This window comes from Rosa chinensis, chromosome 2 (assembly GCF_002994745.2).
Source record: "Rosa chinensis cultivar Old Blush chromosome 2, RchiOBHm-V2, whole genome shotgun sequence".
NCBI classification, from domain to species: Eukaryota; Viridiplantae; Streptophyta; class Magnoliopsida; order Rosales; family Rosaceae; genus Rosa; species Rosa chinensis.
Genome location: NC_037089.1, coordinates 83,428,172 through 83,496,708, shown reverse-complemented (window position 1 = coordinate 83,496,708; position 68,537 = coordinate 83,428,172). Strand labels below are relative to the sequence as shown.

General features: G+C 38.2%; 8 protein-coding genes, 2 long non-coding RNA genes and 2 other non-coding genes across 16 annotated transcripts; 8 read left to right on the top strand and 4 right to left on the bottom strand.

Moving 5' to 3' along the window:
• Positions 1-508: 508 nt before the first annotated feature.
• LOC112185228 lies at positions 509-1,693 on the top strand. Its single transcript, XM_024323431.2, has 2 exons — positions 509-739; positions 832-1,693. Exon 2 carries the CDS (start codon positions 844-846, stop codon positions 1,525-1,527), a length of 684 nt encoding a protein of 227 aa, XP_024179199.2. The 5' UTR covers positions 509-739; positions 832-843; the 3' UTR covers positions 1,528-1,693.
• Positions 1,694-2,986: 1,293 nt separating this feature from the next.
• Positions 2,987-4,777, top strand: LOC112185358. Its single transcript, XM_024323599.2, has 3 exons — positions 2,987-3,897; positions 3,998-4,289; positions 4,547-4,777. The coding sequence occupies exons 1-3, from the start codon at positions 3,208-3,210 to the stop codon at positions 4,567-4,569; spliced, it is 1,005 nt and encodes a 334-aa protein (XP_024179367.1). The 5' UTR covers positions 2,987-3,207; the 3' UTR covers positions 4,570-4,777.
• A 183-nt stretch (positions 4,778-4,960) lies between these two features.
• Positions 4,961-6,792, bottom strand: LOC112185357 (pentatricopeptide repeat-containing protein At3g28660). The gene has a single exon (XM_024323597.2). It carries the CDS (start codon positions 6,581-6,583, stop codon positions 5,063-5,065), a length of 1,521 nt encoding a protein of 506 aa, XP_024179365.1. The 5' UTR covers positions 6,584-6,792; the 3' UTR covers positions 4,961-5,062.
• Positions 6,793-7,024: 232 nt separating this feature from the next.
• On the bottom strand, positions 7,025-8,136 carry LOC121051510. Its single transcript, XR_005805939.1, has 3 exons — positions 8,044-8,136; positions 7,506-7,793; positions 7,025-7,354 (listed from the first exon to the last, which is right to left on the bottom strand). It is a non-coding gene; the product is annotated as an uncharacterized LOC121051510 (long non-coding RNA).
• Positions 8,137-8,328: 192 nt separating this feature from the next.
• On the top strand, positions 8,329-13,176 carry LOC112185685. Of its 3 annotated transcripts, none has more exons than XR_002930387.2 (9): positions 8,329-8,725; positions 9,410-9,468; positions 9,771-9,890; positions 10,381-10,422; positions 11,029-11,100; positions 11,211-11,266; positions 12,286-12,358; positions 12,477-12,549; positions 12,844-13,176. It is a non-coding gene; the product is annotated as an uncharacterized LOC112185685 (long non-coding RNA). The 3 variants fall into 3 exon arrangements; XR_005807669.1 differs by having other exon boundaries at positions 12,808-13,176; XR_005807668.1 differs by having other exon boundaries at positions 12,477-13,176.
• Positions 13,177-36,708: 23,532 nt separating this feature from the next.
• On the top strand, positions 36,709-40,944 carry LOC112186319 (uncharacterized protein YtfP). Of its 2 annotated transcripts, none has more exons than XM_040513680.1 (16): positions 36,709-36,899; positions 37,018-37,143; positions 37,234-37,293; positions 37,382-37,495; positions 37,576-37,663; positions 38,061-38,140; positions 38,218-38,319; positions 38,463-38,534; positions 38,611-38,710; positions 38,817-38,899; positions 39,330-39,407; positions 39,500-39,598; positions 39,702-39,752; positions 39,845-39,901; positions 40,003-40,044; positions 40,561-40,944. In XM_040513680.1, the coding sequence occupies exons 1-16, from the start codon at positions 36,756-36,758 to the stop codon at positions 40,654-40,656; spliced, it is 1,392 nt and encodes a 463-aa protein (XP_040369614.1). In that variant the 5' UTR covers positions 36,709-36,755; the 3' UTR covers positions 40,657-40,944. The 2 variants fall into 2 exon arrangements, with proteins under 2 accessions (XP_040369614.1, XP_024180450.1); XM_024324682.2 differs by having other exon boundaries at positions 36,710-36,899; positions 37,995-38,140.
• Positions 40,945-42,280: 1,336 nt separating this feature from the next.
• LOC112186318 (inositol hexakisphosphate and diphosphoinositol-pentakisphosphate kinase VIP1) lies at positions 42,281-53,843 on the top strand. Of its 2 annotated transcripts, none has more exons than XM_024324679.2 (30): positions 42,281-42,743; positions 42,871-42,930; positions 43,144-43,190; positions 43,367-43,450; positions 43,839-43,902; positions 44,280-44,433; positions 44,916-44,986; positions 45,114-45,218; positions 45,857-45,949; positions 46,073-46,147; positions 46,265-46,350; positions 46,817-47,023; positions 47,101-47,200; positions 47,290-47,360; positions 47,562-47,643; positions 48,153-48,311; positions 48,492-48,534; positions 49,249-49,331; positions 49,401-49,463; positions 49,534-49,608; positions 49,709-49,828; positions 50,638-50,876; positions 51,192-51,236; positions 51,557-51,623; positions 51,907-51,978; positions 52,288-52,592; positions 52,684-52,741; positions 52,823-52,990; positions 53,177-53,251; positions 53,391-53,843. In XM_024324679.2, the coding sequence occupies exons 1-30, from the start codon at positions 42,699-42,701 to the stop codon at positions 53,649-53,651; spliced, it is 3,177 nt and encodes a 1,058-aa protein (XP_024180447.1). In that variant the 5' UTR covers positions 42,281-42,698; the 3' UTR covers positions 53,652-53,843. The 2 variants fall into 2 exon arrangements, with proteins under 2 accessions (XP_024180447.1, XP_024180446.1); XM_024324678.2 differs by having other exon boundaries at positions 42,281-42,761.
• Positions 53,844-55,640: 1,797 nt separating this feature from the next.
• On the top strand, positions 55,641-60,611 carry LOC112186430 (plasma membrane ATPase 1). The gene is made up of 20 exons (XM_024324861.2): positions 55,641-55,714; positions 55,798-55,917; positions 56,051-56,149; positions 56,264-56,401; positions 56,563-56,697; positions 56,782-56,961; positions 57,074-57,280; positions 57,364-57,483; positions 57,575-57,694; positions 57,801-57,923; positions 58,008-58,112; positions 58,200-58,509; positions 58,606-58,844; positions 58,935-58,967; positions 59,082-59,163; positions 59,270-59,430; positions 59,525-59,719; positions 59,822-60,004; positions 60,089-60,267; positions 60,368-60,611. Exons 1-20 carry the CDS (start codon positions 55,661-55,663, stop codon positions 60,462-60,464), a joined length of 2,880 nt encoding a protein of 959 aa, XP_024180629.1. The 5' UTR covers positions 55,641-55,660; the 3' UTR covers positions 60,465-60,611.
• Positions 60,563-61,423, bottom strand: LOC112186432 (thioredoxin H2). Its single transcript, XM_024324863.2, has 3 exons — positions 61,215-61,423; positions 60,988-61,110; positions 60,563-60,824 (listed from the first exon to the last, which is right to left on the bottom strand). The coding sequence occupies exons 1-3, from the start codon at positions 61,359-61,361 to the stop codon at positions 60,690-60,692; spliced, it is 405 nt and encodes a 134-aa protein (XP_024180631.1). The 5' UTR covers positions 61,362-61,423; the 3' UTR covers positions 60,563-60,689.
• A 434-nt stretch (positions 61,424-61,857) lies between these two features.
• Positions 61,858-64,851, bottom strand: LOC112186431 (protein arginine methyltransferase NDUFAF7 homolog, mitochondrial). The gene is made up of 10 exons (XM_024324862.2): positions 64,551-64,851; positions 64,412-64,473; positions 64,165-64,308; positions 63,925-64,035; positions 63,616-63,820; positions 63,057-63,115; positions 62,911-62,963; positions 62,608-62,830; positions 62,401-62,509; positions 61,858-62,290 (listed from the first exon to the last, which is right to left on the bottom strand). The coding sequence occupies exons 1-10, from the start codon at positions 64,759-64,761 to the stop codon at positions 62,031-62,033; spliced, it is 1,437 nt and encodes a 478-aa protein (XP_024180630.1). The 5' UTR covers positions 64,762-64,851; the 3' UTR covers positions 61,858-62,030.
• A 43-nt stretch (positions 64,852-64,894) lies between these two features.
• On the top strand, positions 64,895-64,967 carry TRNAA-AGC. Its single transcript has one exon. It is a non-coding gene; the product is annotated as a tRNA-Ala (tRNA).
• A 1,265-nt stretch (positions 64,968-66,232) lies between these two features.
• Positions 66,233-66,305, top strand: TRNAA-AGC. Its single transcript has one exon. It is a non-coding gene; the product is annotated as a tRNA-Ala (tRNA).
• The last annotated feature ends 2,232 nt before the right edge of the window (positions 66,306-68,537 follow it).

Here is a 68,537-nt window from a genome sequence, read left to right as displayed (position 1 = left end):
TAATCCAAAACGCGCCCAAAACTGCTCAGATCAGATCCCTCCCCATATTGGATCCAGAGACCAAACTCGGATCGTGCCACCTACCACCCCAGATTGGGCACCACTGAAGGAGGATGAAACTGCCTCTGATCCATGAAGAACCAAATCCGATCCGAACTACCCCGCGCCACCACGGATTCGAGGCCGCCAGTCAATCTCCGATATCACGCCAATCCAACTCGGCCCAATCCACTCTGCATCGATCCAATCCCAATTGATCTAAGCCAACCACCTCTCGACTTCCAGCATTTGCGTTTTCCTATACTTTGCTATCTAATATTAACCATGTGTTGTCATAAAAAAAATATATAAATATCAACCATGTGTCAATACATCTCCATAACAGTTTCAGTTTTTTTTTTTTTTTTTTTCACATGTGGCATCACCTTATAAGAGCGTTGGTCAGAGCAGCTTCCACCATATCCGTAGGATATCTATTTTTGTGGTAAATGTCTTTCCTTTTCTTGGACAATCTCAAAATGAAACCAAATTGAGTTCGGAGTCGTTCTCCTCCGGTTTTTGGACGTGTCCTCAGCGTTCAGCTTAGGGTTCAGCTGCGCTCGAGGGCACTGGTCATTTGCCTCTCCTACTCCACATTAACAAACACATCCTACCTTAATTTCCAATTATTGCATGCATATAAGAACATCACGCAACTCACTGATTTGCTTCATATAATTCTGGTACCAGTGCAAGGAAGGTAAATATATACAAACAAGATTCAAAATTCCAAACACAAATCACTCATTTTCAATAGTAATCTTGTTCAAACATATCATGTTATTGTTTCAGAGCGCGTCGGACATGGAATTTTTCAGAAATGCCAAAGTGGTACGGTTACGAAGCCACCATGACAAATATCTATCAGCAAATGAAGATGGAGAGACTGTAACACAAGATAAGGATGGAACAGCCACCAATGCTAGATGGACAGTGGAGTTTGTTAACCATGCAGACACTCTGCGTTTCAAAAGCTGTTACGGAAAATACCTAAAGGCGTCAAGCTTGCCATTCAAACCAGGCTTGAGAGGCATTAACAAAGTCCTGCAAACCAAGCCAAGGAGATTGGATTCTTCTCTGGAATGGGAGCCTGTAAGTGATGGATATCAGGTCAGGCTCAGGACGCCCTACGGTCAATTCTTGTGCGCCAATGGGGGCGTTCCACCTTTGAGAAATTCGATCACGCATGACGCCCCTCAAAAAACTGTGAGGCAGGATTGGATTCTATGGGATGTAGATGTCTTAGAGATGCGTTCAGAAGATGATACAACAAATGATGACGCAGAATCTTCACAATCAGAAGAACCCAGATCTCCACCGGGAGACATTAAAATGCCTTTAGGAAAACGGGGCAAAATTCGCAAAGAAGTTAAAGAAAATGTTACTCGCATTTCTGATAAAATATCTTCGATTAAATCGAAAGTAACAGTTAAGGTGAGTCAGAAGAGGCGGCCGCCTAAAGTCCAATATTTTTCCGATAAGAAATAGTCCCAGTTTTCTGTCTACGTATTTAAAATGCTATGACAATGCATGTACGATCGGGGTGAGAGTTGTTTGTTGAAGATAGTGCTACTGCTACATTAATTTTTTTAATATTTAAATAAACATCTCAAAATCTCAAATCCAGCCTCTGCCTCATCCCAATAATGAAGGGTGAAGATGTAGATTGGTAGGCAGTTTATTTACACATCGATTTGTTCACGCCATCGTCCTCTTCGATCTAAACAACATATCAAACTCAACTTCTTAATTACATTCTTACAAAAAGAACCTAATTAATTGTCTCTTGCATGCATTATTCAAAGAAAAAAAAAACTGCAATGTTCATGTGAACCATAGAATTGAAACACTATGACTGTGCATAGAATGATGTCAAAACATTTGATTTATTCCATTAAAGCAACAACCACAGCAAAACTACCAGTTGCGTCCGTCCTTCATATTGACAACGATAATAGAAACAATCACTATTCATTTATCAATGGTAAAATTATCAGAAGGAAGCTATGAAAGAAAAATTTATTCCACTCATCAGGCTAGCTACTGCCGGTTTTGTATGTTGTTCGTGATTCTTCTAGCCAGCCTTTCATTGCTATGAGCAAGAATCTTGGTCATATGGATATCCTTATGGCAGAGGCTCTCCACTTTCACTTCCTAGTCCTTGATTGTTGAAGAAGACTCTTAAATCTTGATACGCTAACTGGTCGTATTGAAGTTCCATGACGGAGCAAATTCCTTTTGTCCAAGCTTTAGCTTAGAGATTTTCTCACATCTCCTTTTGCCATGTTTGGAGGAAAGTCAATTTTATGGCTAACAGTTTAGGTAATTTATGTCACCCTACTCCTATTGATGTCCTTTGGCAGCATCAATTGCCCTTATTCTTGAGCTTCGCCTTCCAATTTGATCTTTCTGGGGGCGGATATGCTCGTAGTTTTAGTTTGTGGTTTTGTTGGTTTTCTTTGTTCAATTGAAGAAAAAAAAATTATCAACATAAAAAATGGAGACAAAATGATACAAATTATAAAAATTCTTCAAAGTACAGCAGTAGCCTTTCGTATGACAAACACCTCTCGATTTTTAGTTGGGTATTTTAAGTAACAATTTAAACTTCAAATATCCCCATAGGGACTCCTAGAGATTTTTTTTTACTAAATACCAGCCTCTCAACACATGCTAACGCGTATGTCAGTAAGAAGTTGTTTTTTTTTTTTTTTTTTTGAATTAGGGTATATGTTGAGATTTTAAATTTTAACCTTAAAAGGTTGTTTGGTTGGTGGATTTAATTAGATGAATTCCATATGTATTACGGGACAATCCCATGCATAAACAATGGAATCAGTCGCCTTATCCGTACAAAACCACCTCCTCCCTATTTCCAGCAGTTGCTTTTAAACTAATTTTTCATTTCCTTATTAAACAATAACCATCCCTAGCCTTAATATATCCCCCTCACAGTTTTTCCTCAACTTCCTCAATCTTTGGTCACCTCTGCCTCCAATACCTTCCGGCCATTAACAAGTTAACACATCCGCCACAGCTTCCAATTCTTCCATTGAATTTCACATCATTCTTACATTTGATTCAGACAATTATATGTCTCTAAGTTCGATCTTTGTTGTTCTGTGCCTAATTACAGTTACGGATTAATGTTAATGCGACCACCACGCTATGGAGTTTTTCAAAAGAGCTAGAGTGGTACGATTGCGAAGCCACCATGAAAAATATCTATTAGCAGAGGATGATCAAGAGACTGTGTGCCAAGATCGTGATGGAACGGCGAGGAATGCTACATGGACAGTGGAGATTGTCCAAAGTGGAACAGCTTTACGTTTGAAAAGCTGTTATGGAAAATACTTAACAGCTTCTAACATGCCATTCCGTCTAGGATTGAGAGGCAAGAAAGTCCTACAAACCCTGCCAAAGAGACTCGATTCTTCTTTGGAATGGGAGCCTGTAAGGGAGGGATACCGGATTAAGCTCAAGACACCCTATGGTCAATTCTTGCGTGCAAATGGCGGTGTACCACCTTGGAGAAACTCCATCACCCATGATGTCCCTCATAGATCTGCAAGACAGGATTGGGTTTTGTGGGATATAGATGTTGTGGAGCTTAAACGTGATTCTCCAGAACATCCATCAATGGCTGCGGCACAGCCCACTCCTGCAAGGGCACAATCCCCACCTGCAAGGGCACAATCACCTCCTGCAAAGCCACAGTCCCCTCTTGCAGCGCCACAATCCCCTCCTACAGTGGCACAACCCCCTACTTCTCCACCACCTGAATTACCTATAGAGATTTCAGAATCGAGCTCTCCGACTAAGATTGAGCTTAGGTCTCCCCAACTTCTCCAAAAAGAGGTTTGTAATTTTCAGTAACAAGATGACTCTATTTTGTCTATATTATGTGTGGGGATAAATTTTATGGAGTTGATGGTTGTTGTTCATTCTTTAAATGTAGTCAAGGAAGTCAATTGATCATGGTTCGCCAAGGAACAATGGAAGAATGATCTTCTATCATGTAGCAGATGACAAAGGAGAAGCCCATGACGATGGAACAGAAAGTGTTTCCTTTTCATTCAAAGGTAGTGAGGTAGAGGCGTTGAAGAAAAGGTTGAAGGAAGAGACAGGGCTCGAGGAATTTGAAGTATGTTCACGCAATCCACTGAATGGCCAACTTTACCCACTTCGCTTACATCTTCCTCCAAACAACCATGATATGCATGTTGTGGTGGTTCCCTCCTTGACCGAAGGTTAGACATTTTCAAGGTCTTAACAAAACCTTGCTATGTCTGGTCTTCCCTTACAGATATAAGCTAGATATTTATGTCTACCTGCAGCTTCACCCTTTGAAACGACAGAGAACCGCAAGCTTATCTTTTTCTTCACAACATATCTGAACCGAAAATAGATCACATAACTAGCAATAGTACAACAAAAATTTATGTACCTTGAGGTTTCCTCTTATATTGAAGTTGGTTTAACATTGATTGTCTTGTGCCCTTCACAGGATCTGAATCATCACCGGACTGAATTCACACTAGTTGTCAAGAACAACAGAATGATACCCGCTTATTTTGTAGGCTCAGCTTCATACCGTGTAAATGGTGAGGCAGATGGATTAGTAACTTGTTCATATACACCGCTACATCTAGAAGTAGCACATCTTTTCTGCAAAATCCTTCCCACCTAATTTATCAGACAAGTAGAGCATATAAGACAAACCTCATTTAGCACCTAATTTTAGTTCAATTCTATGCTTCGTAATGTCACTTTCAAGTTTATAATGTTAACCATGAGTAGTCATTGTTGTCGAAAATTTGCAACCAGAATTGTTGCTACTGAAGTATATACCAGAACCTTCAACTAATGTAGAAGGGGTCCTGAGAATGTCAGGAACCAACAAAACTAAGAGTTTTCGAGATGTTGAAGAAGAAGCACGATTGTATGGCAAAAATGAATCCCTGAATACAATGAATAACTAAGTAACTACAGCTAAAGTTCTTTTATATCTGTATAACTAATTTTACAGTTCCTGAAATGAGTCAGCAGATATTAGATCCAACATTGTACAAATCTGAACACAATGTGAATGGGATACATCTCCTGAAACAAACTCATTAACCTTCCCATCCACCTCTAGCATGCTGCAGCCTGGTGTCTTCTTGATTCCTTTTTCACCAATCATCTTCCTTATCCTAAGTGCATCTTCACTTCTCCGGGCACCTAAATAAATGTTTGATAACTGAACATAAGCACCGACTTCTTCTCCCCTGTCATCATTTGCTAGCTGTAGAAGTTGTTCGACAGCAATCTCTGCAAGATCTACATTATTATGGATACTGCACCCACTCAATAAAGCACCCCACACAGAAGCAAGCGGCTTCATGGGCATTCTTCTAATAAGCTCAAATGCATCACTTAATCGACCTGCTTTACACAGCAGGTCTATAACACAACTATAATGCTCGTGTTTGGGCACAATCCCATATTGAGCTTTCATGTTGTCCAACAGGGCCTTGCCCTTCTCAAGCAATCCTCCATGAGTACAGGCCATCAGAACTCCAAGAAGGACAACACCATCAGGCTTGATTCCATCATCTACCTGCATTCTCTCCAAGCAAGAAATTGCTTCTGCCGCATAACCATGCACACCAAACGCTCCAATCATTGCTGACCACGACACCACATTCCTTTTCGCCATTCCCTCAAACACCTCCACAGCCAAATCAATACAACCACACTTGGCATACATATCAACAAGTGCCGTCCCAATAAACACATCCGAATCCAACCCTTTCCTCTTTCTAACATACTCATGAATCCACTTCCCCTGCCAAAGAGCCCCCAAATGAGCACACGCCGCGAGCCCCGTAGCCACACAAAAATCATCAGGCTCAAACCCACGCACCAACATATCCCGAAAAACCCTCAAAGCCTCAGAAGCCAAGCCGCACTTCACATACCCATTCATGATCACATTCCACTGTATCATATCTCTCTCAGAAATTTCATCGAACACCATGTGTGCATCCCCTAAAACCCTGCATTCCACATACAACCTCACAAGCGCAGTCTGAACATGAGCATCCACTATAACCATCCCATTCTTGACCACCCAACTATGAATCTGCCTCCCCGGAACAATCCAAGCGCAATTCACACAACCCAAGATGACGAAATGAAACGTAAAATTATCGGGTTCTAAGTCGCTCTGGTTTAACATAAGACGGAAGTAATGCATGGCCAGATAAGGCTCGGAGCTGGTGGAGTGGGCTCTGATCAGGGTGTTGTACATGTAGGTGTTGGGGGTCTGGACTTGGTTGAAGAGGAGAGAGGCGTATCGGATATTGCCGGAGTCGGAGAGGGCGCAGAAGGCGATGAGTTTGCTGACGGCGTAGTTGTTGAGGTGGAGGCCGTGGGTGATGAAGACGGCGTGGGTGGGTTTGAGGGTGCGCATGTTGGTGCAGCGTTGGGCTAAAGACATGCACCGCTTCCATGCTTGGATTCTGGTGTAGACCAGTTGCTTCATATGCGTCTGCTGCATTCTGGGCGCGCGCGCGCGCTATTGTGTTAGCAATCCAATTCAAATATACTTTTTTTTTTTTTGGGATTAGGCCGGATTCCAAAAAAAGATGGTTCAATCCTTATGTTATCAAACACATGAAAGAAAAGATTACGGGAGATTTTATTTTCCCTTCTCATGAAAAATCAAACGAATTACTTTCATATTTGCGAACCAACTGAGGCGCTTACCACCCCGCTAGCTCCAAAAGATCCATATTTTATCTTTTGTTTTGGCACAGAATAAGAAGAAGCAGAAACCGATTCATAATTGTCATACTATACATTCATATTTGAGTTTGTACTAGGTAATTAATTATCCGAATAACATGAGTACTAAGGCAGTTACTGTAAATCAAATGGCCGATCTTAAGTACCAAAGGGCGGGGTGATTACCAATGTTACTCATTAACTCTTTCCCGAAGAATTCTTAATAATCTGCATTAGGGGAGCACCCTTACCAATATTGTAGTCTAAGACTCCGTTGAATATCTTATATCGTCAAACGGTGATAATTTATTCAATAGATTATTTCACTATGACTCTATGAGCTTCTTGTAAGTCAATTTTTCATCATATTACAATATTGATCTAAGAGTTCTTTAAGGACCTCTGCAGCTACAGCTTCTGATCCGGCTTCGCCAGCGGCACCATCGCCAGCGAGACCACTTGCAAGGAGAGCACCAGGACCGATCAAGGATAACAGTTCTTTAATGACTTCGTTGTCTGAAGAATCATTCTTTTTTGAAGGCGTCTGTGTTGAGAATTGAAATATATCATTATCCAAACATTCTAGCAGTGAACAAATTATGTACAGAGTCTACAGACTATTATATTTTCAAGAGTTTTCGCCAACTTTTGACACATAATGCATTAGATGCAGTTGTTTATGAATGGGACTTTACCGGGTATGGAGCAGGTATAGGGGGTGGGGGAGTTGGTGTAACTCCAGGTGTAGGAGCCGGTGGTTTCACTTGTGGTGCAGGAGCCGGTGCACTCCCTCTGGGTGCATGAGCCGGTGCATTTCCTCCGGGTGTCGGAGCCGGTGTATTCTCTTGGGGTGCCGGAGCCGGTGCATAATTCCCTCGGGATGGGGGAGCTGGGGCCGGTGAGTTCACTGGAGCCGGTGCCGGTGCTCTCTTTGGCTGTTGTCGAGGTGGAAGTACTCGTGGTCCATGACCGGGAAAGATTCTCTGAATAATGTTAAAATATTCAACTTAGTGCTAACAAAGTAACTTCAGGATTTATAATCAACCAACTTCATTATCGATTCAAAAATGGGATCAAACTCCGACCCGATTTCAAGAAACATAGGCTCCCGAATATTAGATCCGGATCTATGTGTTCTCCTTAGTACGTTTTGTTGCAAACGTTAATCACGTAAGAAAAAACTAATAAATAACTTTCAACATGCTATGAATGCATATAAGGTAGTAAATTTACCCGAGGTGGAGGTGGAGGTGAGGGGTGGCGCCTGTGGAGGCACTGGCTGCTACGGTGGCGACTGTAGTAGTACCAGTAGCAATCATCAGGCTCTGATGAAACCTACAAAAGCAAGGATATATATATATATATATATATATATATATATATTTACTATATACTAAAGCTCCTGCACTATTTATTTTACTGTTCATATTTGGTGTATGAAATGACTCTTTTGCCCTCTATTTTTTGTTAACTACGGCCCTGCCCTTCTGTCGTTCTAGAATCCTCCCTCTTTTTGGATTTTTTGAGCGAATCGCGCGGAGAGAGAAGAGTGCAGCGGAGGAGTGAGAGAAAAGGAGATTTTGTTTCCGCCGTGCCCAGAATAGCCCAATAGAAATCGGAGAAGCTGATCCAGGAATTGTATTTGCCTAATCTACATCAGTGTAACTTTGGGTTAGGGTAACAGAGCGAAGAGGAATACCAGGAGCTTAGTTCGTAGAAGATGTGCAGTCCTTCCAACCTTCCACGTGTAGTGATCGATTACCATACACACCTATCGGCTTGATGTCCTTTTTTTTTTGTCTTTGTCTTGATTTTAGTCATTTGTTCTGCACATACATGGGATTTGAGTGAAGTAACAGAGGACGGACTGTATTGTGGCCACTGAGCTTGCGAAGCCCCTCACTGCTTACTGCATGTAAGATTAGCTCAATTTAATTACTTTAGTTCAATTTTCTGATTATTTACGTCTGCACAGATCAAACTTTTGGAGAAAAAATAATGTGTGTGATTGAATTGTGATACTAAGAATGGAAACTGATTAGACATAGCTCAAAATGGGTGAAGCTTATATTTTCAAGCTTTCCTTTATCCTCAACATCTGCTTAAGGCTTTTCAGTTGAGATATTATTGGAGTGGTGTTTTTCTGATTTGACTCTGGTGAGTTCTTCGGGAGACATTACTGTTTTGTTTTTTTTTCAAAACTTCTGGTTAGTTACTTTCGAGAAGGTGTGTTCCTGCAGATTTGTTAATACATATCTGACTATTAACAAATCAGATGATGGTGATCAATGACAAGAAATCTGTTTCTGCTGTTAATGTTCTTAAGGGTCTCTCACATAATGGTGACTAATGACAAGAATTAAATTTGATCTTATTCTCTGACTTCTTCATGCAGCATTGACAACGCATTTGGTACATGAAGTGGAACTAATTTTTTAGGACACATCAACAATATACCCTGATAATACAAAACATTTGATAGTTAACTAAAAGTAAACGATATCAAGTAGTAGGAAATTGGTTTTAATTTTAATATTGATTGAGATTTTATTGATTTGTATATGTTATTGAAAGGCTTTTCTTGATTTTGTTTTTTCAGGCAATGACAGAAACGAGTTTGGAGTAGAATCTCAGCCAAAAGAGGCTGAGGAAAGTGTGGTAAGTGATTCTCAACATCTGCATTACGAATTGTGTGGCTGCTCAATTGGTTTACGAGTTTGAGTTGCGAATGGAAGTTCTTTTGCATTTTATTATTCTTAGACTACTTATAAGGTTGGATTAGTTGCTAATATGCCTTCTGGGTTTTGTACTTTTAGACTACTTATAGAAGTTCTTTTGCATTTTTATTATTCTTAGGTTCCATACTTTTGTCAAATTTGTAGTAATTTCATAATCAATTTGTTCATTATAAAGAGTTTAGGATGATCACATCTCATTTCTATACTATTGACCATGGCAAGAGCTCCATGTTGTGACAAAGCTAATGTCAAAAAAGGACAGTGGTCTCCTGAGGAAGATAAAGCTAAGTCTTGGGACTCATGGAACTGGTGGCAATTGGATTCATCTGCCACAAAAAGCTGGTAAGTTTATTAAAGGGTCTTCCTAAACTGGAACCAATCTTTAAGGATTTAAATGCCAATATGTATGGCAACCACGTATCCTATTGTATGTAAAGTAAATGGTTTTATTATGTTAGATTCTTAATGGAATTCTGGAATCGAATTTGAAATTTGTATTATTGGTTTTGGCTCATGATTGGTTTCATCAAGATCTTTAATTTAAACTTAGATAGTCACTCGAATTTGGTAAAGGAGTTAATGTCACTCCTGGCTCACAAGTGATATTAATTCTGCCACAATGACATTGTAAACCTAGCAACCAGTATGATTTGTTACCTGTTGTTTTGTTTTATGCTACGCCTTCAAATTTTTGACAATATTCGGATAAATGGTAGAAATTCTAATGACCTATAATAAAGCCCAAATATATTTTTAATTCCGGAACATTTTGTTCTCTGTTTATCATGAACTTATGACAACCTTGCTTTTGTTGTTTTTCTATCTAAAACAGGCTTTTAGATTCTTCAACAAGAATCAAGTTGACCACATTAAGGTAAGAAGTAATCTTCTATATGTATATTTGTTTTGTTAAATGAGGGCCAGGCTTGGTCAAAAAGTTCTATGTTGAGGGTGGTACAATGCGCACTCACTGTGTAACTTACATACCAAATTTTGAGGGTGGTACAGTGAGGGCTTGGTCAACATAATCTTCTATGTGTCTATTTGCCAAAAAGTTCATTCAAGTCTGTGATGTTAACCAACTGATCGATTTTTTGATTTGAATCAAAGAGTTTCCAGTTTCTGAACATAGAATATTACTCTAGCTGTAGATGAATAACACTTCTAGCTGAATTTTGATTGAATTTCTTTACAAACTTCTTTGTTTACTTCAACAATTTTAATTTCTATCATAATTTACACTTTCGGTTTTGTACAGCTCCCAAACTGAGATTTAGTTGATAATCTAAGAAAACAAACTTATACCAAAAGCAAATAGAAAAGGCTTGATTTTGAAACAAACCGTCTTTCTACGGTTATTTTTTCAACTTCCGCACATCATTACTTTTATTCAGTTTTCTGCTCCGATCTACTCCCAAGTTCTGAATTTTGTTCATTTAGTATATGTTTATGTAATGTCCATTTGAATTGTATTTAACAGGGTGATCAGAACAGTGGTTTTCTAATAAAGAAGCCAAGCTGCCGAAATTGCAGACAGTCACCCCTCAATTTGGTTCGTTTTCGATCCCTATTTGTTCTTCAATTTAGTTTACATTGGTCACTTTATATGGATTTATTGATCTGCCAGAATTGAGGCATTAATTTAATGTTTTCATATTGTAGGAACTTTGTTTCTTCCATGACTTGGCATCTGAGTAATCGACTGCAATACTTTGAAGGTAACAATCTGATATTTTCCAATCAGTTCTCTGTTTATCTTATGAAACCATTTCAATTTGATACTTTCAAGCACAACAAACACTCAGCCACATTTATCGTCTTTTTCCTTTATCATTGTCGTTTTTTATTTATCTATTAATTTTAAATACATACAATTTGATCTCAATTAATAAGCCAACTTTTAAGTTTTCAATAGTTCCAGTATCCAAAATGTTTTGCTATTGCTTTCAGTTTTCAACTTTCTTTCTATTTTGTCTCTCTCTGTTTCCAGCTTCAATTTTAGATCTGTTGTTACTATTCCTTCCATTTTGAATTCTTGCTCATTTTGAAGCTCTTCGATTTTCAATTAATTCACTGAGGTATCTACAGCAAGATTGTTGTTTTGCTTATGGATGTTTGTTTTAGTATTTCATTTCTGTTAAATACAGGGTTAGAAGATCGTTTGAATATTGACAATTGTCAACTCCTTAATCTTTATTGTTTTGTGAATCTGTATGCCTTATATATCAATGCTGCTTTTTATTTTGAAAATCACTATCTGCCATAGAGACAATCCTTTAGATCTGTATGAATTCAATAGGAATTCATCTTTGAAAAGAACATTCCCAAGATTATTGTTCTGCATTTTGATAATGTCATTCATGTTGCTTATTAGATAGTTGTAGCATGCGGATCCATATTCTTTTGTTTAGTTTATACTGATAGAGCTGCTCCAAGTATGTTGTTACATCATTCTTACAAACAAATATCCATTACAGAAAAGTCAGTTTATCAACATGCAGGCACTACTAGCTAACAAATGTACTACTACTTCTTACTGTACCAAAGTGCTTTAAACTTCAAGCAGTTTTGTTTTTCATCTGATGTTAAGCTTAGAAAAATAATTCGTTTGCAAGAACATATAATGCATAAGCTTTTGACAGAAAATGAAAATTCAGCATCCTTCAGATTCATATAAAAGCTGTCTTGCTGCCTTGACAATTAAAGGTTATGTATTCTTTATACTGTTTCTGTACAGGTTAAGCAATATCAGTATACCAAAGATACAAAACGAATTGCTTCTAAAAAGTCATGGTTCTCTTACGAATCTGGTATGATTTGCAAATCTGATGGTTTCTTTTTCTAATTTTTTTTTCTTTTCTATATGCTCTCCTTAAGTATACTTGGTTAGACTCCACGTCTAATCTAATTCAAGCACTCCTTCCACAGGTCTGGGAATGGCTTCCTGTGATTTTGATCATTGATTTATTTGTATTATCCTCCAACACTGTGGCACTCAAAGGTCAGACGATAAAGTATTTACAGTCTTGGACATCATTTTACACTTTTCAATTTCAATATATGCATCACTATTTATGCCTGGTAAATGCTAAATGCATATATCCACGTAGTTTAGTGTTGTTTAATGTGATGTTCATGATGTAAATAGATACTTCTTCTTGATTTGATGTGGAGGTGTGCATTAGCTAATATTATGTTTTCATAGCATTTCTTAAATTCTCCATCTGTAAGATTTTTTAACTTTGGATGATGACTGCAGTTGAACATCTTTCTTTTTCTTCTTTGGGTGAAACAGTGATAACTCGATCAGCTATGAGTAGGTGTATAGCAGCCTCCTTCAGTACTCATGTTGTAAAGTTTTTAGTCACACAAAGGTGCTGAACTTGGGAACTTTGAGATCTTTTCTCACATGTTGTTTGTTATAGGAGAGATCTTCTATCATTGTTGTGTCTGAAATCTCTTTCTTTGAGAAATGCAGCACTTTTGAAAATTGTTTTTGTTATTTCCTGCAAAGGAAGAGGCAGTGACAGATTATTAATATGAATGTTGTAAAATATGTTGCAGTAAACATGTAAAATGTTTGTCATTAATGAAATCGATATCTGATAGCTTTTAGTTCTCCTTACAATTTTATATCCCTGCATATTTTTGGTAGTCTCTGTATATACTATATAGAAATTTCTCCTAAAAAACATCGGTTTTCTTTTCTTTTCCTTAATTTCTTACCAATCTCAAAGTAGATATCTATTTGTTTTCTGTAAAGTTAAGAAATATAGAAGTGATCATACTGGTATGTGTTTTTGATAATGGCATATGTTTTTGATTCATGAACTGGTTTTCAGTATACTGTAATGATGAATTTTTAAGTTGTTTTGACTGGAGATGTTAAAGTTAGTTCCTTTACACACCACAAAATTTTATTTATGCTCAAATTGGGTCTATTGCATATGAATCACCGTGAGTATATCTCATGCAACCAAGTAAAGCGGAATAATACGTCTCAATTAGCGGAACCTGCACTTCTACACTGCAATTAGTGGATAAAATACCGACAAATCAAGTTGATAAAATACCAGTTATTTATTTGCTACTCTATTCTTAAAATTTAATATCTCATTTCATCAATTAAAGTTTCAACGTCCACAAGTTTCAGACTAAATATGCATAACTCCTCTACAACATCCTCTGCAACAGCATAACTCCCGCAGCAAAGCGCGGGCAACTATTCCTAGCAATAGTTCTCACCACTGCTTCAATTCCGTGAGTATTATGATTTGGATTTCCAATTTCATTTCTGGCTTTATGTAAGATATCATCAGACATACTGATCCAATATAAATCAAATAACATTTGAGGATTTGCCACATCACAAAATAAGATTATTGTAACAAAAAGTTGCCGTATTTCAGAAGCTGTTGCTACGTATGAGGAATCTGTTAATGCTTCAATCCATTCTTTATCATCACCCAATAAACCTAAAGATCGACATGCTTCTTGATAAGAAGAGTGTACAACACCATTAATTGTTTTTATTGAATCAAAATTGCGACAACCTTTCTGAACATTTAATAACAATCTCATAAAATATAATTCACCTGATGCAGGAGGTACATTTCTTAGTCGACCAATAGTTTGATATTGTTTTCTTGGTGCCCAATTTTTTTTGTCATTATGCCAGACAAATTTAGTTGGAAATTCTGTGTAAGTTAATTGACGTGCTTCTGGATAAGTTTCATTTGCTTTAAACCATCCAGTAAGCATAGTATCTTCTGTACCTCTATATTTGATAACTGATTCAAGAGATTCAAACTCGTTAAAAATAATATTTTGTTCTGAAGGTAGGTGAATTTGTAAATTCTGAACAGCAGGATGTCGATGATGAATTGGATATTCAAATAATCTCCATACAGATTCATGAGGAGTTAAATAACGACAATTAAGATAAGTTTGAATTTCATCATTGAAGTTTTCATGGAATAAAATTCGAGCTCGATCGGGTCCTTTATTGATATATTTAAATAAATATTTAATTAACATAGATTGAGAGCATGACTCAACATTAATATGAGCATTATACTTTAATAATAAATTTGAATTATAAGGCACAACAAAATTATTACCAATATGTATACCGTTTTTTATCACAAATTTTCTATGGTCATCACGACGCCTGTATGTTGGAGGTGAATTTACTTCGAATATAGTATTTGCATTAATTTGGAACATTTACCGTCTCGCATGCAAGGACATTTCGAGTTTATTTGTCCGCAAGGCCCATGAATCATAAACTGGCTAACGATTTCAAAAAGTTCTGGATTCATATTTTTGTCTGGCAATTCTGCTGAGATAATAGAATCTATGTCAGTTGCTGTATAACATTTGTAATTTCTTTTCAACCAAAATAACATATGGGCATGAGGGAGTCCTCTTTTTTGAAATTCTACTGTGCAAACATTTGCTTCAACTTGTCCAAAAGGTTCTCCAGATTTGATATAAGCAATCATACTTTGTAATTTTATTTTAAAAATTCGTGAAATTATATCTGGTCTATCTTCAGCTTTACAGTTAGGATTTTTTTCAAAATATCTTAATATTTCCACCCATTTCACATTGCAAGTAAAAGTTATGAATAAATCGGGATTGCCATACTGTCTACAGATTGCCATAGCATCTTGATAATTATTGATCATATTTCTAGGGCTTCCAGTATGAGAGCTTGGCAAAATAATTTTTTGTCCTAACTCATGACCTTTATTAATTCCAGCTGAAACTTTAGTATAAATGTCTTTATAGATTTCACTTCTAAATTTTTTTTGATTTCTTCTAATCCAATCTAGACGATCTTCCTCAACAGTTGCATATGAATCTACTAAATATTGTTGAAATAATCGTCCACTTTGCAATAAAGTATTTGCTTCGTAATTTCTATCTTGAATTTGATACGCAATATAACTTCGCATTGACATCTTTTCTCTTTTTTGTTTATCACTTGTTCCAATTTGTTCCATTCGTAAATTTGGTGTATATCCGTCTTCACCATATGGGAAGAGAATTGGATACTGTAGTGACATATATTTTGGATGTATTTTAGAAACTCGTCGTAAAGATCCATCATTTGATTCAATGATTATATCTTTGTTTGAATTATGTTCCCCAATGTCACCAACAATTAAACCACCTATCTCTTCACTCATTGGTTTCTCATATTGTTTACCATAAGTAGATTGACAATCAAGTATACTCATATTAAACGAAGGCAAAGAATGATTTTCAAATTTATCTCTCATTGTGCGAAATTCTTTTACTAATTCATTAATTTCATCAAACATTTTAATAAGTCCTTCAACAATTTCTGGCTTGATATTTTGATTAACATGTGTAGGATCAATAGCATTAATACGATTTGAAATCTCATTTTTTGTATCGTATATATATAATTGAGCATATTTAGGAGATTCACCTTCAGAAGGTAATATAGAACCCATTAAATGATGTATTTGACCACTAATTTTGAATATGTAAGGACCTGATCCAACATTTATTTTTCGATCAATTTTTGCTCCCATTGACGTAAAAGAAAACATTGAATTATAAACTCTGATATTTTCTTTAAAAACTTTGCTATCCAATAATGTATTCAAGAAATTAGGAGTAGGTCTAGATTGTGGAAGCTTGACTTGTCCTTTTTTACAACAATTTGTATATATAAGTGGTGCATTTGCAGACGATTTTTTCATTGCTTCTCCAATCCAGAAATATGCACCGCAATAATCACATTTGTAAGCATTATCTCCTGAATCTTCATACTTGACAATGGATCCTGCCACCATAATTTGATTTTATTCAGTAAAATAATCAGCATAATTTAGTAATTATTAAAACATAATAAATAAGATTTAAAAAAAATATAACCTTGTTTAGTTCTTTGATAGAACGCTTGACCAACTGAATGCCATTCACCTATTGTTCAAAATGAATCAAATTAGTCATTAGAAAAACTCATTATACAAAACCAACCATGTTTCTAATTTCAGCAATTTGTACAAATGGAACAAAACTACAATTATCAAGAACAATTCAATATGATTGTACTTACCCATGGAAGTTGTATTGTCAATATTTGAATTTTGATGAGGAAACAGAGCCTCATTTACAATCATGCTAGAACCTTCTTGATCATTTGTAATTTGTCTGTCACGGTAGTCAAATATATTGACATTTTGATCACTTCTGCACAAACTTTGGTTCTGTTCGATCAACACAGGCTGAGATGCTGTAAATACAATTTGAATAATATTAATTATTTTAAATCTATAAATAGAAAACAGATTCTATAAAAATTACTCATTTGCATCAACATTATGAACCTGAAAATACACAGTTACCTCCTTTCAACCTCCTTGATCTCCTTTGACAACCTGTGTATATATCAGAAACAATAGTAAAACTTTGATCATTAGTCAATAATTGAAAAAAAAAAAACACTTATAAAACATTGTGGAAAATGAATATTTCTGACACATTCTGGGAAACTTATATTCTATTCTTTCAATTTTGAACTAAGGAAGATGATGATCAACTCTATTTTCATTCAATTCCTAATTGAAAAAAAAAATCAACTACCATTATTACTATGATGTCTTTATCAAAAAGTTAAAGCTTTACTATGTAACCAAAACTTAATCGGTTAATCAAACATAATACAATAATATCAAATGAAATGTAAACATATTAATGCATGAACTCTGGTAAAGAAATAAATATAGAATGAAGGATGAAGTGCAGTGTAAGTAGCTAATTTGACAGCTGAACAAAAAGCAAGAACAATCAAAACACCGATCTTCAAATGAATATTAGCAGATGCAAATCTATCTATGCTTCTGTATCGACAACTTTACAATTGAGACGCAAAATTAACCAAATTTTAACACTACAAACACTGTCATGAGTAAAATTCATATGAATCAAATTCTAAATTTAACAACCAAAGAAATTTTTAACTCACAAAATTTCAAAGCCATAGTTATTAAATGAATTAATGTAGTCTGCAATTTCTTTTCTCCCAATCCATAAAAACTCAAATTTCTTCTTAATACGCTGTTACTTACCTTGTTTCCGCTTTCTTGATATAATGTGAGAATATGTGTCCATATCAATTCTCTCTGCCTGTCTTTGAGTATTCTGATCCTCTGCATTATCATCTCGTAGAAGTCTCATCATCTTTGTCTTTCCAGTTTTTGCTGCCATGACTGTATTCAAAATGAAGACAAAAATGATATATAAGCTACAGAACTAAAGCAAAGGCCTGGAATAGAATTTACTATATACTAAAGATAACTCAACAACTTTGGAAATTCATTGATATTATTCTAGAGCGCTGCTCCTCTATTTGGTTTAAAGCATTTTAAAACACCTAAATTTCTCTCAGTTAGCCGTTAGTAGAACGCAAAGTTTATGTGAATTGTCGGCTACATGAAGTGACAGAATGAATCTCTAGAAAATGATTTATCGAAAAAAGTCTAGAGAGAGTGACTCACTACTGACCAATATGAAGTAAAATAATTTCAATAGCTACTGCAGAAGCCATAACAAAAAATGTCTAACACTTGTATTGAACCACTCTACTAATGTTTGTAGACATGCACTCTAATACTCTATAAAATCAATAGGAACAACAGAAAGAAAGAAAATAAAGCATAAACAAAAAAGCTAATCACAGCCTCTTCAGTATAACAAACAGAAGTAAAACCCATAATGAATATTCACCTATATACATATTCAATAGAAATGGGAAGACCGATCCTATGCTAACCAAAACAGATAAGAATGGGGATGGAGTAAATTTTTGTTCCTACAAAGTCATTGTTCATTTAAACAAAACCAAAGAGTATACAGTGAACTTCTTGTCTATATCACTACATGTTACATCAAATGACTCGGAGGCATACAGCTGTGTTTGCATATACACACACACACACACACACACATATATATATATATATTCAGGTATAATCCTTGCATACATTCTTTTATAGTCATGTCTTTATCTAATTAGGAATTTATAAGATCAGAACTACTCTTCCAATGTATGGTTACTGCAGTTCACACACTTTTTTTAGCAAGGTTATCAAAATATTAACAGAATTATATACTGTACAGAGGAGATTTGTTCATAATATGATGTACAGAAGAGATTAAATTATATGTATACCTGAACTGTAGACAGTTAAACTATCTGAGAGCACACTGTTCCCAAAATCTGTAAAGTAAAATAGCAACATTTAACACTCGACACTCGAATAAAAATAAAAGATGAAAACTGAAGAAACCAGTGACTAATATTCTAACAAAAATTTAGAATGGATACCTGAATGCAAATAAAAGATGAAGACGATGCTGAACAGCAGACCAAGGAACAGTGGCAAAGTAATACTACACGAACTTCTTTGCATAAAAGCTGTAAAAAGTGAACAAAAGGGCAACAAAATCATCGAATCAGTCATATATGCATGACTGAAAACAAATCTCAATACTAACATTCCTATGAGTCAAAGCACATGAAGAACCAGAAAAAAAAAAAAAAAAAAAAGAGTAAACTCAACCACATTCTTGATTAGATTATCATGTCATGTTGGTTAAGATTCTTGTTCCTTTATGTGTCAACTTAAATTTTTATTTGGATTTGCTAGATGCAGGACAGAACACACTGGAGAAGCTGAGGCTTGCAAACGTTGCAACTGTAAAAAAATCAAAACGCTTCAAATCGTAAGTTCTTCATGTCCCTTTTACTAAAACATAATACTCTGTTGCTTACATTGAGATGAGGGATTTGGTTGACAGCTTCAACCGAAATTTGACTGGTTGATTAATCTATTATCCGTGTCACAATATATTGGCTTACTTGGTACATTAGCAAAGCGATATCTCTAATAGTAAGTGAAACTACACACTTTACATTGATATATATATATATATATTTGAAGTTAGATATTTAACAACAGGAATTGTTCTGTTACCAAAACAAAGAAAAAAAGAAAAATTAAACGCCAGTGTATCGAATCTGTGGATAACTACTACCATTGAAGACAACATGAGAATAGTGACAAACAGGAGCACAGCTTTGAAAGCCATATCTATTTGTATAGATTTGTAGAAGAAGCTAGAATATATAACCAAATTCAAGACCAAGGATGACATTATATAAGCGCGTAGTGCATGCTCACCCTGAAATGAAACTTTCACACGACTTAAATTGTATCCAAATTAGCTACCTTTCCCAAACTTCATTGCTAGAGCCTTGCCTCGCTATATCTGACCTTCCTAGGTTAATCTGACCTTTCTAAGTTTTATTCCACATGAACTGTTGGTTCAAAATCAAATAGACAACCATGGATGCATGGATCGAATTAGTTTAAAGTCGATTTATATCTAATTACTAGACCAAACACTATATATGTGTGAGAATTAATATATATATATATATATATATATATTTTTTTTTTTAAATACGGAGTGGATTTTTTTTTTTTTTTTTTAGAATAAAAGGCTGGTGCAGCTGCGCTTAAGCCTTGATTAATGAAGCTGCTAAATACAGGGGGGGACGTTTAGCCTAAACCCCTAATTCTAACAAGCACCAACTAGCAAAGATTAATGCTTTGTTGGCTACTCCATTTGCTTTGATATAGTGATGACATGAAAGATAACTCGATTATAACGTAGTATAATTACCAATAGCACTACTTTCCTACTATGTTGCCGTCGGAGAATAAATCTAACGACACTTAGCTTCACCCTGCCACTAGGCTGTAGCGACCACTTGATAAAGTAAGGAACCCGCTGCCTACCTAGAGCAGACAAAGCACTTTGAGTGCACACATAAGCATAAACCTCGACTAGCCCTACACAACTAATATATGGACTTATTGCTCGCATAAAGCGCAATAAAAATAAACAACATAAATAAACAAAAACAAAGAAAAAAATTAACACTTAAGGCATGGCCCAAAAAATGAGCCCCAACCCCAACTTCAGCCCCCAATGGGCCCACAGAAAATGCCCAAGCCCAAAAGGTAAGACCAGAATGGGGCTACACCCAACCCTCTCGGCCCAAGCCGTAAACTGCCTCGCCGCTCCTCCACCTCCGCCTCCCAAGCAGTGGCGTCGGACTAACAACACGACACCATCGCCGCTCGAACAACGGCGAGTGACCGCAATCCCGATCCCACACCAAACCACCTCTGCCTCAAGATCTGAACCCAACATCCGATCACCGTCGTCAGCCAACCAACCAACATTCGTAATCCAACGAACCCAGCCTGCCGACAGCCGACCACCACCAGACGTCGCTTCACCCCGGTGAGGTCTCATGCCCACTCCGATCCCAGCCCACAACCACGATGCATCCACTACTTTCAACCAAGAGAGAGGCGGTAGAACACCCATCGATCTCATCCTTCGAGCCTAAAGCACACATCCCAACCAAACTACCCGTCTAACCACACCCAACGTGCACCGGCTAGGCCAAAGGCCGTCGCAAACACCAGAGCACAGCCGGACAGGTACATGCGCAGTCAACGACATTCTAGAGAGAGAGGTTTCTCTAGGGTTTCTAGAGAGAGAAAGCGTGAACTTTAGTTTTTTGCCTATACGGAGTGGATTTATAGGAATACATAGATTTTTTATTTTTTCTACGTACTTATCTTTCATAATTTCACCGTTATTTTTATGTTTCTATTTTCTACTTATTTTGTAATGTGACTATATATTAATTATTCCTATCTATTTTAAGAGTAGTTAAGTTTTTTTTATATTTCAGGATTATTATGATACATTTCTTTCTTTTTTTTGAATCAAATCCAAACGATTTCATTAGCTCAAGCTAAAATGGTTCATTATATAACTTTCCACTGTCTTGATACATAGGGTAGATAAGAAAAATGTGGTATACAAGATAGCATGTACCACTCATTAAAGACATCCCATGCTCACTTACTAAAGCGAGCCTATAAACTATGAAAACTAAGCATAGTAAATAGGCAAAGTTCTAAAACAATAAAAGACATAAATTTTCTCCTTGCCCTTTAAACTAGGGCTTGGAGGCATGGTGAGATATGCCAGGCAAAGTTCTTGTGCTTCCGCTACTTTCTTTGCTTTGGATGGATTCTTGTTCTTGCAACCAAAAGGCCTTCCTTTTTTCTTCTTTGGTTCAATGTTCCCCTCCTACACTGCTTCTTTGGGTACCAGAATACTACCGGGAACCTCCACCAAGCCATTTAGCAGAGAACTTGGTAGTGAATTCCGACATCTTCAGCTTCTTTGTAGGCATGTCCATGCATGTCAGTGTTGTAAACAAGTCAAGCAGCAATACCTTCAATTTCTTCGAGGATGAATATGGGGAAGTTGGTCTGTCCCTTTTGGTGAGCACCACATTATCAACTGGCACGTTATCCACTGGGACAAGTGCAAGAGAGTCATCTGCATTGAAGGAGGGCCGGGCATCCTGATCACGCAGCAGAACTGGTTTGCGTCTAGTAGCCGGTTCTTTAGAGCCAAAGAGAGCTATGCTTATAGGAGGTAGGATTGGGATTTGAAGGCCTTGGAATTTGAATGCTCCATTTACGAACTGCAATTAGCAAGACCCAAAGAAGGGCTAGGGATTTCTGGCCTTTTCTCTAGACCACTATGTTCTGACCATGGCGCTGCCCTACCATCAGCTACAGGGTAGAGACCATCTTCATGAAAAATTAGGTCACAAGCCTTGCATTTGCCCATAAGATTCTCAAAGAAAAATGAAATTTCAACTTCAACATTAGTATCCAATTTCAAAGTCTTTTTCAGGAAGAAAGGTTTGTCCATGCTGTTTGGCTCCAGTTTTTCCATTTTGGGTCCAAACACATGCCAAGCAAAACCCTAACCCTAACCTTCCCCAAATTGTCAAAAAGTTTCTCATCCAGTTCAATGAATTTTCCGGTCACAAAGGCGATGTTCTTGATAGTATGACGTACCTCATATAGTGGTGGGATGTCCGTGATACGAACCCAAAAATAAAGCGAGTTCAGGTCCAGTGCTTGGGCTGGAGTAATACTGTCATACTCTTGTAGCACTACAGGAGCATGATTGAATCTCCAAGGTCCTCCTTTTAATACCTTGTTTCTGTCACGGAGGAGATCAAAACTCAGCACGAAGCGATTCAGCGCTCTCTCTTGGATTTTGAAATCCCTGTCAAGCACCCATACACGCTTAAAAAATAATTTTAGATCATTCAAAGCAACAGGTTTGGCTGCAAAGGCGGGGCTAGGAGATAGAACTGCGATGCATGACATTGAGATCTTCTTGCCATGGCCGAGATGTCAATCACCTCGACGCCAGCGAAGGCCAGAGAGTCCGCAAAGGAGGCAATGGTAGCGTCGATATTCGCATGATGGTTGGGTTGGGGTTTCGGTGAAAATCAGAAGAAGAGGTTGTAGGCTTAGGTTTAAGGTTTGGGTGTTGCGATACTAGCGCCTTGGAAAAAAAATTCTAAGAAATTCTTAGCTTCTTTGAAAAAAAAATTTATGATACATTTTTATATACACATCCCACGAGCCCCTAACCCTATAAAACTTTGATTTTGTTTTTCCTTGCTCTCATTCGGCTGCGCCGCTCAGTGGGCACAGGCTGCTGGCCTCGCCGGCATGCTTCGAGTGCGGCCGGGCAGGATGTTGATGTAGTTGAGTGGTATTGGAGGAAGCCCAGTTGGGTTGATAGCTGTGCGGTGGTGGCTTCACTGTTCCGTGTGTTTGCAGGCCTTATCGGAGTAAGACAACAACGGCTTGAGGGAAGGAGGGTGACGTCCGGGTCGCTTCGCCTTAAATCGGAGTGCGACTTGGGATTGGTTTGTATAGATCGGATCGGATTGTTCAAATTATATTTGGTTTGTTTGACGCCGATCTGGGGAGGGGGTTGGTTGGGATGGGCCACGGTCCTTGCTGGTGTGACTGGGATGTTAGAGGGCATGAGAGACGGCCGGCGTTCGGAGTAGGTGGTGGTGGAGCTGCAGTCGGTGGTGGTCCGACAAGAGGATGGCATGCGAGATGGAGGAGGTGCTACATCTGCAGCTTTCCATTCCGATTTGGGCTTGGTGCTTATTGGGCCGGGCTTATGGCCTTGAACCTATATTATGTTATTTTTATGTTTTACTGTTTTTTACTTTCAAGTAGATGTGGCTTTATGCCGGTAATAAGTCCTTGTCAGTTTTTGGCAGGGCAACGTGGGCGTTGTCCTGGTATGCACACTCTGTGTGCCTTGTCTGGCCTAGCGAGGCGGCTAGCCATTTGCTTGATCAAATGGATGCAACCTCCTAGTGGCAGGATGAAATTGAGTGTCGCCGAAGTTATTTCTGTGCGGCAACATAGTGGGAAAGCTGTACTATTTGTAATGATGCTTCTTCATGATAGAGTTATCTTTCTAGTATATCACCGCTATGTCAAAGCAAATGGAGTAGCCTTTCATGAACTCTTTGCTAATTGGTGCTTGTTAGAATACATAAATTTGGTGGAGAGTCTTGGTATTATTTCAGGATGTTCTCTTTATGCTTATTATAATCTGGGGTTCGGGCTCTACGTCCCCCCCCCCCTTGTATTCTGCAATTTCATTAATTAAGGCTTGAAAGCAGCCGCATCAGCCCCTTTTCAAAAAAAAAAAAATTACACATCCCACTTTTTTTATATTTTTATATTCCTATTTCACCCTTCAACCCTTTTAAGTGAAGAAAAAAAACTCTACGATCTTTGACAACAAAGAGAAGGAGATCAGGAGGCATGTGATGATGACGGAGGTGGACAGAGCGAGGCCGTGTAGTAGGCAAAGAGAAAAAGGAGGGAGGGGATTGATTACAAATCCAAATACAAAATTGAAAAATCCATTACAAATACAACTACAAGAGTTTCTAATGAAAATTGAAGATCAAATAAGAGATTGAGAATGATAGGCCTTATATGCATCAGGTTTATGAGTTATTGAAGAGCTTGGCCTATAAATATGGTTTCTGAGAACAGTATGATAAATACATTAATTCAATTGATGTTTGGCAAACACGTTCCTGAACCTTGATTTTAATTAATGAATAGTTAGGCTGGGAAAGTGTTAACTGCATGTACAAGATACTGCTGCATCAATTGGGCATGTCTTCATCTTATGCTTGTTAAGAGGCATTTTCAGCAATTGGTAATTTGGTATGGTTTGTTTAGCGGGATTTCCCTATTGTAATGCTCATCTGTTGAATCTTTGTGTATTATAGAGACTGATACGCTAAAAGCAAGCGCTCAACTTAACCCTGCAAGATGTAGTCGTTAGCAATATAGAGTAAGCAGGGATCGTTCAAGCCGGGGATTGAGGGTAACTTTATAATTCACACAAAATAAAACAAAACTAAACTAACTAAAGCACAAAACAAATAACAAAACTAAGAAAAAGAAAAACGTCAAAGAGGGAAAAAGATGGCAGGACAAGATGGGGATAGAAGGGTGTGTTGCAATCCTAAAAACGAAACTGATTCGGGGTTTTTGGGTTTTTAACCAAAATAAACAGAAAATAAGAAAGCAAAAACGATTTTAGAGTTTGAAAAACAATATGGAGAAGACGTTAGAGACTCGGAAATCCACCACCAATTACTTTCGAACAATGTTAAATTAACCTAGTTTCAATTACTAAGGTGTGAACAGAAATCAACCAAGAAACAAGTCGGAGCAGATCATGTCCCTTATTAATGTTTCCCAAATTACTTAGTCTACGTGAACGCACAATAGCTAAGCCTATCAAACATGCAATCAAGGTATAGAACTCTATCCTATCAACAACACATATAGTGTCAACATATTTGAAGCATTAAGATCTCATGGAAACGATTGATTATAGAGTTGCAGTCTAGTGTGGAACGCCTACCTAGCATGCTCTTCTAGTTGTTTAAACCATCATCTTTTGTTCAAAGCCTTGCATACTTGTGGATTAGAAAACAAGACGATTAGGTGAATTATTTTCTAAACCTAGCTCCAATTACATGCATAAATCCTAAGTGTCGACCCAAAGAACATAAACACATAAAAGTTTTCAATCAATCAGAAATAAACAACCAATTCACACCAAAGATCAAGAAACTAGATTTAAACAAACATATGTTCTACATAATTGGGGTTTCAAACCTCGCCCCTAACAAAAGGTAACTAGCCACACATCGTCTTAAATTCAACAAATAAAAACATGAGTATTCGATTACAAGAGGATAAAAACCGTAAAGAGCAGAGTATGAGAGCCACGAATTCACTTTTAGGCAGCCTTAGATGCAGGCAATCCTTCAAGATGGGGCACGGCAGGAGCTTGATGGAAGTGGATGGTGAATTGCACGGTTTTCCTTCTTGAAGACTTGGGAATTTTTGAGACTTTGTGTGCTAGGGTTTGGGAGCAGAAGATGGCGCTGTAGGATGGTGTCCCTTCAACGTGTTCTACTGCTCTATATATATAGAATACACAGCCCTAGTTTCCTTTCCCAATTCTGCTTTGAAAGCCTCCCCTAGTTGCTTGAGGATTACTCTACTTGGTGCATAATTAAATGATTTTCAAGCCTTAATAATCTTCCCAAAATCTTGAGGAATCATTCTAGGACTCTCCTTCATATTTGCAGCAGCAATAACCTCCCAAAAATGCCCTGGAAATCCGTCCAAAGAAGAATTCTGCAAAACCGTCCTGTTTTGACTAGGATTCAATTTCTGACTCTGAAGCTTCCTTCTTGGACAAGGAACGACTTCGAATTGACAAGTTTCTGGATGGTTCTTGACTCCCACGTTCTCTATGACATCATATCATCTAGAATGATCAATAACCTTCTGGAAAAACTCCAATAAAATGGCCGGAAAAGATCTCCCAAAAAGCTTCGTGAAAAGCTGACAGTTTCTGCCTTATCGGGAAGCATACTTCGACTTTGATTTCCTACTGCCTCGTTGATGATTTTGACCTGTTCTTTGGCTGCAGTTGAATTATAACATCATGTCTTCAAGTATCGCTGGCCCTTTATTCAAAGGTGCATCTGGAAGGATGCAAGAATTGCTCCTCAAAACCGTTCCCAGAAAGCTGATTCTGAAACTGCAGTTTTCTGCTTTGCAGCAACTGTTTTGCACAACGATTTCCGTGGACTTCCCTTGTAATTTCTGGCCAAATGGTTGATCAAACTGGGTCCTCTGCATCATTAATTCATGTTTCATGGCTTCGTTTCCCCCTTTCAGCTCTTATTTCTCTTGAATCACTCCACAAACTACCTAAAAAGAAAACAAAGTTAAAACTGACTTTTTAAAGGAATTAACTAAGAAAAGTGTAAGGGATTTCACACTATATTTATCGCATTTTATGCTCCTATCAGAGACGCATTGTAATTTTCAAGTAATCCAAAAATGAAATCGTTCTCGTTTTTTTTTTCCCAAGATTAATGCTTTGTTCTTTCTAGAAAGATTAGTACGTATGAACATGCATTTACAAATCAAGTTTAGGTTCATCTCAGGCCTCGGCTCCTTTGAATCTTTCTTTGAACTTTCACCATCTCAACCACTCCGAATAGCATATAATAAAGCCTGGAGTTGAATGAAACAACATATGACTTAATTGTATTCACTATTCAATGACATTTATATAAGAAGAGAGGGACAGAGAAGGGTACAAACGGAAAGATTAGGGAGAAATGGATTAAAAAAATTAGGGGATGTGTATTAATAAAGTAGAGGTGTATTTATAATTCCCCCAATTTCTATTATCTTGAATCTAAACTCAATGAATTGTTGGAGCAGGAACAACTCTTTTGGAAACAACGTGCAAAGATCTTTTGGCTAACTGATGGGGATTTGAATACTATGTTCTTTCATCAACGGGCTAATAACAAGAGAAGGAAAAATGTAATCAAAGGCTTGTTTGATAAGGACAATATTTGGTGGACAGATGATGACAAGCTTGAGATGGTCATTCTTTCCTACTTTGGGGACTTGTTTACTTCCTCACATCCTTCTGCTTTTGAGAGAGTTAGTAGAGTTATTCCTCATTTGGTCACTCAGGAGATGAATATGGAACTTACGAGTTCGGTGTCTTTGGACAAGGTGCATAGAGCGTTGAAACAAATGCATCCTTCGAAATCCCCGGGACCGGATGGTTTTTCACCATGCTTCTATCAACACTTTTGGTCCTTGGTTGGCAATGATGTTTTGGAGGCCATTCAAAGTTTCATTGGTTCAGACGTGTTGACCAGGGAGCTTAATCATACAAATGTCACGCTTATTCCAAAAGTTAAGGACCCAGAGTTTTTGAGTCAGTTGCGGCCTATTAGTTTGTGTAATGTATTGTACAAAATTGGCTCCAAGGTTTTAGCTAATCAGTTGAAGCCCTTGCTTAAGGATATCATCTCTCCTTTTCAGAGTGCCTTCGTCCCTGGTAGACTTATTTCAGACAACTCCCTTGCTGCTTTTGAGATTTCACACTTTCTAAAGAGAAGAAGAAGAGGTAACTTTGGCTTTGGGGCCTTGAAACTGGACATGAGTAAAGCATACGATCAGGTAGAGTGGAGTTTCCTGGAGTTTGTTTTGCTTGGGTTTGGTTTCTGCCCTAGATGGACGCAATGGATTATGTGTTGTATTACAACGGTTTCTTACTCCTTTGTATTAAATGGGGAGCCCAAAGGCAATCTAGTTCCGGCTAGAAATTCTTCATGTCACCAGGGTGGCAAAGCACGATAAGTACCTTGGCCTTCCTATTGAAGTTAGCTACTCAAAAGCTGATGCATTTAGTTTCTTGAATGAGCGTATTAAGAAGAGAACGCGAGGTTGGAGGGAGAAAACTCTAAGTGCTGCAGGAAAGGAGTTACTTATCAAGGCTGTTGCTCGATCAATCCCAACATAAGTCATGAGCTGTTTCGAGATTCCGATTCAGTTATGCAATGAGATACACATCTTGATGTCAAAATTCTGGTGGGGTTCTAGTGATGAGGCAAGGAAGATACATTGCCTTTCGTGGGATCGCCTATGTGTACCAAAAGCAGAAGGAGGATTGGGTTTTCGTAACATGCATATGTTCAATCTTGCCCTTTTGGCCAAGCAGGGATGGAGGTTAATTCAGAATCCACACTCCTTGGTTGCAAGGTTGCTGAAAGCTAGGTATTTTCCAGAAATTGACTTTCTTAATGCTTCTATTGTGGGTGATGTCTCTTTTGCCTGGCGAAGTATATTGAAAAGGCAAGAGATGCTGTGGAAGGGACTTTGGTACAAGGACGGTATTGGGGCTTCCATTAGGGTATGGGAAGATCCGTGGCTTCCTTTACCCCATAGTTTCAAACCCTTCTCGTTGCCTATGGATGGGCTGGAGGACCTGTTGGTCGTTGACCTGATTGAGCAAGAAACGAAGGAATGGGTTATGCCTTTTGTTGAGGAAATTTTTACGAAGGCGGAGGTTGATATTATTGCTGGTATCCCGCTTAGTATTCGGGAACAGAGGGATAGATAGGTGTGGCATTATGATAAGAAGGGGATTTATAGTGTCAGAAGTGGTTACCATACTCTCAGAATCATGGAGGATTTTACTAATCGTACATCGTCATCTGGAAGCTCCATGAGGGCGTGTGATATGCACTGGAAATGATTATGGAAGGCCCGTGTTCCCCTAAAAGTCCGGGTATTTATGTGGAGGTTGCACAAGGGTATCTTGCCCACTCGAAAGGCATTGGCTCGTAGGTGTAATATCATGGATACTAGCTGTCCTTTCTGTGGGTCGCATGGTGAAGATGACCTGCATGTTTTGACAGAGTGCAAAAGGGTAGAGGAGTTTTGGTTATGTGGTCCACTCAACCTAAAGGTATGTAACATTCAATGCATGTCCATTTCTGCATGGATCTTGCATGCATGTGATTCTCTTCCTAAAGACAAATGGGATTTGTTTTATATGTTGTTATGGGCCTATGGCATGAACGAAATGGTGTTGTATGGAAGGGCAATTCTTTTTGTCCTCTTAATGCTGCAGGCTGAGCTAGCAAACTTCTTGATGATTATCATAAGGCGTACCTAGTGTCTAGAAAGAATAAGCCCAGGCCGCAAGTGAAATGGGAGCTTCTCCCGAGGGGTAGACTTAAACTGAACACAGACGGGGCTTTTCACGGAGCAACTGGTTATGGTGGGATTGGGGCCGTTATTAGAAATGAAGATGGTGTGTATTTAACTGCAATTACACAGCCTTTTTCCTGGGTTAGATCAGCTTTCCAAATGGAGGTGGAGGCTATGAGAGCTGGTCTTCTTTTACTTATTCACCAAGGCATGGATAGTGTTGATATTGAGACCGACTGTGCTGCGGTGATTACGGCTCTTCATAGAAATACATAAGATCTTTCTGAGGTAGGTTGTATAGTGGAGGAGGATTGTAAAGCCTATTTAAGATCACTTTCCTCCTTTACTTTACGGTCTATTTATCGTGAAGCAAATGGTGTGGCCCATAGATTGGCGCATCTTGCTAGTGTTGAGTGGTTAGATGATTATTGGTTAGAGGAGACTCCTGTGATGATCTGGGATGTTCTCTATGAGGATTCATGTATTAGTACTCGAGGTTCAGGTTATATGTCCCCCTCACAGTATAATTATCTTTTAAATAATAATAATAACGGCGTGGGGCTGAGCCTCCCAGTTAGGCTGGGTTTCCAAACCCCTTTTCAAAAAAAATATATATATAGTATGAGAAATTTTAAATACACCTCCCTCAATTACTCAATGCACACCCCTTATATTTTTTGGGGCCGTGACCACTTACCCAATTTCGGCTTAAAAATTGTCCACTTACTCCACTAAGAGTTTTTTAACCTCATTTACCCAATCTAACATCCATTGACAATTTTTCCCCTATTAATTAAATTGAAACTCATCGATCTCTCTCTCTCTCTCTCTCTCTCTCTCCTCACCCAAACCATCGTCGTCGATCTGGCAATAGCTTCCTTGGCGGCTTCTCGGCCATCACCGGCGGCTACTCCATCGTAGGAGACGACGAGCTACTCAAATTCAAGTTCTCCCTCAAACCCTCTCACTTCAGACACCTCTCGATCAAATCGACTCTCATCGTCGTCGGTGAAGACAGCAATACCAAACCCGTCGACATCATTGGTCATAGCCGTGCGGTTCCATCGTCTTCACCGCCACCTAGTTCAAGTAGTTCATCGCCAGAGGTCCTCCCGGGTTGCCTCATCGATCCGACATCATGAAACAAAGTTCTGATTTTGATTACAAAGTTTCGACTTCGATAAGGCGGTGAGGGAAAACGACGTTGTAGTGGGTGCGGAGGAGGAGACGAGTTGTTTGTGTGAGGGGGGAGGAGGCGAGCGACGATGGGGGAGGAGTAGTCCGTTAATACCACCCATCCGGCTTCAAAACCCAAAGCAACAGGTTACTGACCTGTGGGTGCCCAGAGCCGGTCTCACACTCCAGTGGGTGCCCAGAACATTTTCTGGGTGGCCTAATTGTATTTATTTTTTTCTTGGAAACTGTGAGCTCCAAAAATGGGGAAGGAAAAAAAAAGTGAACATATAGAATTGAACATATAAATTGATCAATTGTGCCTATAGTGTATTCATTTTAGTTTTGGGAGTTTATGCAATTCAATGGAGGGCAATAGTATGATTATTGGAGGGCAATAATATGATTATTGGGGGGCAATAATATGTTTATTGGGGGACAATAATATGATTATTAGGTATTATTAGGGGGCAATAAAATCATATGCGGGAATCCGGTCACCAGTCCGGTAGTCGGATTCAAGATTCCTGTGACTGGTTGCCGGATTCAGGTCACTGGTCGCTGGAGTCCGACAAGGTCTCCGATGACTTCTCTCTCTAAGTGACAAAAAAGGAGAGGGCAAAATTGTCCCAAAAATAAATAAAAAGGAATTTAAAAAAATGCTTAATTGGGTATTAGGGAAAAAAATATATTAAATATTGGGTAAGTGGGCAATCTCTTAGAGTGTTTGGGTAAGTGGGGTTAATTAACCTCAAAATTGGATAAATGATCATTTTCCCATATTTTTTTGTCAAACTTCCATTTACGCCCCTCCTCATTGAAAAAATAAATGAGAAAAACTTAAAGAAAAAAAAATTAGGTCGACTATGTATCATAAGTTTTTATTTAATACATTCTTTTACAATAATCTTTTGATTTATTGTGGAATCAATTGCTAACCAATTCATTTCTAAGCAAACCAATTGAAACCTAGGGTTTCGAAGGGTTTGAGTTTCAACAACGGCGGTGCCATTTCCAGTCTGCTCCAATAGGGCCGAGCGGCGCTTGACGTCAGGTTTCCTCTCGTCTTGTTTTGGGGTGAGTTTTTCTTGCTGATAAGAGGAATCTTTCTGGTCTCAGGTTGGAAGGCAATCGCCGTTCACAGGAGAGTCTTTCCGGTCGAGGTCGCGAGGCAAGTTGGAGGTCGGATTCATTTGTCTGGTTGAACGCTAGGACTTGCGCGGATTGTGTTGGAAGAGACATCAAGGTCAACAAGCAGATCAGAGGAACCAAATCCGTTTGGTGCTAGTGTTTTGCTGATTGAAAAATAGATTGTGTGGTGGAAGGGCCGACCGCCGGAGCTAACGCCACTGGCGGCGGCGGTGATGGCCAGGCAAAGGATTTGGGCTACTGGTTCTATAGCTTGGGTTTGGGGTTGGGCTCAATTCGAGTAAGCAGATTTCAAAGAAAAGCATGAAGAGACCAACCTGTTGCTGAGGTTGTTAATTAGCTGCTAGATTTTAAGTTCTGCTACTAGACAATTGGATGCAAGTCTTGTTTAGGTAGGGGTAAACTTTATAAGCTTTTCTAAGATGTTTCTAGTTGTGATTTGTACCATAATTGCGTGTCGCCAAATTAGACTAGATGAATGATTTTTCCTCAGGATGTGAGGTTATTCTTACTTATTAGTTAGACTTGCGTCATGCGATCGTCCCATTATACTTTAATAGGTTTAGTTTGGCTTAGATAGTTTATCCGGTCTTCCGGATCTTCTTTTGTAAATTTTGTTACACTCTGGCATGTTTTTATGGCTTGATTACTAATGCAATAAACTGTTATTTAAAAAAAAAAATTGCTCACTAATTTGGGGACATATCAATATTGTAATTGATAAGTTCATGATTTCATACATTTTTATACCCTTAAATGTAGGATTCTAGACATGGAACTTGTCATATTTGAGTTATTTACTTTGTCTTTGTGTTTTGTAGGTTAAATTGGAGAAAAGAATGATTTGGAGCTTAAAGTCAAACGCAGGATTGAAAGGGTGTTTGCTATCCTAAGTGTCCAGAATTGTCTCTGCTGTGCGTCAACTTTGAGGATTAAACTGTACCTTCTCACAAGGTAGCAGGCGAGTCATATACCATTGGAAAGATACGGATGTTAGCTTTCTGAGGAATTTTACAGAAGTGGATTCGCATTCTTCTGGAGGAAGTTATGATGATTTAAGTGAACCTAGTTCGGGAAGGAAGATTCTGACGGATTTTGCATATCTTTTCGGAATTAGACTTGTGAGGCCCAAGTCCGTTGTTCTTAGCACTCGAATGGAACAAGACTGAACGTATCTGACATATTTGGAGTAATTTCTTGCGTTGACTATAATAACCTTGTGTTTCTTTGGAGAGAATAAATCTATTCCAAGTTGGACTAGAAGACTTAAGAAGCCCAAGTCAAGTAGAAATTAAAAAGAGACATACAAGGCAGAAAAAGAGGACGTCTAGAGGCAAGAGGCGGCATGGAGAGCAGATTGAGAAGCAACAAGAGCAAGAGGAGTCACCTCCATCTTTATTCCTCCTTCACTATATTTTTCTTAGTTATCTTTATCGTTTCTTTTTGCTAAATTCCTATGCTGGGGCTGAGATGAATCCCCTAGTATGACTATTCTATTTGTTTAGTTGGTTTGCTATTGAATTTCTAGATTGCTATGTTAAACTCTTAATCACTGTTTCAATAGAACTTTTATTCAAAATCTTTGCTCGGGATCAATAAGACCTAGGTTTTGTTTATGAGTTATTTGGTTGGAGAACATGATGCTTGATCAAAGAGTAGATGTTTTCTAGGGTACCAAAAGATAATTCAATCTTGTGATTAAAGAGTTGTGAATTGAGAATACAAGTGCTTGATCATAGTCGATATTCTTGTTTGCATGATTCCCTAGTTCTTTTGTGCTTAATGGAGTTGAACATGTTTGCTTGAACCTGATCATTAAGTGAGGTAAATTATAGTTTGGCTACATGAGTTCTATACGGGATCAATAAGTTAGAATTCATAAGTTAGAAGAACTTTGGCATATGTCCAGGATCAATAAGGCTTATGTACGGGAATCATTAGCATAAAATCTAGGGAATTCAATGGTTGTCAGCTAGCAATAGAGTAGAAGTACTAGGTGGTGGATTCAAAGTCTTAGCATTCAACTCTCATATTCATCTCTCAATTCTTTTGTTTCTATTCTTAGTTGTTTAGTTATAATTTCAATCATCACAATCTTCCTAAATGTTTGTTTATTTTTGTGTTCAATTGGTTATTTGAGTTAGAATCAATTCGAGTTTCAATCCTTGTTGGAACGACCTCGTGCTTGCACTAACTATACTACAATCGATTCGTGCGCTTGCGAGTAATCATTTAAAACACAACAGTAATTACTAATTATTAATTACTTACTTTTCTTCTTTTTTACATCAATAAGGTTGGTATATATATATCGCTAAAATATTGAATAACTTAACTTTTTTACCTTTGTTGTTCTTCAAGTTGAAGAACTTTGATGTCTCTAAGATTTTAAAAGATTCAATATATGTCAATATCTTCATGATCCATATAGTCATGGTCAATATTAAAATTAGTAAAGAATGAGGCATGGTTGTTGTTTTGCAAACACTCGAAGTGATTGGTAATGATGTATTTATGTATCCAAGATATATTTGATGGTTTTATAACCTCTTTCAATATGTTTCAACCAATTTGGTTGCTCGCTAATTCTTCATGTGGACTACTATTATTTCATCTTTCATTGACGTTCACGTATGAAATTAAAGAGAGGTCGATTGTATCTTGAAGATGAAGAGAAAATTTAACCTCTAAGAATATATTTAATTAATAATTTGATATATAAAACATTTAAATTTTTGTAGAATCTTCTTTGTTTTTATTTTTATTTATTTATTAATGAGGAGGGGTATAGGTGGAAGTTTGATGACAAAAAAATATGGGGGTGTGCATTAAGTAATTGGGGGTGTGTATAAAACCTTCTCATATAGTACAGATCCCTTTAAAAAAAAATAGTATAGTTTATCCTTAAAAAAATAGATTATGTACAGTATATACTGTCATTTCACGTAAATTAGACGCAGTAGTAAGCAATGAGTAAAGTAATTATGTTGAAATTATAGATCTCACATGAGAAAATGAGGAATTTGCTTATGAATTTATAATGGTTTATACCACTTCATTTATTACCAATTAATTTTAGATGTGAAGTTCAGATTATTTTATCAAATTACACATCTAATTATAAAAGAATTCAAAAATCTAATTAATAAATAACCGTATGTACTTGATCAACAAATTAAACTACGAAGTATCAAGTAAATGGATGCACGGTTAAGCGGCGCCCTCTCCTAGGATTTCGTCGAGCACACTAGAGTTCCGTCAAATCTTGTCTGATTGACGGTCCTCCTGTCTAGGTACGTCGCCCTGCGTCGTCGGCTTTGGGTATCTGCAACGTTTGGGTGGGTGGATTGTTGGATCTGTCTAACTTGTGGCTGTTGCACGGCTGCGATGGATTGGGTCTGAGGAGTGGCGGTGTGACACGGCTTCTATTCTGGCCAATGACTTGACCGCGGAATGACTGGCTTGAACTGGTCTGGGTGGTTGCTGAATTGGGTGCAGTGGCGATGTGCTTTTGCGGGCTGCGCGAGGATCTGCTTCAAGATTTGGCATTCGAGGGGTGTAGCACGCCTAGTCTTCGGCAGTTTTTGCTCGAGATGGTGATACATGGTTGGAAAAACCAGCTGCCAGAGCTATTCGACCGGTGCACGGCCGGAGGACAGGACGGCAGTGACGGCAAAGAAGCACCGAGCAGTGATACTCCTCCTCTGTTGGCTTGGGTTTGGGCCTGGTTTCAAGCCTGGGCTGATGGGGCAGGGTACTATTTCTGCTGAGCAAGTTTTGACTTGGGTTTGGGCCTACGGGCTTGGGCTCAGGTCAAAGCAATCTGGGCCCTAATGTATTAGGGTATGAGTCTATGTGAGGTTAGATTTTTTTTTTCCTTTTTTTTTTTAAAGAGGATCAAAGGATTTTACTTTTATTCACATGGTGACTTGAACCCATGACTTCGTCATTAGGTAGTGAGTGCTCTAACCACTGAGCTAACATAGATTAACTTCTATAAGTCTTCTATGACGTTTCTAGTCATTTGCTTATACCACAATTGCGTGATTGGCAAGTAGGGGCTAGTTGAATGATTTTTTGTCCGTAGGAGGTGAGGTTTTTTCATTCTTGTATAGGCTTGCTTAAATGTGAGTGTCCCAATGATCTTTAAAAGTTTGCTTTAGCTTAGATAGGTTACTCCGGATTTTCTTTCCGGGTTTTCTTATGTAAGTTTTGGTAGAGTTCAGCTTTTTGCTGTTGATTTAATGAATTCAACTTCTATTTAAAAAAAAAAAAGGATGCACGTTAAGAATATTCTCAATTATATATATATATATATATATATTTAGAATGGATCCTTGAGCAATACAAGTGGGTTCGGATTCATACATACTTTAGTCTTGCATGTGAGCTCACATGGCATGTCATGACTCCCACGAACCAAAAAAATTATTTTCTTAAATCTTTGAAATTATGCCTAGATGGTAAGATGATCTTTCAACATTTCCATGAGGAAACCAATCGCACGATTTTTTTAGCACTAAAAGTAACTATTTTTCAATTTTCTTTTGTTGAAAAGCTTTAAAACGATTTGTTTCTCACACATCGGAGCCCAAAAGCCCACGGCTCAATAGGCAACACCCGATGGAGCCGTGTTTGTTTACCCCAAGGCCCAACGGGTGTCAATATTACTGCCACGTCACGACCCCACCATAACAATCATGCTCCCACACACACTTGATAGTCTATCGTCGTTCATCCATACCAACAGTTCAGTCTAAACAAAAATATACAGAAAGCGCATATGAGCCTCCCTTTGGCGCGCTTCGTCCTTCCCTCTAGGCTCTTCTCAGAAGCCGCAACTACCGGAAAACGTAACGGTCGTCTTATTTCAACCCTCAAGAAAAGGAAATTTACTTCAGCTGCCACCCACAGAGCTCAACACAAGGTATAACACCACCAACATCATTTCTCAGACTTTTCATGTTCGTTTTTTATTTTTTATTTTACTGATGGAAATATATATATATATATATATATGTGTGTGTGAATTATTTGATGGGTAGGCAGGTGAAGAGGTATTGGTGGTAGTTGGAGCTGGAGCAGCTGGGGTTTTTGGAGCAATTAGAGCTAAAACCCTGGCTCCTAATCTCAATGTGGTGCTCATTGAGAAAGCAAGGCCCCTAGCCAAGGTTTTGTTTTGATTATGTATGGTTTTCATGTTCTGATCATTTCGCATTTGTTTCGGTGTCGATTTGATTTGTATGTGTCTACAAACTTAGGTGAAAGTTTCTGGGGGAGGAAGGTGCAATGTGACAAATGGGCATTGTGTTGAATCCATGGTAATACATAGATGGGGTTTAATGGTTTATGTTGATATTTGAGCATTTTTTATGAATTGAGTTTTAGCGTGATGATTTTGGGTCGTAGATGTTGGCAGAAAACTATCCGAGGGGTCATAAAGAATTGAAAGGAGCGTTCTTCAACACGCACGGGCCGGTGGATACCATGACTTGGTTTTCTGATCATGGGGTGGAGCTGAAGGTTGTGTGCTATACGACATGTTGTTTTTGCTTGAAATGTGTTTATTGTGCATTTTATAATGTGATCTCATCTGATGACAGACTGAGGATGATGGAAGGGTGTTTCCTGTCAGCAACAGTTCGTCTACGATTATTGATTGTCTCATGTCTGAATCAACGCGGTTGGGAGGTATGTTTTGTCCACCAATTGCATGACAATTGCTATTAGATTATAGTTTGTTTTGTTTACGTTCTTATGTTTCACATCTAAGATTGTCTTCTAATTTTGATACCAACCATTAAGCTTTTAATGGGAATTCATATAGCAGACTAGTTTCCAGGTTGTTAACTTCATTAATCACCAAGTATGTTGTCGTTTCATAATGATAACTAAATGATCTTGTATGCTTCTTCCTCAGTCTTATAATAATTTTGTGGTATCCAAATTCTGATGCTTGAGTGGCGTTGTTCTAATATTGACTTGCAAGTTGTTTCTGCTGAAATTTGAGTTCCTCAACCAGTTTCTCTGCAGACTGGAAAAGCTGTGATAACTGCATCTCCTACTGATGGTGGAAAATTTCTTCTAGGCATTGAAAAGCGTACACCCAGTTCTGTTGAATATGTTGAAGCTGATTATCTTTTGATTGCCAGCGGTAATGGCAAGCAGGTTGTGATTAACTATTTTTCCTTTGTGTCGTAACGTTGATAGGTTAATTTCATAACATGACTTTGTTCTTCTTACAGGGTTACAGTCTTGCATCTCAGCTTGGTCATTTAATTGTCGATCCCGTACCAAGTCTATTTACTTTCAAGATTGAGGATCCACAGCTGGCCGACTTGTCAGGGGTAATTATCTTCATAATAATCAAGTGCTTACAACATATCAAATATTAACAATCATTGTCTGATGCCTGCTGTTGCTTATATAACATGTAGAATTAAGAGAAACAAGCTTTTCTGTGGTTCTTACCTTTTCTTTTAACATTCAGATTACATTCCCTAAAGTCAAGGCAAAGCTGAAAACAGAGAGTGTCCAAAGGAATATACCACAGCTTACACAGGCATGTTTTATTTTGTTGTCAGCATTTCATATTTCAATAATGCATGTCTCATACAGAAAAGTATTTGGAACCGTAGGTTGGACCTGTGTTAGTCACACACTGGGGATTCAGTGGGCCAGCAATTCTTCGCTTATCTGCTTGGGGTGCCTGTGTTTTATCCCGTACAGGTTACAAAGGCAAGGAAATTTCTTCTTTATTGTTTATTCACTCATTTTTGTGCCCACAGTTTTTTTTTCTCAAACTTTGACTGTCTTTTCTCAACTCGGTAGTGTTTGGATGCAGGGACTCTTATTCTGGACTTTACACCTGATGTGCATATAGAAGATGTGAAATCAATCCTCACACAACACAAAAATAAGTTTGTGGTACTCCTTTATCTTTTTACTTTCTGAATTTATAGTTTTCTGTTTAACTAAAGGGCATTGCAGAAGTGGAGCTAGTCTGTCTGGGCTATGATGTGGGTTGGTGGATTATATATATTTGAGAATAATAATTCAAAATGCTTCCTTAGTTCAAAATATAACCAGCATATATAAGTCAACATTTAAACGAGAACAAATAATCATATGCAAAACTTTTCTGTGAAATAGTGACGACATATGCCTCAAACTTGAACTTTTTAAAGGTTCAAGTTTACGTGATGAAACTTGATATAGTCTTCATAACAATTTTTGTTAGGACTTTGACACGATATGATTTTTTTTTTTTTTAGCTTCATGGTTCCGTGTATTACCATATGCTGTGTCTGAATTAACAATTCTCTTGTTTGTTGCCTATACCCCTGCGGCCCTGCAGAAGCAAAAGGTAGCTAATTCATATCCTACAGAATTTGGCCTTGTGAAGAGATTTTGGAAATATATATTGGGTCGCCAGGTTTGATATTTTTTTTCAATTTCTAAGTGATATATTGTAGTTTAAAAGAGAAATTAGCGTGATAAATTATCTTTCGAATTTTTCATGGACAGGGTTTACTTGGTGATATATTGTGGGCATCCATCTCAAAGGACTCATTAGTTTCTATTGCTCATATGTTAAAGCACTGTGACTTTTCTGTTAGAGGAAAGGTATGATTCTGCAAAACTAATCAGCAAGACCCCCCTCTCTTTTTCCTTTAAAATATAAATCTTTCAAAATTGACTGAGATATATGCTTCTTTTCATGGTGAAGAGTCAATATAAGGATGAATTTGTCACTGCTGGTGGTGTTCCACTTTCTGAGGTCTGTCTGTCTCTCTCTCTCCCATGCCTTTCCTCTCTGTTCTGATTCACATTCACCATTGGTAATTAATTATGTTTCTTGCTTTGCTAAAGATATCATTGAACACAATGGAAAGCAAAATACAGTCACGCCTATTCTTTGCAGGGGAGGTAGTTGTCATTCACTATATTTTCCCCTTTATAAAAAATAGAGTTCACGTGTATATTCATGCTGTCCTACTTGTGTTACTAAAACGTAAAAAAAATTTCAGGTATTGAACGTTGATGGGATAACTGGTGGTTTCAATTTTCAGGTAAAAATCCTGTCCTATAAATGAAATGACATATTACTGTCACACAAATATGCTGTTGGTATATAACTGTAGTATGCTAGAATATCAATTTAAAATTTCCAGCGCTCTACTTGTAAATGAACTGTATCCAAGGTCAGGGAGTGATATGTTTTTGCTATGGAAATATATGCTTTGGGTTCCATAGTCAAACATTCTACTCATAACAACCATTACTAGAGGATTTTCGTGTAATATCTAGATAAAGTGGTCTTTCAACCTTCTCCCCCAATTCTTTGACATTTTCAAGCATGTTACGTACGTTTCTTTCTTTGTTTGGTAACCGAAATCGCAACTGGCATGGTGCACTAGTCAAAGAGGAAAAAGTTAAAGTATTAACCATGGCATCATTTGGTTTAACATCATGTCAATTGTCGGTCCTGCCTTCCAATTTAGAATTTCATACCACATCTCACCATCTGTTATTTGTTTGTTTAATCGTTGCTCAATTCTCACTGGACTGTTTTGTTTATCTTGCAGAATGCTTGGTCTGGGGGATATATTGCGGGAACTAGTATCGGTAAACAAGCGGTTAGTGCTAAACTCTGTGAGGCGAATTCAGCGAGCAATTTCTAGTGATGATAATGGGAAGACTTGGGACACAAGTATTTGCTAACCAGTGCTGACCTAGTACAGTTGGTTAAACTACCAATGCTCATTTTTGAAGTACCCTGTCTAACATGTGAACCCTCCCAACAATATTGTTAGCCAATCTTAATCGAACAAATATGTCGACTGCGTTCAATGAACAAATGGACATTTCTGCGTACAGTATGCTTCATGTTCATGATTTTGAAAGGTGCACGTACTAAGGTGAATGGTCGACAAAGTTAATTCTCAATCGATTGCCTTTTTCGCTTTGTATAAAGAGACATTAGTAGCTGTCGACTTCTGTAGCTTGTGCATTCTACAGTTCTGCTAAAATTGCTTCCTAGTTCCTATTATGTACTTCATGCATGACCATGCTCTCCCGGAAAATCGCATTCTGCCCTCTCTACAGTTCAAACTACTGGACCCTGTTCTCCGATCCTGTGCATGCTATTGACTGTATCGACGATTACGAGTGTTGTTGGCGAAGACGACAAAGTGGTCTCGCCACAACTACCGGCTACAGTACCTGAGCCCCGGTGGCAGGAGCCCTTCCTTGACTTTTTGACCACGTTGCACTTTGAATCAGTAATAAGTCTGCAACACGATATTCTCGTGCCTATTAATTTTGAGTATCCATCTAGACTGACTAGTCAACCTTGCGGTCCAACAAAAAAATTTCCTGGGCGGTCTGGCAATTGACCAAATGGCCCTTAGACAAGCAAACATAAAATTAAATCTACAAGGATATGGTGTCTGCACCTCTGTGTATTTCCTGCCTATGGATTTGTCCATATCTTATCATGAAATCCAAGTTCGCAGGTCCAATGTTTGTGTATCATCACTATCATGTGCCCACAAAAAAATTCTTGGATTCTCACCATTAAATAGTGAACTCATAGCCTCAGGTTTTTCTGCATTACTACAACATTATAGAATAATATTATTTCGATTGAAAATTCTTCCACTGGCCATGAGCATTTATTACGTGATTTAAGTCCTATTTATAGTTAACTATTTTTTTTTTTTTAAAGCGTAGTTGTTGTCATCCGGTCTTCTATTTATGTTGATGTAAGTGCACGTCGGTACTCTAAATCCTCTTCCTGAATTTTAAAAGTTCAACTCTCAAGAGTTGCACAAACATGAGAATTGAATTTACATATGACCTCAAAGAAATACTCTATGAAAGTAGATTAACTTAACTTCATCACAACTGATATATGACTGCAGAGAATTGATGTACAATTGTAGAGAGCTGATATGTTGTTGTAAAGAGTCATCTACTTTTAATATAAAGCTTTCCTTCATGTTCCTTTTCTTAAACATAAGATATTTATAGGTCTACTTCAAATAGAAAAACAAATGTAGATTTGTAGAATATCTACATGACCATCTGAAACATCAGACCCACGAATTAAATTACTGATAATAAATTAACTTATCCATCAATCAAATCAGTGAATAAATTAACTTACCAGGTAACGCAAGACTCAACCAATCCAAGACCACATTATGTCCACATCCCATACTAGTAGTTACGCACATGTAAGGTTAAACAAACAAAAAGATGGACCACCATCCCTGAACCCAATTTGGGCACAGTGGAGGACACAACGGAATGGAAAGCATCCAAGAACTTTCCACGTCCTAATCCCTTTCTCTGCATATGCATATTCCAGAATCCTGGAATGTCTATCTCCTACTCTCCTCCCCCCATTAAATTAAAATTATTATTAGTTTTCCATTTCCATTTCCCCCGCCTTTATTTATTTTCTTATTCCGGAAAATTTCTGCTCCACTATCTCTCTCTGGCCGTTAAAGCAACCTCCCCGCCTCTCTCTCCCATATTTCTCGTGACGACTCAACTCAGCTCAACTCGCCCGAGTCGGCGCTCCGAGGTTTCCTCGCCAGATAAGCTTCAACACTGGCATGCTATAAATACCGGACTCTCTCTCTCTCTCTCTCTCTCGAGTCGGCGGTGAGGTTTTGGATTCTCGAAGCCGGGAAGTGAATACAGAGTGAGAGAGATAATGGAGAAGAAGATTAAGATTGGGGTTTGTGTGATGGAAAAGAAGGTGAAATGCGGCTCCGAGGTTCTCCTTTTCCTTTTTGCGCTTTCGCTTTTACTCCACCGCCGGAAATGTAAGTTCCGATTTCGCAATGTATGTAATGCAATGAACGTTCTCAATTCTCTGTGTGCAGGTGTTCTCGGCGCCGATGGGGCAGATTCTCGAGCGCCTTCAGGAATTTGGCGAATTCGAGGTACCGGAATGAATTTGAATCTGTATCCTAGTTTTTTTGTTGGTTCAGATTGAAGTTTTTGTGAAGGTGAATGTGTATGAAGGAGCGTTATAGTGTTTGTGATATGATCATGATGCAAAATAGTTGTTTGTTTGGTTTTGATTGATTAGGAGTCTGTGGCGGTGCCTATTTATTTTCTGTGTTTCTTATACTTGATTTGAATCTTCCGCGTAGATTACACATTTCGGTGACAAGGTCATTCTGGAAGATCCGGTTGAGAGGTAATTTCGACATGATTTTAGCAGTATGTGTTTTCGAGCATTTTGTGATTGCGAAATGTGTGTTGGTTTCTGTGCATGCACTTCTGACATGAACAGTTACTGGTGATGTGACTTGGTGACTGTTTCGGTACATGAATTTTAAGTGATTAATGCGTGCGGTTGTTTGCATGTTTCAGCTGGCCGATTTGTGATTGCTTGATTGCCTTCCATTCCTCTGGCTATCCTCTGGAAAAGGCTGAAGCATATGCTAATTTAAGGAAGTAAGCTCTATGTTTTTCATGTATCGATTCTATTTTGATTCATCTTTCTATGTATGATAAGTGCATGTATTTACTCTTTGCACATGTTTTCCCTCGAGTTAATTGATTGGAGTATAATGTACTTTGTCGTTTCTAATTCCAAGTTAACAATTTCTGCTGTTATATGTGAAACCTTTCTATTTGAAAAGAAAAAACAAAGGGGTTGGTCTATACTATTTTTATTTATATGTATCAATGCCAGTGAGAAAGTTTTATTATTATGTTATTTAAGGTTCACCCATTAAAAGATCTCTTCACATATTCTCTTCTATTCTGTGAATTCTTGGGCAGTTGTTTAATACTATGTTTTTATAACATTATTTTCTGATTATCCATTCTTTCTATCCAGACCTTTTCTCGTAAACGAGTTGGAGCCGCAACACCTTCTTCATGACCGAAGGAAGGTATATGAGGTATGCTTCTGAAATCTCATTGTATCAAAAGGTTATACCTCTCCTCTTTTAATGTTTCCTGACAATATTTGTTAGAAAATTACTATGTCTTCATGTATGAACTTAATGTTTCATTTTTCTGTGTGTTCTCCGGGTCAGTTACTGACTGGAGAAACCTTAGTCAATCACCTTTGCACCTAGATCCAAGGGCGGAAAAAAAAAAATTAATGTTTGAGTAGATTTGTGTTCACTGTTGGATGCAGATCCAAGAGTGATTGAGCAAGGTTACCTAGTAACTGACCTGGAGAACTCTACAGTTCTTTCCTATTCCCTATGAGTATATTTTGTTTATAAAAATAGAATGTCAAAAGCTGATGCATTACCTTGGTGCATTGAAGCGTCTTGAAATGTATGGAATTCCTGTTCCGAGATATGCCCTTGTAAATAGAGAAGCACCATATCAAGAGCTCGACTATTTTGTTGAGGAAGAAGATTTTGTTGAGGTTCATGGTCAACGTTTCTGGAAGCCATTTGTGGAGAAGCCTGTTGAGGGTCAGCTTTTTTACTTATGCTGATAAATAAGTTATTGTGTCCAAGCTGATTTTTCGTCATTTATTTTGGTGCACAAATATTCTATGGTTCTTTCTTGTTCGAACCTTGTTTTTTGCTAAATCCTTGAACCAAGTTAATATTATGATGAGTTTGTTGATCATAAGGTTTTATTTTTTTCTCTCTTTGCTGCTTTTGTGTTATATATAATATTTTATATATATATATATATATATATATATATATTTATTACAGTTACTTTGCAAGTTAATATTATGATGAGTTTGTTGATCATAAGGTTTTATATTTTTCTCTCTTTGCTGCTTTTGTGTTATATATAATATTATATATATATATATATATATATATTACAGTTACTTTGTTCTTTGCAATTTCTCAATTTGACTCTGTTTAAGCTTCGCGTCAATTTTATGATGTTGCTTTTCAAATCAAAGATACTGACACTTGTGTTTGCTTCTATGAAGGGAATGATCACAGTATAATGATATATTACCCTAGCTCGGCAGGTGGAGGAATGAAGGAGTTGTTTAGGAAGGTGTGTTGCAACTGCACATTACAGGATATAGCTCTAAAAGAGAGTTTATGTTTGTGTGCATGTGCATTTGTGTAAACAAGTATTTGAAGCCAATTTCATCGGTGAATGTTTTTGTTGTCTGATTTAGGTTGGTAACCGATCTAGTGAGTTCCATCCAGAGGTGAGAAGAGTGAGACGAGAAGGCTCTTATATATATGAGGAATTCATGCCAACTGGAGGCACAGATGTCAAGGTTGTATGATTTGGGTTTGCGTTCGAGATCTTTCATATTTTCTTTTTCTGAAACTAATAAGATAATGAGGTTAAATGTTTTAGAAAACTTCTCATAGAATAGGTGAAATGCACTTCCGTTACTATTTTGCATCCCTCCTTTTCTTTTTTTCCTGATACTTAATCTAATAAATGATAAACATTTCAATTACCATGCCTTGATATTACTGACAGCATGGAATGGGGGTTTCCATATGAACTGTTGAAAAGTATTGCTAACTATTCTATCAGCACATATTTCCTGCTAAATTTTTGACATGCTCCAAGGTATATATGCTTTGTTATATGAAAAAGTGTAAAACTAAGAATGGGAACTGTAAGATGCGGCTTTCCTCTGTCCACGATACATCCTGTCCTCATCATGCTTTTATCTAAATGAATATGGGGGCTTTCTCTTGACCCTCAAACCCTTTCTGCTGTGTTTTATTCCCTTGTTTTGTGAAATTAAAAATAAAATTTTTCCGGTGTATTATTGTTATACCCATTCTAGATTAGTGAATTACTTTTCTCCATGGTGGTTTCTGCAGACATTGCTATATTTATGCAACCGTTCACTTTTTGTTTCTCTAAGTAGTTGTTTCTTCTTGTCAATTAAACTAGGTGTACACAGTGGGCCCTGAATATGCGCATGCTGAGGCAAGGAAATCTCCTGTTGTAGATGGTGTTGTCATGAGAAATCCTGATGGCAAGGAAGTAAGTACTACAACCAATTGAATTTTAGATGCTGCTAACAGGAAATACTGGGGTGAAATGATGCATTGCTATTACTTGATGGGGGTCAAAAGAATGATGTTAGCTTGTTAACTAATCTGACAGGTGAGGTATCCTGTTTTACTGACACCTATGGAGAAGCAAGTGGCAAGGGAGGTCTGCATTGCATTTAGGCAAGCGGTATGTAATTCAGATGTGGTATCAACTATTGTAACTTATGTTGTCATGATGTTCTCATTTTCTTATTAACTTCTGTCATACGTTGGGTTCATTTTCAAATTCATTCATTGCTTGCAGGTTTGTGGGTTTGATCTTTTACGTTGCGAGGGACGCTCCTATGTCTGTGATGTGAATGGATGGAGTTTCGTGAAGAATTCCTACAAGTAATGTTTACTGTTATCTTTCTAGTTATTTGGTTGATGAAGGTGTGCTAATGCCGATTTTTCTACTGTGTTTTCAATTTTCATTAATACTTGGTTATTTTCCTGAATGCAATATGACAATTCATGAGTAGAACAACACCAAGTAATATCAGCAAACAATAAAAGAATTCAATATGATTCAATATGATATTTTAACTTTGAACTAAAGTAGCTCTTGGTTTGTTTAATTCAATATTTCCCATGTTTTTTCATAACCATTTCTTGACATATTCAAAATTCTATTTCTTATAAGATTTCAAGTTATTTTGTTTCATTCCATTTACCTAACCTCATTGGAACTTTTCAAAATGGCTTGTTTTCTGTTCCAATATGTTCTGGTGTAATCTAATTCAATATATAGTTCCCAGGCAACAACATTCAACCTTACCAATGTCACAAATGTTTTTTCTTTTTTTTGGAAATACAGGTATTATGATGATGCTGCTTGTGTGCTCAGGAAGATATTTATAGATGCTAAGGCTCCTCATCTTTCTTCTGTAATTCCACCAACTTTACCATGGAAAATCAATGAACCAAGCCAGCCTTCTGAGGGTCTAACTCGCCAAGGAAGTGGAATCATTGGCACATTTGGGCAGGCTGAGGAACTACGTTGCGTAATTGCCATTATTCGTCAGTATGTATCTCTCAGTTTTTTTACTTCTTATAGTTGAATTCCTATTTTCCCTTCATATCTCTGTTTTTCTCTGGCAGTGGTGATAGAACTCCCAAACAGAAAGTAAAGCTGAAGGTTACCGAGGAAAAGCTTCTAAACTTGATGCTAAAGTACAATGGGGGCCGACCTAGATCTGAGGTGATCTATCTCTTCTTTTAGAAATTTTTGCTGTGTTTCACTTGACATAGCCTATAAACTGACCATTGGTGATGGTTCTCATTTTGTAGACAAAACTGAAAAGTGCTATCCAATTGCAAGATTTGTTGGATGCCACACGGATGCTTGTACCTCGTTCTAGGTATTGATTTTTACATTAAGTGTCACTGTTTTAATTATTGTGGCTGATCAATGTCATTCATATAAAACTTTCATTCTTCTACTTTTACCTTTCTTTGTAAATTACTTAAACTCATAAGTTATAACTTGATCTCTGTGCTAGCTGGATCTTTTATCAACACACTTAAAGACATATTGACTCTTTAGTCTTTACATTGTCTAGACCAGGTCGAGAAAGTGACAGTGAGGCAGAAGACATTGAGCATGCTGAAAAGCTTCGTCAAGTTAAAGCAGTGCTCGAGGAGGTAATTTAGTCTCGCTTGAATTTGTCTTCTTCTTCTGTTTTTTTTTTTTTTTTTGTGTTTTCTCTTCCCCTTTAGTTCCTCCTAAGTTGAATTTACATTTTATTGATTTGGGGTTCATCAGTATCTTGGGCATTTCTTATAATATATCACTTGTGTCGCTAATTTTCATGCCACTGTCAACTAAAAGTGATATGTCTTCTAGCCTAATCCTCTTACTTCCACCAACTAGAAGAGGATTATTCACTGTTGTTGTTGTTTTTTTTTTTTTTGGCAGTTACTGTTTTGTTGAATTTGCATTATTTTGATAGGAGAGTGATCTGTTTCACTTTTCATATTATGAGTTATATGTGATTAATATATAGTCTAGCAGCAAGAATGTCTTGAATCTTGATGCATACCGAAATAGATACATATTTATATCTTCTTAACTATGTAAATAATATTTGACATGTTGTTATACTACTATATGGTTATAATCATGTGCTGTTTTCATGCATATGTTTATCAAGGGGGGACACTTCTCAGGCATTTATAGGAAAGTTCAGCTAAAGCCGCTGAAGTGGGATAAAGTTGCTAAAAGTAATGGTGAAGGTGAGGAAGAACGCCCTGTTGAAGCTTTGATGGTTCTCAAGTATGGGGGTGTCCTTACACACGCCGGCAGAAAGCAGGTATCTATTACTTTATTTATTATTCTTACGTTTGATCAATAATCTACAGTTAGTTTACCCATTTTTTATCATTGTGTATAACAAATGACATTTTTGAGAACCCTCATTGTCATAGATGCATGCATATTATAATGTTTATTCTTCTTACGCTCTCTGTTTTAATCTTTCACTTGTTTGCAGGCTGAGGAACTGGGTAGATATTTTCGGAATAACATGTATCCAGGTTATAGTGGCAGTTCTTTTCGTCTTATTACTGTACATCATTTTTTTTTTTTGCTGTTCAGTGGACACATATGCATCAAGATTTTGTTTTGCCATTTATTCTTTTTCTTCAATTTTTTTGCTGTGAGGAAGATGGTGCAGTTGCAATTAACTAGATTTTATTACTAACTGACTAGGGCATGTTCTTTGCCCCAAAAAAAAAAAAAAAAAAAAAAGTAAAAAAAAAAGATACGATATGGTTTATAGCTTGTGTACTTTTGTTTTGTACGCTATGTTAAACTGTTATGCTTGTTTTTTTTTTTTTTTCAACTAGCGCATCCTGAGATCTTTATGTGCCTTCAAAATATTAAATCTGTGATGTAGTTGTAGTAATTAGCTTGCTGTTTTTCATCCTGTCACAGTGTGGAAATATTATATTTGTCTTTCCAACTCGAGCTAGTTTATTTTTACGGATGAAATATCTTATGGTAACTAGTTAGTTTCACTCATGTGGGCCACTCGTTTCATTCAAGTGCAGTTCAGAAGTTCTAAAAAAAATCCAGATGATTATTATCCTTTAGTCGTTAATGGTCTAATTGGGATTTGAACTTTTGAGGATTAAAAAAAAAAAAAAAATTTACCATCTGTTTTTACTACAAGGTCACTCATGATGCAACTTCAATTACTATGTATTTTCCTTGGCTACTTCTCATGATAAATTTTTACACAATTGCAGGTGAAGGTACTGGCCTGCTTCGCCTCCATAGCACCTATCGCCATGATCTTAAAATCTACAGCTCTGATGAGGGCCGTGTGCAGGTATATAGCCTCACCAGTGTTATTACCTTATATGGTGTGTTACATTTTTTACAAAATCTTTGTTTGCAGATGTCTGCAGCTGCATTTGCCAAAGGCCTTCTTGATCTAGAAGGGCAGCTAACACCAATCCTGGTATGGCTCTTTAACCTTGTTGGTGCTCCTTTTGGAGTTTGCGTGACTGATTTTATTCCCTCTTTTTAAGGTTTCTCTTGTTAGCAAGGACTCCTCTATGTTGGATGGACTTGAAAATGCAAGTGTTGAGATGGAGGAAGCAAAGGTTTGTCTTGTGTTTTTTCACAGGTTGATGGGGAATTGGAAAACTGATAGTTGTGATTTGGGAAGCTTCTATTACTATAATAATTGAGAAATATTTGCAGGCTAGGTTGAACGAGATTATAACTTCAGGTGTAAAGACAGCTCAAAGCAATGGAATATCTCCTTGGATGGCAGATGGAGGGGGACTGCCTCCAAATGCTTTGGAGCTTCTACCTGACTTGGTAACTGCATTCCAGTTGCTCATCTACATATTGTATAGGTCCTCTATTTTTCATAGTAGCATGATAATATGTAAAATCCAAGCTGTGGTAGGCAATTTCAAATGTTGGAAAATAGATTTAAAAGTAAAAAGAACGCAGGTAATCTTTATATCATCCTGGCATTGACTTCTACATCCACTAGAGTTCAGTCACCAAGTGTGGTATGGACTGGTTTGATATATAATTATATATGCCTAGGAAACCATAATATGGACTATATGCTGACTCTTGTTTCATCAAAGAAAGGGCGACTGAACTATAGAGTTTTAGTGGGATGCATTACCACCAATTAAGGAAAAATGATCTAATAGAAGAACAAACACCTGGTCCCACCTATCTCAGTCCAATCTGTAAGCAGCAAAACCCATTTATCTTTGTTGGATGAAAAGGAACAATATATAGTCATAAACAACTTTCACGACTTTTAGTCCCTCTTCAGTCAAATCCACCTGACACCTCCCTCTGCTCTCCCAGAACTACAGTCGCTATTGCAGTATTAAGACCAACAACCAAAGCTGTTACAGTCTTAGTGCCATATATGATCAGACCTAAATACAGAAAAATTATTCTTATTTGAGCATTTGCACTCACTTCTAGCCGAGTCAATATGGTATATATCTGCAATCCGTTTCTTTTCCTTTCCATATTCTAACAATTATTTCATTGCTATTGTCAGATTGCAACAGTTTTTGCATAAGCTTGCAATATAATCCAATCCAATCCAATGCACTGTACTAAATGTTTCTTAATGTATCTTATATAATTTATAGGTAAAGTTAACTAAGAAGGTCACTGAACAAGTAAGACAGCTAGCCAAGGATGAAGATGAGGAACTTATGACAAGCTCATATGATGTGATACTTCCCTATGACCAAGCAAAGGCCCTTGGTAAGACTAATATTGACGTTGATCGTATTGCTGCTGGATTACCCTGTGGTAGCGAGGGATTCCTGTTGATGTATGCTCGTTGGAGAAAGCTTGTAAGGGACTTGTACAATGAACGAAAAGAGTAAGTGCTAGCATCTTTTTCTATTTGAATGTGGTTTTGTTTAGATAATTGCATCTATTCATTCCTTTTTATTTTCTAGGCTTAGAACGTGGAAGGATTTTTGATGTTCTGGAATCTCTTCTTTGCATCAAAACTGTTTTAAAATTGACATTTGAACTTTCAAATACTATGAAATTTTTTACCGATCAAATGATATCAAGTGAAAAAACTTGTAAGAATGAGTGAATGCTGAAAATAAGTTAGATTAACAATGAGACTAATAATAATTTGGCATTGTGGATTTACTGATGAATGTCCTGCATCATTTACTGGCAGGCGATTCGACATAACACAGATTCCAGATGTTTATGACTCCTGCAAGTAAGTTGTCAGTTATCATCGCTTTTAGATTATAAACCAAAAACCAAATTTACGCAATAGCTATCGGTTGTATTTGACTACATTGATCATAACTGTCTTCAAACTATTAAATGGATTTGAAACCCGATTTTGCTACAAACTGAGTTTTGAGGAACCTTGTTCATGATCACGTAAACCCTATCGTGTTATGTTTGCTTATTAAATTAAAAATCAAATTCATCAATTAATTACTGGCCTGTGCCATTATGGTCTTGTAACAATCTTGGGCTGTCTTTTTATTGAATAACATTTTATCTATATTATTTGTTACCACGTGACAGATATGATCTTCTACACAATGGGCATCTGAATTTAGACGGTCTAGATGAGCTCTTCAAAGTTGCCCAGGTACAGAAATTAGGAGATGAGAATGATATATCATACCTGTCCGCTGGACATGTTATCCCTCTTCAACTTATTTCCAGCTATCCTGCAAAGTCTTTTTAATCATTTTGCCTTAGCTATAGAAAACATCATTCTCCTTTCAATTAAAAAATCCTGCAATTTCCTTCAGAAATTTTTCGTTATAAGCTTTTACAGGAAGTGGACCTCTTATAATCATATGAAATGCTAGAATATGTGGGTTTTTGTTACAGTCAGCCCGAGTCATTTTCTGGTATTGTAATTGCAGTTACTTGCTGATGGTGTCATCCCAAACGAGTATGGCATTAATCCAACACAGAAGCTCAAGATTGGTTCCAAGGTATGCTGCCAGGATTTCCTTTTCAGATTACTTTTCATGTAAACAGAGGAAGGGGGGGGGGGGGGGGGGGGGAATTGAAGCGTGTTGTTTTTGTCGTAGACAGTATGCATATAAGAACTCTTGTTTCTGGCTTTTTGAAGTTACGTGATGGTCATGCCTTTAAGGAAGTAGACGAATATATACATCTACCCTGTTTCTCATCAGTAAATTTGCTTCTTGTACACTGACCTCTGTGGATACCTTGTCTTTGAAATCAAATTAAATCTTTACTCTCTATTGATACGTCACTGTCTTTGTCTTTTCATTCAGATCGCTCGTCGTTTACTGGGTAAAATAATGATTGATCTGAGGAATACTCGTGAAGAAGCCATCAGCATTGCAGAACCAAAGAGCACTCAGGATGAACCTTTGAAGTTAACAATTTCGGAGAAGGACGATAAGGAATACCACACAAAGCTTAATGTGAAGAATGATGACAGAAAATGTAGCACAAGTGATGTCCCAAAGCTTCACAACAAGAATGAAGATATGAGGAGATCTAGTATATCAAGTGAAATATCAATGGATCAGGAGGATGATGATGATAAAGAGATCAAATATCGTTTGGACCCGAAGTTAATATATGACCCTTTCTATTTGTTACTGTTCTTTATCTTTACCATAATATTCTTAATATTTAAAAAAAAATCATCATTACTGTATCAGGTATGCAAATGTCAGAACACCTGAACGTCATGTTAGAACACGCCTTTACTTTACATCAGTGAGTAATATATCTTTCTCTCCTGTTCTATATCTGAACATAGTAATCCGTGTAAGTTAATATGAACTTTTGGATTGATAGGAATCTCATATCCATTCTCTAATGAATGTTCTCCGCTACTGCAACCTGGATGAATCTCTTCAAGGAGAGGATGGCCTTGTTTGTGAAAGTGCTTTAGAGCGTTTATACAACACTAAAGAGCTTGACTACATGAGTTATATAGTGCTGAGGATGTTCGAGAACACAGAAGTAAGTAATTTAGTTTCCCGTGTCAGGTACTGCTACCTGTTTTATTTGCAACTTTGTGGGAGTTTACATTGTCAGAACCAGTGTTATAAGACTCATCTACATTTACTGGTTAAATATGGCATAGTGATGATGTATTGGTATTAATTTGGAGAGATTATTCTTATATTTGTTATACTGAAATTGCAGGTAGCCTTAGAAGACCCAAAAAGATTTCGTGTAGAAATGACTTTTAGTCGTGGTGCAGATCTATCGCCATTGAAGGTAATGCATCATCAAATATACTAGACACTGAATAGAAATAAGTTGTGTGAGTTGCGTCCAGAGAAGTAAGTTGTGTAAGTTGTGTAAGTTGTCTTTGCTCTTCAGGAAACTAAGTTGTGTCTTGTCTTTCTCTTGGCAGAAAAATGACAGTGAGGCTGCTTCATTGCATCAAGAGCACACACTGCCGATAATGGGTCCAGAGAGGCTGCAAGAAGTGGGCTCATATCTCACATTCGATAAAATGGAGAAAATGATTCGGTCATTTGCTATGCCAGCGGAAGATTTTCCTCCACCATCAATTCCAGCAGGATTCTCGGGCTATTTCTCGAAGAGTGCAGCAGTGCTAGAGCGCCTGGTAAATCTCTGGCCTTTCAAGCATGCTAGTTCTAATGGAAAGTAGCAAATACCTGGCGCCCTACCACCACCCCTTTTCCTTTACTTTCACATTCTTTTGTTGTTTTCATTGCTATCCACGCAACTTTGGTTGGTTGAACAACCGAGGTCAGTTTTGAGAACTTGTAAAGAAATTCTGGAAGCCTGAAAGGAAAAATGTTAGTGGAGGTAAATATTCTGACCCTAGAGTTTTTTTCTTTCTTTTTTTTTTCTTGGTATTACTATTAAGATAAGTAAGAAAGTATAAGTGTCTAACCACAATTTGAAGGTGGGGTTGAGCATGTTCCCACAGTGCTTTAGAATGAGGTAGATGACTATTCATCGTGGGGAGAAAGGTGGTGATAAAGTTTGTCAGAACTGCATTGCTGAGAAGAATGTGGAAAAAAATTTGAATTATATTCCCGTCGAATTATTCATCTTAGACTTTAGTTGTTTCCAGTTCTACTAGAATTATTCCATCCCTTAAAATGGGAGACAATGTGTCAATCATACAAAATCTCACCAATTTCTTTTTCGTGTAATTGGAGCAACGTAGCAAAGCGTACTCTAGGATGGACCGAAATCTTCTGTCTCCATTTCCCTATCCCCACCCTGTCCCTTCATTCTGATTGGTTAACAAGGATTAAAAAATTAATATAAAGATTAAAACATTAAACAAAAGTTTAAGATAATAATTTTTTAATCTATATCAACCAATCAGTGAGGAGGGACACCTATCCCCATCTCATTTGGGGACAGAGGATTTCCTGCCCTCTAGGATCGAGTGGAAATGGAATGATTAATGATAAAAGGAGTCATTCCCTGATTCCCATAATGATAAGTTTTCTTAACAAAGAGAATTACAGAAATATGGGTGATTGCTGAAACCATCGCCATTGTTGATGACTGATGAACGACATGTCACACCATCCGCAGTTTATGAAATGCCAAATTCTCCGAACTGTACTCATCCCCATTTCATTTGGTATTTGGCCATTGCGTACGTCTATGATTCTACCTAATTGGTAATCTGTTCTACGTTTTGTGAAGTCCAGTCAGAATGTTCTGCCAAAAAGCGATTGGCTACACTAACTGGTGATGGTGATGGAGTGGCGATGGGGCCAAAAAAAAAAAAAAAAAGGCAAACCGAAAACTACGAGAATAAAAAATGGGAAAGGAAGAGACGTCTTCAGAGTTGAGTTCTAGACCAGTCACCAAACTGGACTCTTCTTTCACTGTATTGTGGCTTTGTTTTTTTTATTTTATGACACACTGTATTGTGACTTGCTTCCCAACTGTTTTTTCGGGGGGTCTGAAACTCTCATTGCGAGTCATAATTGCATCACAATTACGGAGCATAACAACTAGGAAAAAAAGAAAAACAAATAGTGCAAGAAAGATTGCTTTATTATCAGTTAATAGTTTGTGTGTCCTTATATCTTCTTAAAAATTATTTAATAAGTGAACGTGACTCGTACAAATTACGTATTTATCTTTTCAATCGGTATAATTGATATCATCGTCAACTATAGAATTGTCCAACGGTCCAGCCCCACCGCCTCATTCAAAATTCTACACTAGTTTATCTTAACCAGGTCCCAAAATTTCTAAGGAACCATTTAGATGTTGCTTGCACCATTTCTTTCTCTCTCTTACTGTCTTACAAATGGTAGTATCATCACATCAATATCGGTTTTCTCTAACTGTTTGACGTACCAAAGGATAAGAAAGAAACGTAACAAAACCATCATCAACCAAGTAGATCCACTAGTAGCTTCTATGACGCGCAACATCGAACACCTGTAAAATCATCGTTATATAACAAATGGAAGAATCTAACACACTAGTCACTGCCCGCCAAGTACCCTGTACGACCCTGACAAACAGTTACCGCTTGCTTAAAAGGAATAAACTTTCATAATAAGTACAAAAAAAGTTTAATCTGTGAGTGAGAAAGACAGTGCTCAGTTTTCTCTGTAAAGTTTCTAGTTCTGTAAGTCTGTAACCCCTTTTGCAGAGGACCTGATAGGTTCCGAGATGGATGAGAAAGCCGAAGCGTTAGAGGCGGTGGTGAAGGAAGCAGTGGATTTGGTACCAAAACAGAGCAACCTATCTCTCTCTTTCTTTTTCAGGTTTTGCATGGTTGGATTCTGAAGTGACTGTTTTGGTTTCAGGAGAACGTACCCATTGAAGAGGTGTTTCTGACCTTGAGGTGTGACGAACATGGACTCACATCTGAGGCTGCTCAGCAGAGGCTGGCCATTTTTGGGTACAACAAGCTTGAGGAGAAGCAGGTACTGCCTTTTGTCTTCTATTTTCCTCTGGAACCTAGAAGAAAATTGTGTTCCTTTGAAAATATTATTTGGCCTAAACCATTTCTAAATATTTATTTCCCTTTTCGGGGTTTTGGATGGTTTTATAACACAGGAAAGTAAGATTTTGAAGTTCTTGGGGTTTATGTGGAACCCTCTCTCATGGGTGATGGAAGCTGCAGCTATCATGGCCATTGCTCTTGCCAATGGAGGAGTAAGTTCCCCCCTCCCCTTCTTTTTTAGTAATTTCTTGGTTGTCTCTGTTTTCTTTGTTAGCCGAAGTTGTAAAGAAAGAAATAAAGATTCTGGTTGGATTTGGCTTCTGTAGGGAAAGCCTCCAGATTGGCAAGACTTTGTTGGGATCATTACTCTGCTCTTTATCAATTCAACTATAAGTTTTATTGAAGAGAACAACGCTGGAAATGCTGCTGCTGCTCTCATGGCCCGTCTCGCCCCCAAAGCCAAGGTTTGTAACCCAATATCCTATGCTTGTGTTAGCTTTGCTCTTCTTACTGTAGCTATTTAGAGTTGTATATATAGCTTTTATACTTTATAGTGTTGATTTTGTGGATGAACGTGCATGTCATGGTTGTTTTAGTACATTATATGATTTGTCAAGTTGGTTAGGTTCTCCGAGATGGGAAGTGGAATGAGGAGGATGCTTCCGTTCTTGTTCCTGGTGATATAATCAGCATTAAGCTTGGGGACATTATTCCAGCAGATGCTCGCCTCCTCGATGGTGATCCACTGAAAATTGATCAGGTGCTTTAACAATCACATTTTCGCAAGATTATTTGATTTTATGGAGCTATTTTTAGTCTAATTCTTCGCATTTGGTCTTTGCAGTCTGCACTAACCGGTGAGTCGCTTCCTGTCACCAAAGGCCCTGGTGGCAGTGTGTATTCGGGTTCTACATGCAAACAAGGAGAGATTGAAGCTGTGGTGATTGCCACTGGTGTTCATACCTTTTTCGGCAAGGCTGCTCACCTTGTTGATAGCACGAATCAACAGGGACACTTTCAAAAGGTATGCTTACACTAGGGTGATTTTCTTTCTCCCAAGTCCGAACTTTAAGTAAAGAGTTTGATATTGTAGGAATGGGGATTGAGTTTCTCCCGTTTTTCCATATGCTATATAGGTCTTGACTGCAATTGGGAATTTCTGTATATGTTCTATCGCTGTGGGAATGGTCGTAGAGATCATAGTCATGTACCCAGTTCAACACAGAAGTTACCGACCTGGTATTGACAACCTGCTTGTGCTACTTATTGGAGGAATTCCCATTGCAATGCCCACAGTTTTATCTGTGACAATGGCTATTGGTTCCCACCGCTTAGCTGAGCAGGTTAGATGCAGTAACTTTTCAATTTACTATTAGCTTGTCAAGCTTAGGAAGGATAGAATTGAGAGCTGATGTAAATGTTGCAGGGTGCTATCACTAAACGAATGACGGCAATTGAAGAAATGGCAGGCATGGATGTTCTTTGCAGTGACAAAACTGGGACTCTGACATTAAATAAGCTTTCAGTTGACAAGACTCTTTTAGAGGTTTGCTGGTGTTGTGCTGTTGCTATTGGGTTCTAAGCTTTCTTATATTGTAATACCTGTTCCAACTTGTTTCGTGGATTTATTTGTTTAGGTCTTTGTTAAAGGGGTGGACATAGATACTGTTGTTCTAATGGCAGCTCGAGCTTCACGAATCGAAAATCAAGATGCTATAGATGCTGCTATTGTGGGAATGTTGGCTGATCCAAAGGAGGTATGATGACATAGTAACTGGAACTTTCTCCAATACTAGATTTTCTGTATTTGTTTTTTCATGTGGTTATTATGCCTACTCGCTTCTTCTTTGGACTATTAAATAGGCAAGAGCCAATATTCAAGAGGTGCACTTCCTTCCATTCAACCCAACTGACAAGCGAACAGCTCTTACATATATTGACCTTGAAGGTAAAATGCATCGTGTCAGCAAAGGTGCACCAGAACAGGTATGAAAAGATCAGCTACCATCTGTCTGGTTTGATGTTTTTAGAGCTAGTTGTAGTAATTCATACCTGTGATTTGATGATTAGATTTTGAATCTTGTACCCAATAAATCAGAGCTAGAACGTAGAGTTCATGTTATGATTGATAAATACGCGGAGCGAGGACTAAGATCCCTAGCAGTAGCATACCAGGTAATGTTAGTAATCTTGTCATGTCTAGTATATGTTTTATGTCATGTTCTTTATGGCTATATTGCTTCCTTTTATCACTATGAACAGGAAGTTCCAGATGGAAGGAAGGAGAGCCTTGGAGGGCCTTGGCAATTCATTGCACTCATGCCTTTGTTTGATCCTCCGAGACATGACAGTGCAGAGACAATTAAAAGAGCATTGAATCTTGGTGTGAATGTTAAGATGATCACAGGTGATCAGCTCGCAATAGCGAAGGAGACAGGACGCCGTCTTGGTATGGGAACAAACATGTACCCCTCATCAGCTCTTTTGGGACAGAAAAAGGATGAGTCACTTGCTGGTTTGCCAGTTGATGAGCTTATTGAAAAAGCTGATGGATTTGCTGGTGTTTTTCCTGGTACTCTTTTTCTTTTATCTTTGGTTTTCAGTTTTCTTCAACTAGGCTAGGATAGATAGTCTATTACTAAGCTAAGCTGACATAAATATGCTTCAGAGCACAAGTACGAGATTGTGAAGCGTTTGCAAGCAAGAGGACATATATGTGGGATGACCGGTGATGGAGTTAATGATGCTCCTGCTCTTAAAAAAGCTGATATTGGCATAGCTGTTGCTGATGCAACTGATGCAGCTCGAAGTGCTTCTGACATTGTACTCACAGAACCTGGCCTTAGTGTCATCATAAGCGCTGTACTAACTAGTCGAGCTATATTCCAGAGAATGAAAAATTACACGGTGAGCCTGGTTCTGAATGTGCCAAAATAGTTCAAAACTTAACTGGTAATACCAACCATATCAAGTAACCTGATTTGTTTTCTGTTGCAGATATATGCTGTTTCCATTACAATCCGTATTGTGGTAAGTTGGTGTCTTGCACCTTTGGTTTGGTTTTGATTCAATGAACATGCTGCAATCTATGCTCCTTGTGTAATAATACATTGACTTCAGTTGACTTAATCTCATCTATGACAGCTTGGTTTCATGTTACTGGCACTCATATGGCACTTCGACTTTCCACCCTTCATGGTTCTGATCATTGCTATCCTTAATGATGGTTTGTATTCACCTTTTACATATGAATTCTCGGAGTTTCCAATGAATTTACATCTGTACCTTTCCTATCCACCTCATGAATGGCAACATGTATGACATTTCTTCAGGTACTATCATGACAATTTCGAAGGATAGAGTGAAACCCTCTCCTCTGCCAGACAGTTGGAAACTAGCAGAGATCTTTACCACCGGTATTATCCTTGGTAGTTACCTAGCGGTGATGACAGTCATTTTCTTTTGGGCAGCATACGAAACAGACTTCTTCCCTGTAAGTGTATTTTTCTTGTCCTTTATGGATCTTGCTAATAAAGGGTATTTTCTGGACTTAGTTTCTTGCTTACACTTACCTTTGTCATTTCCAGCGTAAATTTGGGGTTTCAAGCCTTCAGAAAAAGCATATCGAGCATAACGATAGCTACAGGAAGCTTGCCGCTGCAGTGTACCTGCAAGTGAGTACAATCAGTCAGGCTCTCATATTCGTCACACGAGCGCGTAGTTGGTCTTTTGTGGAGCGTCCTGGTCTATTACTTGTATCAGCTTTTGTTATTGCTCAGCTGGTGAGTGAAAATTTTGGTTATAGCTTATATATTGGTGCTTCAGTACTTTGATTATATTGGGAAAACATCAGTTTAGCAATGCTCAATCTCCTTCCTGAGCAGATTGCTACACTCATCGCTGTCTATGCCGATTGGAGTTTCGCGGCGATAAAGGGAATTGGGTGGGGTTGGGCTGGTGTTATTTGGTTATATAACCTCGTCTTCTATCTTCCACTTGATATTATCAAGTTCATCATCCGATATGCACTGAGTGGGAGAGCTTGGGATCTCGTATTTGAGCAGAGGGTATGTACGATAGGAGCAATACCACTAGTTTCATCATCCGACCCTTTTGATTTACCTCTAAATTTGCAATTCTGTGCTTTGCAGACTGCCTTCACAAGGAAGAAGCATTTTGGGAAGGAAGAAAGGGAGCTCAAATGGGCTCACGCGCAGAGGACTCTCCACGGTCTGCACCCACCGGACACCAAGATGTTCGGTGAACGCGCTTCTTACACAGAACTTAATCAGATGGCCGAAGAGGCAAGAAGACGCGCTGAAATTGCCAGGTACAACATTTTCTAAGCCTTAATAACATCATAGAGTATGGTAGTGTCAGTCTGTCGACAGTGTGATGCAAAAACATGAACTTGTATGGTGTTTTTGCAGACTGAGGGAGATGCGCACCCTGAAAGGGCATGTCGAATCAGTGGTGAGGATGAAGGGCCTGGACATCAACACAATTCAGCAATCATACACTCTCTAAGATACGATCAATTTCGCTTATGGTTTGCAGTGGATCATAGTGTTTGCTTGTACCTAGATCATGTAATATGTGTATGCTTTATACAGTAATGCCACAGAGAGACCAACAATAAACTTGAATTTGATAATATGAGTTCTTCGAATCGAACACAGAAAGTTGTGAACACACACTTTCAGTAACAAATAGTAAATCACAAACCGAAATACTGAAACAAACTTGGCTTAATCAAAGTGAACGGTACTTCTGAACCTTCTTCTCGAGCTCATCTTTCTTGGCACCAACAACCCGATCCACCTCCTTCCCGTTCTTCAAAAGCACAAAGGTCGGCATTGCCTGCACCCCAAATTCCTGAGACACATCCTGTTTCAACCAAAGTCGAAACAAACACACAATCAGTATCCAGAATCTATGATCACCCCCTTTCTCACACACACACACAAAAACAACAACAACAAAAAAAAAAAAAAAAATCTATGATCACGAAATTGAAAAACATGAACGGTAGAGAGGAGATTGAACATACAGAGAGCTCGTCGACGTCGATCTTGGCGAAGTCGACGTCGGTGAACTTATCCGCCATGGCGTGGATGGCCGGCTCTATGAACCTGCAGGGCCCGCACCACGACGCCGAGAAATCGATCACCAGCTTCACAGAGGACAACAATTCAGAGTCAGAAACGGAAAATTCAGATCCCTAATCTGAGAATATGATGCTCAAATTTTTGCGGTTGAAGAAATTGAAGGGAGTACCAGTTTGGAGGTGTCCTTGACGGAATTGAAGTGGAGCTGCCACCTGGCGGATGAGTGAAACGACATCACCCGAGAGTCTTCCGACGACGCGGCGGAATCCTCCGCCGGCGATGATCCTCCGAGCATGCTTGAGAGAAACGATCCCATGCTTTCTTCTCTCCTTCTCCTTCTTCAGTTCTTCTTCGCTCTCTGAAGTCAAAGCTGAACGACCGATTTGTTGACGATGCCATCTATATATGGTTGCGGTGTATGGGTAGTTTTGTAAATTTCGTAGAAAACTTTTCCCACCAAACACTTCAGTAAGTATTCCTTTACTAGGGTGTCGGTTACTATCAAATACCTCAGGAATACTTTGCTTTTAGTGACGATAGCCATTGCCGAATAACGGGGACCGATTCCGATGGAAACTTGTTCATCAGGCCACCGCCGGTAAGCCTCGCCTTGTCCGACCAGTTGCCAACACCCAGACCTGAGAGGCGGTTATAATGTAAGAGAGCCAAGGAACTGAGCCTGAGTAATAGGGCTCATCTCCTATAAACATTAGGATTCAACCAGCAACTACTTCAATCTTCACTCTAACTAATCGATGATTAGATTAGTTCTGATCAGTTTATCAAGTCCGGACTTACTAAGGCTTAATCAATAACAATCAATCTCCAATTCCATCTATTTGTATTATTACTTGGCGCATCACAAAATGCATTCTAATTTGGAAATCAAATTATGAGAAACCTCAACTTGAAGTTCCGTTGGTTTATAATTCATTGCTAATGTACAAGAACCAAATCTAGGTAAATGCTACGTTTCTCTAGGTCACTAAAATGGGACTGGAACACCATGCTTCTTGTTCACAATAGCCATTACCAAATAACGGGTACCCATTCCGATGGGAACTTTTTCGTCAGGACCCTCCCAGAAGGGAGCCTCACCTTCTCCAACCAGTTGCCAATACCCTGACCTGAGAGATTCAAATTGTTCCTCCGTGCAGTTCTGTAACAATGCTTCCACTCGGAAATTTATCCCAAGAGAGCCAAGGAACTGAGACTGAGTAATAGGGCCATGAACAGACACTTCTCCTGTAGACAATAAGATTTAAGCAACAAATTCAATCTTCAGCCTTCAGTTTCACCAATCAATAGAAATATGATACTGAAAGTAACACGATGAGAATCATGAGATGTCGCACCTGAAGCTTCCTCAGCAGAATGCCTGATGGAAGCAAAATCAACGTAGGCACTGAGATCAGCTGATCCTGGATTGTCTAGAATGTCAACAAACTTATGTTTCCGAATTGCCTGAAACAATTGAGACATTGCAAAAGTTGGGAAGCAGCCAAAAAATCTCATGGCTCACATCTCAGAAGAGCTGAACTAGCAATGGTAAGGTAACAGACCTGCAGACTGTCAGAGACTACTCCATTCTGACCATAATCAATTACAAGAGCACCACCCCCATCAGAAGCAATTCTATCAGCAATACTTTGAGTCAACTCCATTGATGCAGGGCAAACCTCTACATGATCAAGCTTCGCTATTTCTTCCATTCCAGCCCATTTGCAGCGTTTTGCCAGATAAAGCGTTGCTGGTGTAGGCTGTGAAGAAAGAACAAAACGGAACCTAAACAATGTTTATGAGTAATACATAACCCATTTCTCTTGAAAACACTAATTTGATCAGACATAATATTACATCCTTACTTTGAATCTTCTGCAACATCCACCATTTTCTCACACCAGCCACGAGAAGCCCTCTAGAAAAAAAAGATTAGTAACTGAGATTAAGAATAAGATGATACGCAGAGAATGACCATTTGAAGACAAATATTAGAAAAGACCATACAAACCTGAAATTGATGAACTGGTAAAGCATCATAAAACTCATGGGCGATGATAATAGATGGCACTGGCATGACAGTGAAGAAAATTATAGTAAACAACAGTAGTTGTCAGGGAAGAAAAGAAATCATCATATTCAATCCTCCCATACCATACACCATCCTAATAATATGGTAAGAAAAATTAAAATAAGTTACTTGGCTTCATAATGGCCCCGTCATAAGAACACAATGGTTACCATATACTTATCAGATGATCACATTATGTTATGTACCAAACATTAATATGAATGATGTAAATCACGTAGGATTAATTGAGTTACTTTTAGGATGCTGTAATATTTGAACAGACAGTGAGGTGAAAGTAATTTGTCAAATAAGTAAAGAGACATAATGTATCTCTTAAGAAATTTGAAACACAAGCTTCTATAAGAGATATAACTAGATTATCAGCATAGAAGTTGTGTGAACACAATTAAAGGTCCTCCTTTCAGTCAACAGTTAAGACAAACACCATTGGAAATCAGCTCATCTTTCTGTGAATATCAATCATATCATAACCACTCACATCCTGAAGGAACCTGGTCGAATGTGGCATGCCATGACACAGGAGTTTTAGCCAAAGTGCTGACAGTCCTTTTCTCAGCCGTGTCAGCCATACCCTCTTCATCTACACATTTCAGGGCCTGGTGCTGGAGCTTCTGTAATGCAGGACTGCACTCCACCATGTGTACATGCAACGATTCAGTGAAGTTCTTAAACTTGGACGCACCCTACACAACACAAAAAGTAAACAACAAAACAAAATGAAGGCTTTGTATTTCCATTTCTATAGCATCAAACAAGAAACTCAAATGAGGGAAGAACCATTTCATACCCGAAGAAGGTCGGCCATGAGAGTTCCTCTTCCTGGACCTAGCTCTACTAGGTTCATTTTTCCTGGCTGCCCCATCTGCTCCCACAGAGACATCGCCCAAACACCAACCATCTAAAAAACCAAATAACCAACAGAACAAGAAATCATTTTCCTCTCCGAAAATCACCGTAACAAAAATGCTAATCGAATTCAACAGATTCCAGGAAATGTGATGTATCAACAATTGAGAATTCCATGTACCTCCCCGAACATCTGGCTCACTTCTGGGGAGGTGATAAAATCACCTCCGGCTCCAAAGACATCACGGTTCATGTAGAACCCAGCTTTCGGGTTCGTCAAAACCTCCTCCATATACTCAGCCACCGAGATTGGGCCACCGCGGAACTGACCCAAAAAAATATCACATTGTCAGTCGGATACCAACGATTACTGTTTGGCCTATGATGATGGTGGTGGTGGTGAATTAGAAAACAAGAAAAGAACGAACCTTGATGATGCCTTTGAGGTGCTTGACGAGCTCGGAGTCGGAACAGGGTTCATGGGAATGCGCTGCCATAACAGAACTAAAAATCAAGACCCGATACTGAAAACTAATTAGCTGCGTAAAAAGGGGAGGTGGGATTTACCGGGGGGATTGCAAAGGCCGGAGCGGTCGATGGAGATGGTGGCAGAGGGTTGGTCAGGGTTGTCCCCCAAATGAGTCTCTGGGATTTGGGTTGAAGAAGAAGAAGAAGAAAGTGGACGATAACGAAGCAAAGGAGGTGAAGATGGTGGAGTGAAGTGGGCACCGGCAAGGCGACGAGTAGTGGAAGCTTGTAGGAGTAGTCGTCTCAACATTTTGGGACGCTGATGGGCTCTGCCGGACCGGAGTGGAAGTGAAACCAACAATTTGAACCAGCTACCTCACCACAAGTTTACAAGTATGTACTGGGTGCCTCATCCATCAAAACAGAGGAAGGCTTTCAAGTTCGGGGATGTAGCTCAGATGGTAGAGCGCTCGCTTAGCATGCGAGAGGTACGGGGATCGATACCCCGCATCTCCATCTTTTTGGTTTCTTCTTCTGAATATTTCATTTTTGCACAATCATGAATATTACCAAAGACTTTGCTACTGTTTCTAGTATTATAAAATGGGAATGAAAATTCACGCTCTATTTTATAATCCATATTTCATGTTTCTATTTTTAATATTTTAAAGTCTGTATTTTTGGAAAAACAAAACTTAAAAGTGTGAATTTCATTCTAAATAAAGAGGGAAAGAGTGTGGATAGTAAATTTGAGAGTGTAAATTCGAATCTCCTTACGAAAATTCAGTTTACAAGACACTCAGTTGTTTGACTTGACAACTACTTATTCTCATATAACCGCATAAGTCACTTATCTCATAAGCTAAGTAGTACCAAAATGGCCTTAACCTAGGCATGAACACCAAATAAATGAAATTGTGCGACTTTCTCAGAATAAGCCAGTCACCAAATGACAAGTAAGTCACAAAGAAACCAGATCAAAGGTCTCGAGTGATTCATGCCAGGTGTGCTTCAAAGGAGCAACGACCTAACTATACTCCCGAATAAGCTAGAGATAGGTTGTCATGAATATTCTCTTCTACAGAGGATTGACATTATCCATGACGGCAAAAAGCATAAGTTTCTAAAAGACAACTTGTGTTCTCTATAAATACCCAAACTCATTTCAAAAGGGAGGTACGTCCTACCTCAGACATTGAGAATATGTCAAGATGAATATTCAAACAGATTTGAGTGTTAGAGGCTAGGGTTTTTCGAACCTCAGTGTATTCTTATGCAGGTCTCCTAGTCTCATCCCAAATGTATATAGTGTTCATCCCTAGCATTGTGTTGCTTCTCGAACAATCAAAATATTGCTAGAAACAATCTCTTTTGATCATCATCGAAGATGCATGTACTCGACATAGAACAAGGCGCTAATTCTAATGGCATCACATATAAGTAGCACAATCGCAACCATGTCCATACCAGTCTCAAGCTCAATTGTAAAGCTCAACAAGTTTACAGTTGTCAAAACCTAAAATGAGTTGAACTATAATAATGAAATACAATTAAAAAAAAACTTCGCTTTACAGTTTACATAGAACGCTTTCGTACTCCAATAACACGACCCATAAAACAAAACAAACTATAATCATGGAACATTGAATCGAGATTTTCAATATCCGCACAGCCGGTAGTAGAAATACTATGGGGGAAAATGACAAAACTTGGTTTAATAAATAATAATATACTTAAAACGTCTAGGTAAATTCGTAAATTATTTCCTTGCAATGAACGTGGGGGATGTAGCTCAGATGGTAGAGCGCTCGCTTAGCATGCGAGAGGTACGGGGATCGATACCCCGCATCTCCATCTGATTTTATTTTAGACAATGTTTTGGGCAATTGGTACATGATCATGCTTGTTGTTACTCTTCTGAGTTGGACAAGCATGTCCCTTTTGATCGTCATGAATGTAGTGGACATAGAACAGCAACAAGCTGCTAGCAATGGCGAGACAGTACATGAGCACAACCACAGTCACGTTCATGAAAGTCCCAAACTCAGCTGCAAATCCCAACAGCACTGCAGTTGGCAGAAACCACAGAGTGAACCTCAGCAGCTCTTTCTTCGTCGACTTTTCGCCCTTGGGCAGTCGACTGTAAACTTCTACACAGTTATGGAGGATGAAATAGGACGCGTAGACGAATGCAAGGAAAGCGAGCAAGGTGGTGTCGTGGTGCTGCTGCGCGCGGTACATGGTTGTGAAGGTTGTTACTGTGAGGTTAATGAACACAACGGACGGCAAGCTAATGGTAAATTGAGCGGTATCTGTGGGAGGGTGGCGATTGGTGTTGCTGGTAGGGAGAGCTGGTTTTGTGTTTGGCATTTTGTTTGAGGGGTTGGTGTAGAAGTAGGCAGCAGAGGAGTTGAAACTTTGAAAGAAAAATATTGAGTGTTGATTGTGTTGTGTGAGATGAAGGATCCGGATTTGAAACATTTATATGGTATTTGATTATATGTGAAAAAATCCTGGAAGTTGCCTAGGCAGTACCCAGAAATACAGTATCAACTATCAACTAAGAAGGTAAGAAGAGACTTCCCAGCATACTCGTTGGTCTTTCCAAGGAAGTTTTCTCTACCTTTCCCTGTTTTTTTTCTCTCTTTTAGACTTTGGGTAGTTTCCCGTTGTTTCTGTAATTTTACTAAAGAAAAAGAGACCAGATGACCCCATCTAACAGACATTAGAGGAAAAGTTATTTATCATAAAACCGGCTTAGTTTTAGCTGAGGACAATGAACACGGTAGGTTTATTGGCTCAGCCGAAGTATAAACGATTTATTGACCTAATAAGATGTGAGCTTGTCCCGTATACTCGTGCATAGCCTGTTAATCAACTAAGCTATAAATGCATTATTTTACGCCGAGTTTGCACTCTCGCTGACAATTTTTTTTGTTGGATATCAAAGGTAAAACTTAATTTATCCACATTTTTGAGCAATTTGAAAGCTAATGTATATTATATAAGAAAGAAGACAAATCTCAATTACAAGAATCAGCTACACACTTCGTGCAACAAGTAAATCAGGGCTTGTAGAGCTATTGTGAATTGAGAAGTGACTAGTATTTGAGTTGACTGTTTATTCCACAATCTTCTTACCAAATTGGACCGACAATTTTGGAGTAGATGAAAATCATAATTTGAATTACGACAATCTAACCAATGATATTGGCACCTTGTTAGTTTAAAAGTCTTATTGGTCAATACGATCATTCTTCTAATCTCATGGTATACTGAAAAATTTATAGCTTCATATGTTCAGGCCCTTTAATCTGACGTTTGTTATAAATGACTCACTAATAATTTTCGTTTTATATTATTCATATTACTCGTAACTGTTGATTTTCGTTTTATATTATTCATACTACTCGTAACTGTTAGCTTCCGACACAAATGTAACCCGTACCGTTTCTCCCCGTCCGACCCGGAAAATAAATCGAACTCAAACCCTGCTCTTTTTTGACCCAAAAAAAAAAAAAAAAAAACCCTGCTCTTTTACTTGAAAAGGTTGAAAACCCTGTGAGCTCCGGCGAATCCCAAACACAAGGAGATGGCCGGCCGTGGAATCAGGCAGGTCAAATTGGAGCGAGAGTGCGAACTCAGAATCGAAGTCGCTCCGTCTTCTCAATGGCACCGCTGAGATCTTCAGCACCGAGCTTCCCCCTAAAATCTGGCTCACCTTCCCGCCCAGGCCCAAATTGGCTGTAAAAGGCCCCAACTTTCACTTCAAAATTAAGCTTTTTTTTTTTTTTTTTTTACACTTTGTAATTGAATGGTGATGTGAATCGACTGGTTATGGTGTTCACTTGGTATGGACTATGGAGGCACGTACAATCGAGATGGACGGCACCACCGAAACGGATTACACGGCCGATGAGGCATTTATAATTTGTTTAGTCACGTTGTTCCCAATTGTGGTGTCATGAATTTGAATGATGGAGTTTGGGCAATGTTGAATTTTTGCAGACGCCGAATATCAGCTATGTAAGTTAATGGGCACGCTGTGCTGGACGCCCGGCGAAACCGTGCTAAAACGCTGTCGTC

Coding starts and splice junctions, on each gene's coding strand:
- LOC112186431 (XM_024324862.2), bottom strand. CDS start 64,761: ATGTTGAGACGACTACTCCTACAAGCTTCCACTACTCGTCGCCTTGCC. Junction 64,036..64,164: donor TGAGCCAGATGTTCGGGGAG/GTACATGGAATT, acceptor TTGGTTTTTTAG/ATGGTTGGTGTTTGGGCGAT. Junction 62,964..63,056: donor TACCAGTTCATCAATTTCAG/GTTTGTATGGTC, acceptor TTTTTTTTCTAG/AGGGCTTCTCGTGGCTGGTG.
- LOC112185358 (XM_024323599.2), top strand. CDS start 3,208: ATGGAGTTTTTCAAAAGAGCTAGAGTGGTACGATTGCGAAGCCACCAT. Junction 3,898..3,997: donor CCCAACTTCTCCAAAAAGAG/GTTTGTAATTTT, acceptor CTTTAAATGTAG/TCAAGGAAGTCAATTGATCA. Junction 4,290..4,546: donor GGTTCCCTCCTTGACCGAAG/GTTAGACATTTT, acceptor TGCCCTTCACAG/GATCTGAATCATCACCGGAC.
- LOC112186430 (XM_024324861.2), top strand. CDS start 55,661: ATGGATGAGAAAGCCGAAGCGTTAGAGGCGGTGGTGAAGGAAGCAGTG. Junction 57,484..57,574: donor TTGACAAGACTCTTTTAGAG/GTTTGCTGGTGT, acceptor TTATTTGTTTAG/GTCTTTGTTAAAGGGGTGGA. Junction 59,431..59,524: donor ACGAAACAGACTTCTTCCCT/GTAAGTGTATTT, acceptor TGTCATTTCCAG/CGTAAATTTGGGGTTTCAAG.
- LOC112185228 (XM_024323431.2), top strand. CDS start 844: ATGGAATTTTTCAGAAATGCCAAAGTGGTACGGTTACGAAGCCACCAT.
- LOC112186432 (XM_024324863.2), bottom strand. CDS start 61,361: ATGGGATCGTTTCTCTCAAGCATGCTCGGAGGATCATCGCCGGCGGAG. Junction 61,111..61,214: donor TCAAGGACACCTCCAAACTG/GTACTCCCTTCA, acceptor TCCTCTGTGAAG/CTGGTGATCGATTTCTCGGC. Junction 60,825..60,987: donor TCGACGTCGACGAGCTCTCT/GTATGTTCAATC, acceptor TGGTTGAAACAG/GATGTGTCTCAGGAATTTGG.
- LOC112186318 (XM_024324678.2), top strand. CDS start 42,699: ATGGAGAAGAAGATTAAGATTGGGGTTTGTGTGATGGAAAAGAAGGTG. Junction 43,191..43,366: donor CTGGAAGATCCGGTTGAGAG/GTAATTTCGACA, acceptor TGCATGTTTCAG/CTGGCCGATTTGTGATTGCT. Junction 52,742..52,822: donor CACGCCTTTACTTTACATCA/GTGAGTAATATA, acceptor TTGGATTGATAG/GAATCTCATATCCATTCTCT.
- LOC112186319 (XM_024324682.2), top strand. CDS start 36,756: ATGAGCCTCCCTTTGGCGCGCTTCGTCCTTCCCTCTAGGCTCTTCTCA. Junction 36,900..37,017: donor CCCACAGAGCTCAACACAAG/GTATAACACCAC, acceptor TTTGATGGGTAG/GCAGGTGAAGAGGTATTGGT. Junction 38,535..38,610: donor ATATACCACAGCTTACACAG/GCATGTTTTATT, acceptor TTGGAACCGTAG/GTTGGACCTGTGTTAGTCAC.
- LOC112185357 (XM_024323597.2), bottom strand. CDS start 6,583: ATGCAGCAGACGCATATGAAGCAACTGGTCTACACCAGAATCCAAGCA.